Source organism: Culex pipiens, chromosome 3 (genome assembly GCF_016801865.2).
Source record: "Culex pipiens pallens isolate TS chromosome 3, TS_CPP_V2, whole genome shotgun sequence".
In the NCBI taxonomy this organism is placed as follows: Eukaryota; Metazoa; Arthropoda; class Insecta; order Diptera; family Culicidae; genus Culex; species Culex pipiens.
In genome coordinates, this window is record NC_068939.1 from 65,775,519 (window position 1) to 65,847,607 (window position 72,089).

The 72,089-nt window shown below is 38.7% G+C and overlaps 1 protein-coding gene across 2 annotated transcripts; it reads left to right on the forward strand.

Annotated features, from left to right (window-relative positions):
• The first annotated feature begins 1,290 nt into the window (after nt 1-1,290).
• LOC120421674 (uncharacterized) lies at nt 1,291-29,982 on the forward strand. Of its 2 annotated transcripts, XM_039584904.2 has the most exons (4): nt 1,291-1,531; nt 16,164-16,256; nt 28,650-28,826; nt 28,894-29,982. In XM_039584904.2, exons 1-4 carry the CDS (start codon nt 1,520-1,522, stop codon nt 29,743-29,745), a joined length of 1,134 nt encoding a protein of 377 aa, XP_039440838.1. In that variant the 5' UTR covers nt 1,291-1,519; the 3' UTR covers nt 29,746-29,982. The 2 variants fall into 2 exon arrangements, with proteins under 2 accessions (XP_039440838.1, XP_052566549.1); XM_052710589.1 differs by lacking the exons at nt 1,291-1,531; nt 16,164-16,256 and adding an exon at nt 20,989-21,147.
• Nucleotides 29,983-72,089: the final 42,107 nt, after the last annotated feature.

Here is a 72,089-nt window from a genome sequence, read left to right on the forward strand (position 1 = left end):
AATGAGGTATTTATACGATAAAGATAATCCCACGATCGATCACACCGGGGCCCGTTCCGAGTCAACGTCTTTAAAATGTTGCCTGTTTCACGCCGCAAAGGCCAAACCGCCAAACCACCTCCTGCCAACATAATTTACTCGAATCTGTCCCGCAAAACCTGTCACGCAGCAGTGAAATCCTCCTCTCTTATACAACATAATCACTATCGCGAAAGGGAAATCCATCCCGCTGATCGATATAACAACTTTTCTCTGACACGCCGGGGGCACCCTCCAAAGACCCGACCGCTCTATTACCCGGTCTCCGAAGGGGGGTCCGCGAGGGTCGGACGGACGACCGGTTTTCCACTTTCCTTTTCCATAACACCCGCGGCCGGTCAAATCCGCACAAATGCCAAACGGTTGCCATGTGGGAAGGGGCTCCTTGGAAAAGCTCGTTCGTTTCTCTCGGCGTGGCCATCACATACGGCGCGGCGCGGTCTGGCCCCAGAGGTTCATCGCAACACCAAGGCTCTTTCTCTCGCGCGGAGTTTACAGCCAGCCAGCCAGCCAGTCAGCCCAGCCGGCCGGTGAAGATCAAGGTAAGAGAGCTCTCCGATGAGTTCCACGAATGACTTCGAACAATGCAGGGTGGCCAGATCTTCACATTTCAACAACTTTGAAAAGCTTTCTGTTCTCGGATTGGTTTTCTTTGTAAGTAATTTTAAACAAACAAGAGTTCGTTGAATGTCTTTTAGGTTTATTTTGAAGAATGTTAAAAAATCTTAATATGTTTGTAAAGAAACTTTTGGTTGGTTGTAAAATATTGAACAAGAATGTTCCGAAAGGCGTTTGGGGCATATTTATGAGGAAAGAAAACAAATCTAGAGTATTTTTTTAACAGAAAAGGTCATATATGCCATAATAGCCTCCCAACTTCCTAAGTAACGAACATTTAGAAAAATTATTAAAAGAATTCTTGAAATCTTTTTCAAAATATATCAATCTTGGAAAGCCTTTTGGAAGTTCAAGAAAACACTCCAAAATATCCAATCCAACAAGTTCTCTTGGCAACTCTGCCCAACCAACTCCTCCACGGTGAAAGACACTCACTTTGAGGGGGCGCCCGATGCATCGGCTTTGGGGAGGCCCCTTTCGAAGCAGCTCGCTCATCGACGCTGTCTTCGGGGTGGCGCTTTTATTGGTGGAAATTGCAATCTTGATCTTGGGGTCCGGGCTGGGCGGACCTGGTATATAAGCTTCAAGTGAAGATGAACACCGGTTGAAAAGTGTGAAAACCTTCGTAACGCGCGGAACTCGCAGCTGTGTTGTGTGGTGCGATTTTTGGCGGGAAAGTGTGAACAGTGCTGGAAAGCAGAAACCCTTTTTTGGCGCATGGACGAATTGGTGTGACCCTTTGAGGCTGATTGAACGGACTTGTGATTAAGACATTATCCAGTGACATTCTAGTGAAGGACAATTTCCATGATAATTTAGCAGTGGTTCAGATCGTGTGACTGCGCAAAACTGTGAGAGAAAAATGTTGCTCAAGGTGAGTCCAATTAAGAGCTCAATCAAACGTAAAGGATTCAACGAACTCGCCAACCTAGGGCTGAACGGAGCTGTCCCCTGCTGTGATTCGAATGAAACTGTGCGACTTTAAATTACCTTTAGCAATTTTACCATTATCAATTTCAAAAGAAATAAAATATTTGTAATGAAAATTCATGTCCAAAATATTTAAAATATTAAAGAGTACATTAAATCAAAAAATGGCACTAAAGGGTTTAAAACCCACAATATCAAAGCTGCTGGCGACGAATTTTGCACTTAGCCATAAAAAATGTTCTGAACTTGTGTCTTTCTCACAAACTTGATCGACTTGACAGGCTTGGTGGACTTGGATACGCACCAGAAGTTATGGTGCTCTTGCCGCGTGAATGTCGTTCTAATGTGCGGCTTGATTTCGTTGCCACCACTAGATTGCGGACTGATCTTGACGCGCAAGAAGTTGTGAGTTGCGGAATTTCGCAAACGCATTTGAACCGATGTGTGAATTGCGATGTAGAATTCCACAATTTTGGATGGTCATGGTGAAAGTTGTAGATAAATATGAATGTGAATGACAATTTTCATTACCTCAGGATTGCAATGCAGGTTTAAATAGGGGGAGAGGGGGAAATATGCACCCCCGGGGCAAAATGCACCCCCAGCATTTCTCGATATTGGGAAGAATTTTCTGGGGAAAAAATCATAGAAATTGGAAGCTAAACATTGTAAAAATATGCTGGAAATGTTTGAGCATGGTAGGATAAAAACAGCCAAAGTTATTTGAAAAATTTTAAAATGTTTTGTTTTGATCTAATTTTCAATAAACCTTTAATATGATTTTTGGACAATATAAAAATCATTTATTGATATTGTAAGTGTTGATTTATATAGTTTTTGCCACAATCTTCATTATTCTATAGATAGATGAGTCCAAAAACATTTTAAACAAATATGTATAATTGAATTTTATGTGATAAGCGTGGTCGGAGCCAAATGCACCGCTGTAATGCTCCTTTGTAAAAACAGCGGTGTCATCTAGTGTTGGTTAGTGAAAACTGTTTTAACCCGGTGCATTTTGCCCCATTGTTGTGTTGCATTTTGCCTCGTTGTAGTGCATTTTGCCCCAATGTTGTGGTGCATATTGCCCCGTATGATTGTTTGGAATGAATCAGAAATATTTTATGAAATTTGCATTTTTAAACAATTTTGAGGTTTTACAAATGGATGACGAAGTATAATAGTTGTTTTAGAACATCTAACAAAATTCTTCCACAGAATCGATGTTATGGGTTTTCCCTTAACATTCCAACGCCCAAGGCTCCAAAAAAGTTGGAACGGTAACTTCAACTCGCTGGTTCTCGGGCATAACTCACCCAATCAAGACAATTCTTTTTTCTAGTGATTTGTTAGGATGTCTAGATGATCCTAGAACTTTGCAGAACTTAATTTGATCTAATCTGTAATTTTTGCGATCAAAAACATCGTTCCAACTTTTTTTTTCGCGTGTAAAAAAAAATTCGCCAAAAATTCCGCGGAGGCTGTCGTTTCAAAAAAGTTGGAACGATGTTTTTGATCGCAAAAATTACAGATTTGATCAAATTAAGTTCTGCAAAATTTTAGGATCATCTAGACATTCTTACAAATCCCTGGAAACAAGAATCGTCCCGATTGGTTGAGTTATGCCCGAGAACCAGCGAGTTGAAGTTGCCGTTCCAACTTTTTTGGGAGGCTTGGGCGTCCGTGTAAGTTTGACATGCGTTGGGCGTTCCAGTGTTAAGGGGTGCATATTACCCCCTCTCCCCCTAATAGCAAAGCAATTTATCTAAGGTTTAGTTAGCGAGCAGCATTCGGAAACTGGGGTACGTTTTCAGAATCTAGATAAAGAAACATTGTGAATACAAAGAGACGAGTTGTTCCTTTTAATTCCGCTATATATTTTTAATATCTTGACAGATACGTATTTCGTCTACTACTTGCAGACTTCATCAGTGTTCTGTTCTCGAGAACAGTCGAGAACAGAACACTGATGAAGTCTGCAAGTAGTAGACGAAATACGTATCTGTCAAGATATTAAAAATATATAGCGGAATTAAAAGGAACAACTCGTCTCTTTGTATTCACAGTAATGCATTCTGCTAAAACGCTCAACCAAACCACAAAGAAACATTGTTTTGTTCGAAGGGCTGGGTTTCTAACTTTTAAATAAGATTGTGCAAACTTCGTTTCTAGAATAAATGTTGCCTTTTTGACTGCAGTTTTCTTCAAACTTATTTTTTTACATGATTTCATTGATGCATAACTAATATAATTTAAAATTTACGACAGCTTAATAATCTTTTCATATAGCCACATCAATTAAAAAACTAACTTAATCCACCTATGTGGTTGATGCCTTCGTCACTATTCACCAGCAATGCCGCGCCGTCGTGCTAACTTGTCGTACGTGCATTTTGGGCCAAATTGAGTTAAGAACGCCGTTTAGTGCAGCTCACAATGCCTCACCTTTTGACCTTCACAGATCCCCAAAATTCGATTTCAATCCTGAGATATTCAACGAAATCCGAAAAACTCCTTGCATTTTTGTCTCTTTACACGAGAAAATAGTTTCAGTCTTGTCGTGCTATCTTGTCACTCCTCGAAAATTGATGTAAGTGCGACAGCTGACCAAAGGGATTTCAGGTCAGAACGCGATTGACGCACGTACAAGTTAGACTACCGTAAATATTTGTAATTATAACTCGGGACTCCAGCAACCAACTTCAATCAACCTTCTGAACAATGCACATAATGGTCAGCCAAACAAAACGTGTTTGTTATGTGGTTTGGTTGAGCGTTTTAGCAGAATGCATTACTGTGAATACAAAGAGACGAGTTGTTCCTTTTAATTCCGCTATATATTTTAATATCTTGACAGATACGTATTTCGTCTACTACTTGCAGACTTCATCAGTGTTCTGTTCTCGACTGAAGGTTCATCGCTGGTGTATCCATATTTGTAGTTACTGTAGGTACTACCTCCTCGTTCTTCTTTTGTGCCTGTATAGGTAACAGCTTAAACAGCCACGTTGAGCCGTTACCTGAATCCTTGTTGAGTAAACGTTTGTTGCCTGCCTTGAAGATTTCCAAACTTTCAGCGACAGCCAGCTTCGATGGGTTAGTGATGTGTCTTAAGATGACCGCGTCGCTAGCTGTGATGTTATGTTTTTCCTCGATGATGTGTTCGGTTACTGCTGACTTGAAATGGGGGACAAATCCTTTCCGTTTTTCCTCCATGGCAATTTTGACATATGTGTGTATATGCTCATCCAACCTGGTTTGCAGCAATCTCTTAGTTTGTCCAATGTAGCTCATATCACAGTGGCCGCAGGATACCTCGTAGATGCCGGGTTTGCCTAAAGTCGGTATGGGGTCTTTCGTTGAACCTAAGATGGATTCCAACTGGCTGTTTCTACTGCTGAACACTAAATCGATGCCAAATTTAGCCAGTTTTTGTCGTAATGGGCGTGTTATCCTGTAGTCGAATTCTACTGCTGCTCTTCGTAGTGGCTCTGCTGATGGCGTAAGGGTTGTGAGTGAAGTTCTGTGCAGTTTTCTTTCCTTCTTATCGATGATTGCTTGGATAGTTGTTCTGCTGTAACCGTTGATTTCCGCTGTTTCAAATATGTACTCCAATTCTTTCTGTTTTCCTGCTTCGCTGAGGGGTAAAGTTGTCATCCTATGTATAAAATAATGATATGCTGCCATCTTATGTTGGAATGAATGGTTTGACGTGGCTGGGATTGTTCTTCTGGTGTTTGTTGGCTTCCTGTAGATCTCGAAAGAAAACGAAGATGGGCAACCTGGTTCTCTTAGGATCAGGATGTCTAAGAAAGGTAACTTTCCTTCGACTTCCATTTCGTAAGTGAACTTGATGCTCCTGCGTGCACTGTTTATGGTGTCCAGTACCGTTGTTAGTGAGTCCCTTTTGATGATGCAGAAGATGTCATCTACGTATCTCCACCAACGTTCTGGTAGTAGGTTTTTGGTTTGTAGTTCGTGTTCCAAAGCTGCCATATAGTGCGAAGTGCGAATCAGAAAGGAAACGCAAGATACTGGACAACAAATTCCGACAACTGATTTCCCACATTGCCCCTACAATGAAACCAGTAGTTAAACCCTTAGAAGAGTTCGTTGTTAATCGTTCTTCTGAAACTTTTTCAGAAGAACAGTTAACTTTACTCAACAAAGGTCTTAAGTACGCGGTATCATCAAAACCAAACCTGGAAAACATTGTTATCGACATCGAAACTGTTATCAATGCTAACAGCATCGACGAAAAACAGACAAAACCTCCCCCGCTCCTTCCAGCACAAATCAACAGCGTCAGGATGACGGTATCCAAATTAATACGAGAAGCAACAACAAAACACCAGGACAACGCCGAAGTACGAGTAGTGAAGGAACTCAAGGAGAAACCCGTGTACTACCTAAAAGCGGACAAGGGAAACCGAGTAGTAATCATGGACCGGGACGAATACGACAAGGAACTTCTTGAGAAACTCGGAAACAGGGAAAAATATTCACTACAACGAGGATACACGCTAATCGATATGGTCAAAAAAGTAGAGAACACCATCAAAGAATGTGCAGGCCTTTTGAAATCGGTTGGGAAAACTGCAAAATCGTTGAGAGTACCGAACCCAACTCTACCAAGGATTAAAGCACTACCTAAAGTGCATAAACCAGGCAACGAGATGCGAGAAATCATTTCAGCAGTGGATGCCCCAACCAGTCGGATCGCAAAGTGGCTTGTCGAGGAATTCAAGAGTATGCCGAAACCCTTCCCGAGCCGTTCGATCATCAGTTCGCAGGTGTTCACAAAGGAGCTCTTAGAGTCGGGACCGATAGCTGAGGATGAAATAATGGTTTCCTTCGACGTAACAGCACTGTTCCCAAGCATACCAGTAAAAAACGCAATAGGAACTCTACGGGATTGGCTGCAATCACAATACGAGGGAGAACCATGGAGACAAAAAACGATCCAGTATATAACATTCGTCAAATTATGCATGGAACAGAGCTACTTCCAGTTCAGGGATTGCATCTACCAACAGAGGATGGGAGCATCGATGGGTAACCCACTGTCACCGTTCATGAGCGATGTTTATATGGCAGCTTTGGAACACGAACTACAAACCAAAAACCTACTACCAGAACGTTGGTGGAGATACGTAGATGACATCTTCTGCATCATCAAAAGGGACTCACTAACAACGGTACTGGACACCATAAACAGTGCACGCAGGAGCATCAAGTTCACTTACGAAATGGAAGTCGAAGGAAAGTTACCTTTCTTAGACATCCTGATCCTAAGAGAACCAGGTTGCCCATCTTCGTTTTCTTTCGAGATCTACAGGAAGCCAACAAACACCAGAAGAACAATCCCAGCCACGTCAAACCATTCATTCCAACATAAGATGGCAGCATATCATTATTTTATACATAGGATGACAACTTTACCCCTCAGCGAAGCAGGAAAACAGAAAGAATTGGAGTACATATTTGAAACAGCGGAAATCAACGGTTACAGCAGAACAACTATCCAAGCAATCATCGATAAGAAGGAAAGAAAACTGCACAGAACTTCACTCACAACCCTTACGCCATCAGCAGAGCCACTACGAAGAGCAGCAGTAGAATTCGACTACAGGATAACACGCCCATTACGACAAAAACTGGCTAAATTTGGCATCGATTTAGTGTTCAGCAGTAGAAACAGCCAGTTGGAATCCATCTTAGGTTCAACGAAAGACCCCATACCGACTTTAGGCAAACCCGGCATCTACGAGGTATCCTGCGGCCACTGTGATATGAGCTACATTGGACAAACTAAGAGATTGCTGCAAACCAGGTTGGATGAGCATATACACACATATGTCAAAATTGCCATGGAGGAAAAACGGAAAGGATTTGTCCCCCATTTCAAGTCAGCAGTAACCGAACACATCATCGAGGAAAAACATAACATCACAGCTAGCGACGCGGTCATCTTAAGACACATCACTAACCCATCGAAGCTGGCTGTCGCTGAAAGTTTGGAAATCTTCAAGGCAGGCAACAAACGTTTACTCAACAAGGATTCAGGTAACGGCTCAACGTGGCTGTTTAAGCTGTTACCTATACAGGCACAAAAGAAGAACGAGGAGGTAGTACCTACAGTAACTACAAATATGGATACACCAGCGATGAACCTTCAGTCGAGAACAGAACACTGATGAAGTCTGCAAGTAGTAGACGAAATACGTATCTGTCAAGATATTAAAATATATAGCGGAATTAAAAGGAACAACTCGTCTCTTTGTATTCACAGTGTTTGTTATTGTTTACATTGCGTACTTTCGTTTTTGTTTATTCAAGGTCAAACATTAATACGCGTTTCACTCGAAGCGTCGAAATGACGGGTGCGACAAGATAGCACGACGACGTCGAATGGCTGATACACATCTTGTTTTGTTATGGATCTGGAATGAAAAATAACACAAATATTACTTACAGTATGTAAAAAAAGTATTTACACCCCTCGGGCACTATGCACATTTTGTGATGAAACATGTAAACAATTTAATGTTGACATAAACCTAGTACTACGTTTTGTTCAGAAGCTCATGCCGAACATTTTGCTGCAAAAATCTCATGAAAAGATGTTTTCTATAAATAATTGTATAACAAATACTATTACAAAAATAAAAAAGGTGCAAAAAAAGTTTGTACACCTTTCGAAAAATTAACATAAATAAAGTTATTTGTTGACAAATCACCATAAATCCAGTCTCCCAACTCCAAATAGGCATCCTTGACTGATTAAAAAAATATTTTTTATTGAATATAAAGTTTACTAATTACTTAGTTTAAAATTTTATATAACTCTGGAAATTCTATATAAAACTTATCTAAACTTAATTTTGCAAACTTCCAATTTAACTAAATGTCAATATATTACCATACAATTGCTAAATAATCATTCTGGAGTGAGTATAACACCGTTTTGGGGGTCTTTGTATCGCTAGGATAGATTTTTCGTTGGAATTTCGTACCAACCCGGAATTACGTCGTCGGAAAATCCGCCGGCATCCGAACCGGTACACAATTAACAAGTCAACCTATATGGCATCGGAAAGGGCATAATATGTCCGATCTTTTGATAGCCATACATCTAGGTTTTCTATAAAACCCACGTTTTAAAATACCTGTGCAAAAAGTAAGTTTGATCCACGAGAACAAAAATTACGAAATTCCATACATTTTTGGCAGATTGCTCAAACGAAACCATAACAACGTTTTTGCCTAGGTATTTAAAAACGTGGGTTTTATAGAAAACCTAGATGTATGGCTATCAAAAGATCGGACATATTATGCCCTTTCCGATGCCATATAGGTTGACTTGTTAATTGTGTACCGGTTCGGATGCCGGCGGATTTTCCGACGACGTAATTCCGGGTTGGTACGAAATTCCAACGAAAAATCTATCCTAGCGATACAAAGACCCCCAAAACGGTGTTATACTCACTCCAGAATGATTATTTAGCAATTGTATGGTAATATATTGACATTTAGTTAAATTGGAAGTTTGCAAAATTAAGTTTAGATAAGTTTTATATAGAATTTCCAGAGTTATATAAAATTTTATACTAAGTAATTAGTAAACTTTATATTCAATAAAAAATATTGTTTTAATCAGTCAAGGATGCCTATTTGGAGTTGGGAGACTGGATTTATGGTGATTTGTCAACAAATAACTTTATTTATGTTAATTTTTCGAAAGGTGAACACACTTTTTTTGCACCTTTTTTATTTTTGTAATAGTATTTGTTATATGACTTTTAATAGATACATCTTTTCATGAGCTTTTTGCAGCAAAATGTTCGGCATGAGCTTCTGAACAAAACGTAGTACTAGGTTTATGTCAACATCAAATTGTTAACATGTTTCATCACAAAATGTGCATAGTGCCCAAGGGGTGTAAATACTTTTTTTACATACTGTAAGTGATCATAACTTGAGACAGGGTTGCTAGATCTTCAATATTTTGGTCTCGTTGAAGAGGCTTCCAATTACCTAACCATGTTGGATGTCGGATGATGGATCCGGACATAGTTTACAAAAATGTTAGTAACTCGGGACTCCAGCAACCAACTTCAATCAACCTTCTGCACATAATGGCCAGCCGAACAAAACGTGTTTGTTATTGTTTACATTGCGTGCTTTCGTTTTTGTTTATTCAAGGTCAAACATTAATACCCGTTTCTCTCGGAGCGTCGAAATGACGGGTGCAACAAAATAGCACGACAACCTCGAATGGCTGATACACATCTTGTTTTGTTATAGATCCGGAATAAAAAATAACACAAATATTACTTAAGTGATCATAACTTGAGGCAGGATTGCCAGATCTTCAACATTTTAGTCTCGTTGAAGAGTCTTCCAATTACCTAACCATGTTGGATGTCGGATGATGGATCCGGACATAGTTTACAAAAATGTTAGTGAGATCAGGCTTCAAAAAAGTACATAAATTTCACTTAAGTGTTCTTAACTTGAGACAAGGTTGCCAGAACATCAATAATAAAACGTTGATAATGGGCCAGGCAGGATCAGTAGGATGTTTACTAAACGAGTTTTGTTTTTTTTTTTCAAATGCATTTAATTATAGTACTTAAGACTAAAGTTGTAAATAATGCAACAAGAATAGAAATTACCTCCCGCTAGTTTTTCAATCTCCCCGCGCTGATTCATACCACCCCTGCAGGCACTGCCAGCATGGAAAGCTTCACCAAACGATCACACATTGTATAATAATGGAACAGGTTTAGATCGGAAATGGTTAAGTAACACCGCGTGAGTGTGCGAGAGACGATAAGTGTTGCAACTGCAAACTGCCATCACTGACCGTGGGGACCACTCCAGCTGACGATTGTGTGATGCATTAGATTGCAGGCGCGTTACAACAGGCCGTTTGCAAAACGGGTTGATATGGCCAATTGCAGGCCAGGAACTGCACTTTCACTTTCGATGCAAACGTGCACAACTCGTGTGTGGGGGGGCTGGATTAGATAGAGCAGGGTCTGCACTTTTAATTTGCATGCCGATTGAGGCCTATTTTTTGCGCTCAAGCACATTACTTTTGTTTTTTTCCTGTAGAAAGGAAATGACGGCAGCTCCATGTAAAAAGTCTTTGTCAAGCATTCTTGTTAATTTGATAAAGCTTCAGTATTGGACAAAAAGAGTTTTTAATCAATAATTTATTTTATTTCAAAATGGCCGAAGGCCTTACGTCATTATATTCCGCACATTACCATCGTTGAATAATCTCACCGATTTCCCTTTATTTTCATCTTTTATATCAACCAAATCAATCTCCTATGGATATCATGATGCCATACTTATAACATCGTTAAATTAACGAGCTCTGCATTTATTATCACCTTCCAAAACTGTCAAATTTGGCTGTCGTGGGATTGGCTTAACGGCTCTCTTTCCAAGTTTTACCTTTTCTCACCTTATTAGATAACTTTTGTGTTGATCATGATTTACTTACAACTTTTATGATTTAATTTTTTCATATTACAGCTTTGCATCACATATAGGAAACGGTCATAAATCTTTTCATTAGATATTCAGAATATTTTTCAATTAGGCTGCAATTATCGATTTCTCAACTTTTAGCCCCGTGGAAATGAACTGCCCATTTAAGGCGCCGGCACAGGGAGGGCAAATGCGTGTGATTAAGGCGTTCCAAGTAGCATGATCAATTTGCAATCAAAAATTTCCAAGAATTGCCTCCGCTTCCAACGAGACGACAGTTGGTGCGAGCGAAGAAAAAAAAATGATAGGAAAATCAGTTGAAAAATATTAGATAATCGATTGCATTTGCATAAAATTATAGACTACGCACCAGGAATGCAAAATTAAACGAAGTGTGGTGCTTGCCGCAGATTTTTGTTTTTCCATCCTACGCGCGTAGAGAGGTGACTTTGGGAATTTTATAAACGGTCTCTCCAGCGGGTCGTTTTGGTCTGGGGTCGTATGAATGACTGCAGAAGTGCAAGGTATACGGTTGCGGTTGGCCACCAATGTCGAACGAGCAGGGTCGTAATTATTATAATTGAAAGCGTCAACGATGCCGCCACACATGCCATTTTGCGTTAGTGGGCTGTTCAATGACTTCACAGTTTGGCCACTGATTAAACAGTTGAACAAATATTTAGTTTTCAAATGTTCTTTACCTCAATCCCTGCAGACTGACGCCAAATAGTTTTTGTGGAGCTTAACAAAAATTCTTTTGAAATATTTACAAAAAATATTAATGGCCAATACTGCCTCCTCGTCACACTTCGGGAGCATCCATAAACCACGTGGACAGTTTTTTGGAAATCTCCACCCCTCCCCCCCCATCTTTTTTTTATGGAGCGTGGACAATCGCCAGTCCCCCCCCCCCCTAAGGTGTCCACATGGTTTTTGATTGGTTGTACGATTGGTTGTTCGCAAATCGACTTTTCTTTTTTCCGACTTTTGTTTTATTTTTGGATACAGAGAAACTTTGTCCACCATTAGTTTTCCATACAAGTCTCCATACAATTTTGAGGGCTGGTCATACAAAATTGTCATGTGAATTTATGAAATTTTGTATCTAGAGAAGGGATTTTCTGATCGATTTGGTGTCTTCGGCAATGTTGTATGTTAGGTTAGGACTTCGAAAAAAAAGGTACACGGAAACACAAAATTCCGATTTTTTTATTAAACATTTAAACATTACAAATTAAATTCCCAAAATACGCATTTTTTATTTTATTTTTTTTTTACAAAATTCTGTTAAAAGGATTGTGTAGGAGACATCTTAATATGATTTAGCAGAAAAAACTCGCTCCTAGAACAAATCCTCTCGTTTTGGCTTTTAGGTAATATGTTTGAAAATCTCTACTTCATACATTGCAGCATGTCAACACGATTCAATCGAACAAGAAACACTGTTGGGTTTTGATCCTATCTTTGTATTTGTGCATCATTTTAGTTGATTTTAACCCAATGTCAGCCCCTCAAAGGGGTGAGATTGGGTTAATTTACAAATGATTGGCATTTAAGTTCATCAAATTCCTCATTATATTGGGAAAATGTAATTAAGCTCCAAGAACGTTTAAATTGTTTTTATTTATTAAGAAATTACGAGAGCTGTAGGTATTGTTTTTTGGCCCCACTGACGGTACTACACTTTCAGGTATAAAGTCACACTTTGAAAATGACCTGTCACTTTTTGTAGATGGGCAATGTGTGTTAACAAAACGAAATAAACCAATTGGTGCTAACAAGGAGATTCACCAAAAATCTTCAACTGATTGATCTGCTTCGAGAAGTTCGGGAGCGATTTGCAAGCGAAAAAGATTTTTTTTGCGATTATTCCATCCCTGGTTTTAAGCGACTAAAAAATACATTTTCTGAGCCATAATGCATAAAGCATGTATTAGACTACGAGAAACAACAAACAAACTCGCACTTTTTGGCAGTTTGTCAGTTTGCCTGCATTTGTTTGCATAAACGTCAGCCTGCAGATTTTGCTTTGTTTGCGAGTTTGGCAAACTGTCAAACACGAAAATGTGCGAGTTTGTTTGTATGTTTTTTTTTGTCATAGTCTAATACCTCCTTGATGGTGCGAAATCTGGTTTAGGAGATATTAATTGATTGGAAAATATCGAAACCTGGGCAAAGACCATCTAAGAACACGTGGACACTTTTTTGGAATCGCAGACCCCCCCCCCCCCTCCCTCTCCCCCTCGTGGACAATTGCCATACGAAAACAAATCTTTTTTGACGCAAACTTGAATTTACAATCGAAAAATACTTTACAATGTTTTTGATAAATTTTTATGTTTCCTGCGTGACACCTAATAAGCCTATATTTTTCAACTGACGATATTTCGGAAACGATTGGTTTGATTTTCAAATTTCAAAAATTCATTTACAAAGTTTTGCAAAATGGTAAAAAAATGCGAAATTGTAGTGAACTACTCAATTACAAATTAGATTAAGTTAGATTTTATTTAAACAATTGATGTATCGATTTATTCGTTATGACTTTGACTCGTGCTATCTTGTCAAACGTCGCTGTTTGGCGTTATTGCCAAAAAAAACGCGTTTCGATGTTTGACTTTGAATAGGGATCGTTCAAAAATTACGTCCAAGAATTGGGGGAGGAGGGGGAGTCTGGGGTTTGTGACATCCCTAAAATCTTAAGAGGTAATATTTGATTGGGTTATTCAAAAACTAGAGCACGCAATGTAAACAATAACAAACACGTTTTGTTTGGCTGACCATTGTGTGCATTGTCCCGAAGTTTGTTTGAATTTGATTGCCGGAGTCCCGAGTTATAATTAAAAATGTTTACAGTAGTCGGGCATATACGCGTGTCAAACGCACTCTGACTAAAATCCCTTTAACCATTTTTCGCACTTGCAGCAATTTTCAGGGTGTGTCAAGATAGCACGATCAGATCGAATCTTCTTTCATATGAAGAGGGACAACAACGCACGGATTTTTTTCCGGTTTTTATTGAAATCCATTTTTTTGTAATCTGTGAAAGTCAAATGTGAGACATTTAAAGCAGCACAACATCGACGTGCGACAAGGTTGCACAAACACGATGACGAGTCGTACTAGGCAATATACGTGATTTCATTATGACTTTAACTTTTCTGATGTAGCCCATCACAAGTAACCTCATAAGTCACAACTGCACATTAGGGACCGACAAAACACATTTTGATATGTACTAGGCGCAACTAATTAAGTTAGGGTCCCCTGCGACATGATTTATGTTTGGCCACATGCCCGTGAGAACATGTCCCTGAGACGGATAAATGACAAGTTTGAAATGGTGGGCCCCAGATTCGGCGCCGCCGCCGCTGTCGCCGCTAGCCACCAGGGTTCTAACATTACAACTCTTTCGGCTCGGGGACTGGAATTAGCCCTGCAGGAATTTTATTGATGATTTATTGGCGACGGTTGCGAGATCCGCCACGATCCAATTAAAATCCAAACTCACGCATGTCAGCGGCGGCGGTTAACATTTGACAGTGTTGCCATACCGGAGCGGTTATTAATTTACTGCACTTTGTGTGTTCGCGCGACACTTGGAATGCCAAAATGGGGTCCGAGGTAAAACCTTTAATCGACAGCTTAGAATGCACACTGGAAGCCGACCTTCACGTGGTCGGCCACGGGGGGCAATCAAAACTTATTGACAGTTTGATAAACGCAATAAAAGTGCAACGCGCCGCGGCCAACCCAAAAATGGGAGGCCAGAGAGCGGCCAGCGAGAGCCTTAGGACGCCGTCGGTGGGAATGTCCTCTGCATAGCTCTGGTCGGGAGGCGCATTCACACGGTTTAGCAGCTGCTTTTGGACCTCGGAATCGATAAAGACACAACTCGGGGGCAGTGAACGCATTCCCAGTTTGGCACCACCTCAAGAGACTAGACACACTTAAGCGAAAGTAGACTGGATTCTGGCTCCGGCTTGGCCGAAGACTTTGAACAGTCCCTGGCTGCTTCGAGTAAGGACTGCTGAGCGAGCAATAACGATCAAGACTAACGACGGCTAGAGGTCGTAAATGTAATGCGTTAAATTATGGGTAATTTTGAAGAAAAAAGGTTACGTCGTAATAAATTATTAAAATAATGCAAAAGGTGGTTTTAATTTCACCTTTATTTTGTCGAGTTTGGGGCTTGGTTCCACAATTAACTGCAATCGTTCATACAAAATAGCAATGGCAGGTTCAGGCGATTCGTGGACGCCGTGGTTGGAATAGCAACCCAAAGGTCAACATTTTTATGATGGCTCAAATTCATGTATTTATTGAAAAATCTGTCTGTCTGTAGCTATTGAAATGAAGAAATTAAGCAATAAAAAACATTTAAATAATCGAATCGGCTACTTTGGCGTGCACAAACGCACGATTCGAGTCGTCAGTCTAATTGCAGGTTTGGCAAACAGTTAGTACTGACAGAACATAAATGTACCATTGCGACACGTTCTAATGGCATAATCACAGATCACACTGCTGTCTGCCTGGCGGTGTTGTTATTAGCAGGTCGTTTGCCGCAGAATCACATTCATTATCGAATCCGTTGGGCTGGGTAATTAACCATTTCCATTAGGAAAATTGCGACTGATTGTCACCTGCCGCGCGAATTACGACACGCCAGGCTCCATTACACTCAGTTGAAATTTATAATTTGTATCCACCTCATAAAAAATGTAAAATGTAAAAATGTAAATTGAAGTTGTTATAGCGCTTTTCCAAAGTTATACTGAACAATATTTCGATATGTCAATGCTAAGGCAATTTGAAAATTATGCGATTTTAAGCAATTATTAAATAACTGGCTCAATGCAACTGAATGTACTCTCCATAGTGCAAACAACATATCTCAATATTTCGCATCCGGCTCACAAATCGACCATCGTCGTCGTCATCAATCGGCACAAGTGCAATTGCAGCAAAGCCACAGTAGCGTTTATTTGCAATTGACGGCATAAGTAGTGCAAATTAATCAGCGATTTACTTTTATCTCTCCCTTTTTTCTCCTCTATTTCTCTCTGCAGGCACTATTTCTCGTATATCTGGCAATACTGGGTCCGCCACCACCGGCAGTGAACGCCATCAAGGATGCACTGTACGCATATGCCCCGGAATACGTAAGTAGCACCATCATCAGCCCTATAGTACTAGGCATTACGGTAGTGTTTCGTAATGATGGTGAAATTACATGACGTAGATGAAATATGCTGGGGAAAGCTTTCTGTCATCATTACTGTTTTAAATACATGGAAATATACTTAACTAAAGCAAAATTAAAATACAATAATTGGATATACTTTTTTTCTTGTATCACTGGCTAGTGCCATTCCGTTTGCCACATGACTCCGGATTCACTAAGTATGGCACGGGGAAAGGGCGCCTATTGTCCGCATTTAAGCGTGTCAAAGACATAAGGACGAAAGTTCAAAAGATCAAATGCCAAAAGTTCGAACAATAAGGGGAAAATGAGAAAATTCAATATTAATTTATAAGTTCCTCTGTTACACTTTTTGAGTTAAAAACTTAGCAGTCATTTAAAAAAATTGTATAATTTGTATGAGAAAAGAGATGAACTAAAAATAACCTGAAAAAATATACACTTTCAAACAGTTTCTTCTTGTTTCTGTAAGATTTTGCATTCTTTCAAAGTAGTTTTTTCCAGTAATATTTTGATAGACATAAGAAAAAATAGATCAAGAACATAAGCAATTTCTTGATAACATTTGAGAGAAATAGTTCAAATTTGAACATGTTTCTAATACATTTGAGTTTTAGTATATAAAACGAGTTTTTGCATTCATTTAAACATGGCCCTTTTAAAAAAAGTATAAAGAAAGGAATAAGTTCGAATATGCAGGAACGTTTTATATTCCTTCGAAAATGTGTTTCTGTAGACTTTCCATTCTCGCAAAATAATTTATTCTTGCTTTTTGCCTTCTTCACCTCAATGAGGAAAGGCTATAAAATCACTCGAAAAATGAAATGCTTTAATCGACCTCGTAGATCCACCTTCATGTATACATATCGACTCAAAATCAAATTCTGAACAAATGTATGTGCGTGTGTCTGGATGTGGGTCCGTGCACCAAAAAATATGCACACGATTTTCTCCGGACTGGCAGAACAGATTTGAGACTGTTTCAGTTTCATTCGATCCGTCATGAGGTCCCACAAGACCCTAGTTAATATTATGAAGTTTAGAAAAGTACTTCAAAAGTTATGCTTAAAAACAATTTTAGCTTAACTTCGAAAGATTGTAAAAAGGGTGGTTTTTGTGAGAAAACTCGTCTTGCTATACATTTTTAGAAAGGTATTTAAAAGACCTTTCCAACGAGTTCAAAAGATTGAAGATCTGACAACCCTATGAAAAGTTATCAGCACTTAAGTGTTATAAATACACCTTTTTGGGGCCGGATCTCAAATATTTTGATGAAAAAGGTGTCCGGATCTATCATGCGATTCATCGTTGGATAGGTAAACAAAAGACCTTTCCAACAAGCCCAAAAGATTGAAGATCTGACAACCCTATCAAAAGTTATAAGTACTTAAGTGTTTTTAATACACTAATTTTTAGACCGGATCTCAGATATATTGGCACTTTTTTGAGGCTGTGTAGTGTATTCACATTATGAATGCAAGGAAGGCACCAACCACCTAAAGGTGGATTAATTTACGTGTTTCAATATTATTCGTTTCATTCATGACAAGTTCTTTGAAATATGGCAAAAAGTAAAAATTAACTTATGAATTTTACATTCTTTCAAAATGCAGTCGACTCTCTGGCTGTCAATCTTGTCGATATCAATATTGCTCCATCTGTCAATACATTTTTCAGTCCCTTTAAAAAGCATGCTTTGTATGTTTCGATCTATAATTTAATACCTGGCAGCAGGCTTGACCGAATGGTTAAGCTGTCCGCTTAGTAAGCGGAAGATCATGGGTTCGATTCGGATGGGGAAGTAAAACGTCGGTCCAGGCCTTGGATGTTGTTAGGCCGTTAATTCATTCCAGGTGTGGGAGTCGTCTCCTTGCTATAAAGACAAACAACACACCAAACCAAGCCTGTTCCGGTGGAATCGCTGGCAATGGTTGGACTCACAATCCAAAGGCCGTCAGTTCGAACCCTGGAGTAGAAGGTTCCTTGGAGTAAAAATAGGTTCAAGCCTTTGGACCCCTAGGTTCGAGCAGAAACTTGCAATAGAGACTTCAAAAACCTAGGGGTCGATAAAGTGGATGGTTAGTTTTTTTTTTGACGAAGAACTTCGTCTTAGGGTTCTATACAGGGTAGCAATCCAAAATTCCCCTTCCCCTCTCGGCAAATTCCCCCTCTTCTTAGCGCACGCTGGTTGGTTGAACAAACGTTTCCCAATCAGAATTTTGACTAACTTTAGCGTGACGTACCTTATGGATGAAGCCTTTTAAAAGTTTAAGCGAGAAATGATGAGGCAAAAACATGCTTTTTGGTTGAACAAATTTGAAGACTGGTATTGAAATTTGAAATCTTGTTTTTTTTTCTATTGATAGTAATGCATAAAAAACTAGTCTAGAGGATGGTAAAAAAGGTGCATTTCGAGGGAAAACCCTTCAAATATTAAATTTTAAGAATGGGCCATAATGGTTTAGAAAGGTTTAGAACAGGGGTGCTCAAAGTTTTTGGAGGTCGGGCCAAATTTAAAGTTCAACCGCAAGCCAGATTTTCTAAATAATTTTAATTTAAAAGACTAGAAAATACATCTATAAGATGATTTTTTATTTATTTTTTGAACATTTTCGGTAATTACAAATAATAGTTTCGTATTCATATTTCAGAGTGGTGACATGTAAACTGATCAAATTTATGTAACGGGGTAATTTTATCTTTAAATCGAGTGTGACTAATGAAAAATCTTTTTGAGCTAGAATTTCAATGAAAGAAAATGTTTTAAGCAACCGTAAAGTTAAACTGCAATCATTATATTCAAAAAAACAGATTCGACGATTTTTTTTGCGAAAAAACATTGATTTATCGAAAATTTTCTAAGTTTCCATTGATTTTTCGATTTTTTATAAATGTTTTTAAGGCAATTTTTAATAATAGGGGAGGGGAGGGTCGGTCGACAAAAGCTTTGTAAAATATTTGCAATAGCCTCGATCCTCCGATTTCAACATTGTGTCTACGTGAATTAGATGGTAGTCAATCAGATTCGTTATCTAACTGCCATGAGTTCGAATCCCGGTTTCTAAGTGTAAAGTTAGTTTGAGGGTCAGTTCATAAAAGGGTCATTATGACTTTCAAATTGATCTAGAATACTTATATTTTTAGAACAATTACAGGTTTCTACCTAAGTCAAATTTGAATGTTTTATAAATATTTCCAAAAATGTTTGTGGAAAGTTTTCACGATATTTATTAGCTTCACTCACATTGAATCGTGTTAAATTGTTTTAATTTAAAGGATTTTTTGACAAAATATGTGTGTCCTAAAATGGGGATCAAAATACAGATAAGTCATTAGCTTTTCTATTAACAAAAAGTATAAAAGATTAGCATAAAAATGTTTAAAATAAACTTTTATTTTTTAAAAAGCATAAAATCACGTTACAAGTGGTCAACGGGTCATTTTACGTGATCATTCAAAATGGGTCCGCGAGCCACAAAAAATCACCTCGCGGGCCACGTTTGGCCCGCGGGTCATACTTTGGTCACCCCTGGTTTAGAAGATCTTAAAACCATATCAAAAGTTATGATCATAGATATTTTGAAACAATGCCACAGTGGTCCAGAACGCAAAATTAAGTGGAAAATGGATTTTCCAAAAAATTGTGAAGTTTTGGAGCTTTGATGTCTTGAGACGAGTTGTGTTGCAAATAGAAAAGTGCAACTTTTGATTTGGCTGAAAATTAGGGTGGTTAGCGATTAGGGTGATTTTCAAAATCAAACTTTAAGGAATATTTTTGGGAATTTTTTCGTCTTCTAGAAAGTTGTTAGGCATGCCATTTCATGCAACTTTGTCGAAGACACCAAAATTTTATCTCGTAATCTACGCCTTCTACGACCAAATTTAGAGAAAGCATCTGAACAAACCTTCCAAAATCCATTTTTTTGAACGTGGCAATTCAGAGTTAAGTTCTAGAGAAAAATGATGTTCGGGGCACTTTTAGAACTCTAAAAAACGAACATTTTTCTTATTTGACATGTCAATTTGGACTTAAGGGTCAAAAGTTACAGCCATTTTAAGGAAAAAGATGCAAATTTAAAACTTAAATATCTCGAAAAGGCGCAAGCCAAATTTGAAGCACCAGGTTGCATTTGAAAGACTTCACCATTTTTTGGAAATCACTGTGCAATGATGTCCGGATCAATTATGCGACCCAGCGTTGAATGCGTAATCAAAAGACCTTTGCAACGAGTCCAAGATATTGAAGATTGGATATCCATATCAAAATTATGATCATATGAAAATTAAAATTAGATCCAACAACAACCTTAAAGTGCATTAAATAACTTTTATTAAAGTTTATTCACAAATATTGAAACCATTGCTTTACTGAAAATAGTGTCGCCTATAAATAAGTGATGTAAGATAGTCGCCAAAACTTGCAAGCGGAAGCAAAGTTCACGTGTAGGTGAAGTGATAAGTTTCAAAGTGACCAACAGACAAAACAATATTCGCACTTTGCCACCAGGCCTGTCGCTTAATATGATCCAGACGCGCCGTCCTTCACACCATCGATTTTAGAAAGGAGTCAAATCGAAAACCCACTTGCTCTCGCGATTGTTGTTTTTAGGGTGACACCCACACGTGCCTGCTCGATTTGCTCGAATTTGCTCGCAAATCTTTGTCGTTCCCCAGTCGTCTGCAGGCGCGAACCGATTTGTGATTTGTGTGAAAATCAGCCACCAGAACCCCGAAAGTGTCAACGTCTAATTAAATACCTTGTAATGTCATTATTAATTTATTGCGATCACTATCGAATCATGTCGCGAGCGCGTGTGGCTTTGTGCTTCTGTCTGGCTGGCTTAGAAGAGGTGAGTCAGGTTGCCAGACGAAACAAGATCGCGTCGAAAAATCGATATCTGGGTTGTATCTGGTGTGCGTTTAATGGACTTTTACGATTAATGCCTCGCTGGTTTGTTTTTTTTTATCGCTTGATGCACTTCTCTGTTGATCTTGACATTGTGTAGAAACTCTTAGAATGTGTTCGGTGTGACTAGTTGCTAGTGAAAATCTAGAGCTCAAAACTAAATTGCCGTTTAGTCACTAGGTTTATTGGAGACTTTTAAAAGCTCATTATCATAAATCTTGGATTCGGTGCCATTGAGACGCGCATTTGACGGACAGATCGAGTTGCCAGAAGGAGCTGTTTCAAGTGGCGCCAGACGGCGGCCGTTGATCAAATGTGAAATCAAGATCACTTTCTGGAGGTTGTTACGCAATTCCAGTTCGCGAGACACACTTGCTTATCTTGGCCCGCGACGTTTACAACGTAGATTTTGGCATTGGCCGTTCTGATTGATAAATGGTCGTTTGAACCATCGAGTGATACCTTATTTTTTGTCTGATCACCTCCATCCGATCTCCGGGGTGATCTAGATTTAATTTCGATCGATAAAATAAATAATCAAGCTGTGATGCTATTGAACGAATAATTGATGGTCAATAAAAGCGTAAGAGGTCAGAAATCGTTTTACAATCAGCAAACTAAATATATAAAAATCAAATGTTGCAACTATTCCTGCTATCTTAAGCTACATCACTCTACCCTTTCATTACCGTATACCGTCATAATTTTCGGTGCAACTCAATCATACTACAAACGCTGCAAAAAAGTGCTGCAACAAACTCAAACATAATTTATCATACACCTGGTGCCGGCTCCCCTCGAGTCATTGATTGACAATTGACACACATTTATCACCCGCTGGCAGATACCGGCTTCGAGAGCCACAAGTGATCTACCAGTCACTAGTAGCTTGCACTCTACTAGCCTAAACCAGTAGCAGCGCGATACCCTGCACTGCACTTTGGCCCAATTAAATCTGATGAAAAGAAATTTTTCACTCGCACCACAGTTGGCGGTATTGCTGCTACCGTGCAACATTGTTGCAGCAGTGCAACCTGCAGAGCAAAGTTTGCAGGCTTAGCTGAGAGTAGACGCCTTGACGACGACATTCTATCGGTAATTCGATGTGTGTTCCTCAAGTTGCCCGAGCAAAAAGACGTGCATAAAATTGGAAATTCATGACCATTTTCACGCTAGAAATATGCAAAAGCAAAGTTAATAAAAGTTTTCCACCTCATTAGCATGCAAAACATTGACACCGGGTCAATCGTGGAGACCTGTGAGGGGGGTCGTCCATAAATTGTGATGCAAAAAAGTGCGTCCATCCCGGGATTTCAGATACTTTATTTTGTATTTTTCATATATTGTTAAGGGATCATAAACCACGTAAACTTTTTTTACATTTACATAAATATCGCTTAAGTGACCATAACAAATACCAGAAATACCAGATCATCAATGTTTTTGAATGGTCTTTCAATTACCAATGATGTGTCACAAGATATGTAGATCCGGACTTCATATTCATCAAGTTTATTGAGATCCGGCCTCGAAAGTATGCATAAATGCCACTTAAGTGACCATAACCAACGATGCAAACATATTTTATGGGAGATCTGTATTTTCTTAAAAATAAATCTGTATTTTATCTGTGTCCCGTCAAAGTCGAAGCCATACAAGACATTTTAAAAATTTTAACAGCAGATTTAAGCTTTTTGATCATATTATAACATAATTCAATTACTTAATTGTTAAAATTTTTAAATGTAATCAATTTAAAAAAAAATTGTATATACAGATTTTTGTGATTTCAGGGATCGAAAAATCTGTAAAATACGATTGTGTCACGTTCCCCAGAAAACCATTGAAAATAACAGAAAATGTTAATTCGGCTTATGACTCGTTCTATTATTCTAAGAAATTTTCCCTTCCTTGCCGAATAAATTGCTGTTTCTTTTTATTTCTTGTTTTCCGTGAATGCTATTTTTATTTTGCAAAGAAGAAAAATGTTTGTTAAAATTAAAATATGATTATGGGTGTCATTGGTATAATTCCATTTGACATATTGGACCTTTGGCATATTGCTCATTTTGCATGATGATTTAAATTTTCTAAATTTGATTTAAGGTGACAAAATTTAATTTATCATTTTTGGAAGAAGAAAACTCTCTTGACTTACAATAACAGACTAATTTTTTCTTCTTTTAAGGTCTCCTGACACAAGTTTTTTCAAGACTAATTTTTTCTTCTTTTAAGGTCTCCTGACACAAGTTGAGTTTCACCTTCTTTAAAGAAGGGAAAACTGTCTTGACTTGAGATATCTGCTAACAGAAGTTGAATTTTCGCTTTAAAGTTTTTTTTTCTTGTATTCTTTCTTATTTCCATAAGGAAAAACTCTCTTGACTAGTGATAATAAATTTAAAAAGTTGTGTAAGTGGTCAAGTATTTTTTCCCTTACTTAAAGAAGGGAAAATTAAACCCGTGTCAGCAGTTATAATAACAAGGCTATAAATTTTTCCCTTCCTTAAAGAAGGGAAAACTCTCATCCTCCCTTTTAAAGGTAAAAATAAACTTGCATCAGTCAGTAAAGTTTTCCTTTCTTTAAAGAAGGGAAAACTTTCTAGCCTTGTAATAACTGCTGACACAAGTTAACGTGGTGATTATTGCACTCGAGCGTAATATTTCAATCTTTATTTCTCGCATCACGTTCGAGATTTTTCGATTTAAATATTATGATCATAATTTGCCAATGGTAAGTCAAAAAGTCAAATTAAAAACATTTTCAAAATTCTCAAAAAAATCAAAAAGTTTGGAATTCAAAAATCAAAATTAAAGAGAAAAGAAATTTAAAAATTTAAAAAAAATCAAAGATTATGAATTTTTATTAGTTTGAAAATTTGAAATTATGGAAATTTTGATATTTTTTTTTTGAATTTTTGGAAATTTTGGAAACTTTAAAAATTTTGGAAATTTAGGTATGTAATCTTGAAAATTTTGAAAATTTTGAAAATTTTATAAATTTTAAAAAAATTTGTAAATTTTGAAAATTTTAGAAAATTTTAAAATTTTGGAAATTTTGGAAATTTTGGAAAATTTGGAAAATTTGCAAAATTTGGAAATTTCGGAAATTTTGGAAATTTTGGAAATTTTGGAAATTTTGAAAATTTTGGAAATTTTGGAAATTTTGGAAATTTTAAAAAAATTGAAAATTTTGGAAATTTTGGAAATTTTGGAAATTTTAGAAATTTTGGAAATTTTGGAAATTTTGGAAATTTTGGAAATTTTGGAAATTTTGGAAATTTTGGAAATTTTGGAAATTTTGGAAATTTTGGAAATTTTGGAAATTTTGGAAATTTTGGAAATTTTGGAAATTTTGGAAATTTTGGAAATTTTGGAAATTTTAGATATTTTGGAAATTTTGGAAATTTTGAAAATTTTTGAAATTTTGGAAATTTTGGAAATTTTGGAAATTTTGGAAATTTTGGAAATTTTGGAAATTTTGGAAATTTTGGAAATTTTGGAAATTTTGGAAATTTTGGAAATTTTGGAAATTTTGGAAATTTTGGAAATTTTGGAAAATTTTGGAAATTTTGGAAATTTTGGAAATTTTGGAAATTTTGGAAATTTTGGAAATTTTGGAAATTTTGAAAATTTTGGAAATTTTGGAAATTTTGAAAATTTTGGAAATTTTGGAAATTTTGGAAATTTTGGAAATTTTGGAAATTTTGGAAATTTTGGAAATTTTGGAAATTTTGGAAATTTTGGAAATTTTGGAAATTTTAGAAATTTTGGAAATTTTGGAAATTTTGGAAATTTTGGAAATTTTGGAAATTTTGGAAATTTTGGAAATTTTGGAAATTTGGAAAATTTTAAAAACATTCAGAAATTTTGAAAATTTTGGATTTTTTTTTAATTTTGGAAATAATTATAATCACCACGATAAATATTTCTGGGGAACGGTACATTCTGGGGAATAATACATTCTGGGGAATGGTTTTCTGGGGAACGGTTCATTCTGGGGAATTGATTTCTGGGGAATGGTATTCGGGGGAATGGTTTTCTGGGGAACGTGACACAATCGTAAAATACAGATTTATCTGTATAGCTGGCATGACTGGCCATAACAAGAGACAGTATGAACAGATTTTCAAAGTTTATATCTCATTAGAAAGGTTTTCAACTAACGTAAAATGGGGTGACTTTGATAGGATTGAAATTTTTTCGCAAAATGAAGAGTACAAATTAAATACGTACGGAATGCTATGAAATCATACTGACCATGGTAGAGAAGTGTTCAAAGTACTTCAAAAAGAAGTTTCACAAAATTTGGAAAAGTTTGAATAGTTAGTTAACTTCTCAAAGTGTCATGATATTCTCAATGAACATGATTTCGAATCGAAAAACGGAATGCTTTTCAGAATTCTTTGGACAACTTCCCACTAGGAGAAGGTAAAATTAGGTTGTAATAATATATATTATGTGTTTTTGAAAAAAAAAATAAAAAAAATCTTCAAGCTTATAGGCATCTATTCTAAGAACGAATTTTATATATAATGTGAATATTCAAAAAAAGGGTATGGACCTTATGTAGCCTACCCCAATACGTGTTATAATAATAATAATCTTGAAAAAATCATAACAATTGAAGAATATTCCAACAAAATATTGAAATCCTATCAAAGTCACTCTGATTTACGATACATATCCAACAATATATCTCATTATAGACTCAGACAACGTTTCTATTTAGATTTTAAGAATTCAGACTATGAAAAAGTATACAAATATAACCTAATTTCGCAATTTTTTCCCGTGTTTAGGAGATCATTTTGAGGAACTTTTGTTCTACGAAAAACTTTGCTTCTCTTGTTTTATGTTTTTCTTGTTTGATTTTTTTTGTATTTATATTGACATTTATTTTGTTAAGTTTATGGATCAGTAGTGCGGTGCCTGTAGGGACGCGCAGTCCTGTTTTTTTCGTGTTATTTTCGTCTCTTTTGTGTCGCTATTTGTGTACATGGGGTGATTGGTTTTCTTCTTCTTCTTTTTTCTTTTTTTTTAGTTCGCGCGTTCGTTGGCCGATGAGTTTTTGTTCTCTTTATATAGTTTTCGATAGAAACGATCCGATTTTTGTTTTTTGAGACAAGCAAGTCGTATTGCTGGATTAAGTCCTTTCCATATCATCGAGGATCGGAAGGCACGTCGACGAATATGTTTTAAGGCTCATGATATAAAATAATTTTAATGAATGAAGCCTTTCCTACATCACCGTTGATCGGAAGGCACGTCGACGGAGAATTTCTAGAGAATCGCGGTCGAATTAATACTATATTTAAATCCCTAGATAGCTATCTTTCCGCAGCCGGCTGCCTAAGATTTTTAAAATTTCAACCGATAAACAAATTGCTTATTGTCGCATCACCTACCACAGTGAATCCTGACCTCATACCCATCTTACTAACCCCTCAAAACTCATGTGATACTTTGTCGGAGACGCAGCCGATTTAGCGGTCCCATCACTCAAGTATCGGCTAACATTCCCATCCACTTCCCCGTGTCTTACCTCTGGTCGTGGCCGGCGTCAGTATTGATCAGCACGATAGGGACCTTTGAAAATTGCGAAGGGGTGATGATTGGTTCTTACTTTTCATCTGTGGTCCACGGAGCAATGTTTGGGGGTCCTGGCCAATAACGAAGTAGCAGCTACGGGCAGACACCAATGCTATGCTATGCTACGCTATGTTTTTTCATGTTTTAACAGCCACTTTTTCATTGATTTATTTTGCATGTTATATTTCACATTTTTTACTCTAGAATGAAACCATTATCATTTAAATTGCTTAAAAGTGCTAAGAGGCATAGTCTGGAACACTCCAAAAATACTGGACAGTAAAGAAAATATTAGTGAAAAACACATCTAAAGGGACCATCCATAAACCACGTGGACACTTTTTTGGGAATCTCGAACCCCCCCCCCACCTTCGTGGACAATTGTCCATACAAAAAAAATCTTTTTTGTATGGATCGTGGACAATCGCCATACCCCCCCCCCCCCCCCCTAAAGTGTCCACGTGGTTTATGGATGGTCCCTAAAACTGACTACTGGTATCACATTTATCCAGCAATCAAATGTATATATTTTACTAAATACTCATAACGTAAGATAGGGTTATCAGAACTACATGAAGATCCGGATATCCTTTTCATCAACATATCTGAGATCTCAACAGCCATTCCTCAGTGAGGAAAGCAAAAAATAAAAAAAATGAGCAAAAGCGTTCAGCTTTCCCAATTCCCAGTTGAAGACACATTACTTGGTCAAAAAAAGTCACGTGATATCCGAGCGGCCCCTTAGATCCGAGTTCTAAGCCTGACCATTGGCCACCGCCACCGCCCGTCAATATCGGCCGTAAAGTTTTGCGATTTGCCCCACCGAAAAGGGTGCCCAGCACATACGCATAATTTAAACTGACGTTGAGTGAAGCCGGTTGTAATTAAGTGTAAAACGAATCTGGCGCAAATCACCGCTGGAGGCTGGAAAGGATTTGGCGGTGCGCGCGTTGGAGAATTTAGATCGCGTTAAGATCCCCGGCTCGAAAAGTAACGCGTCCGTTGACGGTCGGTGGTGGTGGCGAAGGAGGCACCTGTCCGGTTCATGGTACTTACAGGTGACACGCACCTCCGTGGACTCGGATTACAACCCTTCACGCGCGATTGATGGACAGCTGTGTGATTAGCAGTGCTAACAATCCGAAGGACAGGACTCTTGGGTGGGCTTAATATTTGTGTTTGGCGGCAGCCAATATTGAAAAAAATTGACCATTTCAAATTTAAATATCGCGCTCTAAAGGGTCACACAATTCAAATTTGCCGCCTTTAATGAAATTCGATCAAATTGGTGGGCGGCGCAAGTAATGGTCGTTAAATTGATTTTTCTAACCCGTTCTCAGACCGAACAGCAGACCACCTCGATTTATGGTCCTCTCAACCCATCACCACCGGCCCACGAGCAGCGTTTTTGAAGTGTTTATTTTACTAGATTTCGCCTTAGAATCCGGTCGCAATGGACAGGTCGTCATTGGGGACAAGTTCGGATCAACACCTCACCACGTGCTTTTTAGGGAGCAGTGCTTGTCTGCTTTTGTTGGATATAATGCCTCAATTACATTTATTTATTGATTTAAGTTCTATTTAAATATCTCTATTTCTATCTCTAAAGAATATTCTTTATAACTCTCATTCTGGACTTAGAACAACCCTTATATTAAACATGATTCAACTCGGTTTTATGGGCGTCATGCGGGTCGATACTGGCCATGAAATTAATCCCTATGTCATGAAAGGTTGAAATGATGTCATTTCGGTGTTTCTCTTTCAAGCGTTAACTGACTGTATATAAAAGTGTTACTTCCCTTTAGCATGCATCAATGTGTCGTGAAATTGAAAAATTTGTTTTATCCATTTCAGGCACATCCATCGTACTCCTTCAGCTATGGCGTGAAAGATCTGCACAGTGGCGACGTTAAATCGCAGTGGGAGACCCGTGACGACGGCATCGTCAAGGGCCACTACAGTGTGGTCGAACCGGACGGATCGATCCGCGAGGTGGACTACACGGCCGACTCGAAGACTGGCTTCAACGCGGTAGGGTTTCTTAAGTCTTTTCTGTTTATCAGTTTTGATCATGTTATATTTTTGTTTCATTATCCAGGTAGTCAAAACGCACGGCCCCAACGCCCACCCGGTGGAGGACGAGCACCAGCACTTCCGGTACGACGAACACCACTCGCAGTCCAAGATCAACCACTACAGCAAAAACCAGGACCACATCATCCTGAGTTCGGACGTGCCCCACCACGAGCAGGACATTGCCGAACTAAGCGAGAAGAAGCGCCCGACGCCTTCCCTGCTGGAGCTGAAGCCCCACGTGAACTTTGACAATGACCACAAGGGCTACAGAGCGCCTTCGTACTACAACAACCACAACAAAGAGGAGTTCTTCTCGCACGAGTTCGACTTTTCCAAGGACAGCTTCAAGCCAACGATACGGATCGAAGAAGTGAAGGCACCCGACCTTTCCAAGCTGAAACCAATCTCACCGTCGGTGGACTTTTCCAAACTGGGCGAAAAAGAACTGGGTCCGTACTACAAGAAGGACGTGGTCTACCAACCCTTTGCCCAGTACAACAACCAAGTCTCGCACCCCGTCTCAACTCTACAGAAGGCCAAAGGCGTCCGACCCGCAGCGGTCAGTCCGAAAAAGAACCTGCTGAAGCCGTACAACCCGACGGGGACGAAGCACTTTACCACTCCAAAGGTCTACCCAGTGTTCAAAGCCCGTGGAGGACCCCCGCGGCCGGACTACTCCAGCTACTTCGGACCGCCGACGGTTCAAAGCCAGAAACGTCAAGGGCGAACCGGACCCGTCCTGTTCCCCGGCACCGCAACGGCCGCTCAGGAGCAACAGCAGCAGCAGGCAGCTTCGGCAAAAATGGTCCAGTCTATGATCAGCCAACAGCAGCAGCAGCGAAGAGTTCCGGTGTACGCCAGGAATTACGCTTAATTTTCCGAAACCCCTGTTCTCTCCCCTAAGTAGTGCAATAACATCCCCCAAAAAACAGTCTGTGAACCCTCATTGTCAAGTGGCGAGCCCCACATGACAATGGTTGTTTATGTTGAGCGATTATTTATGAATCATTTACTATTTTTCTAATGTGATTGTATGAAAACGATTTAATTTAGTCTTTAGGAGTTAGCGTGTAGCCGAGTCGCACTTGATTCATTAAACTGTGACTAACGATTGAGCTTGATTTGTTTTGTAGTGATTATCACAATCCTAAATTCTTGTTGATTGTATTCAAGGTCATAATTCCATACCGAAATGTCTTATCAGCCATCATGACCGTAATCTTTGCAATCCCAAAACAATTTACGTAGTTTTAAAAGTTTTTAAGCAAAAGAAAAAGTTTAGGGATTGTTCAACAAAAATTTGTTGTAGGTTAAATTGTTTCACCTAAAGCTGTCAAGGATTGTACTGGCAATGACAAATTCAACAGCATTTCGAGACGCTTGTTCAATATCCCTGATCTAATTAATCACTTTCCCGAAAGACCAAGAGAAGCTGGGAGAATGTCACTTATCCTATCAAAAAAGGGAAGCGTAAACACATTCCGTTTTCTTAATCTAATTCGTATTCCCTCTATCTTCTAACTATAAAAACCGAAATGATTTTATCCACCAAGTCTACAAACCATTGTCGCAATTTACAGCAACATGCATAAACTGCAATCACCGTGACTCTTGGCAGCCTTCTGCAAACAATTATACAAAAAACAAGTTGACATTGAGTCATAGTTTTTTCCTACAGTAATAATAATCAACACATCAACTAAAAGTTGTCAATAGTAAAGCTTAAAAGCAAAAAAACGCAACAAGCAACGACCGACAAAATGTGCGTGCCATGTGACTCACGCATTGACATGGTTCAAATTTCATCACGCGCAGGGATAATTGCAGAAATTGTTCAAATATTTCACACAACTCACGCTCATTGGTTCGATGGCCAATGCCAGTCAATCACCTAAAGGACAGCTCGCTCCTTTCAGTCCACCACAGCAGCAGTGCGTAGTGATAAATTATTAATTAGTGCTGCACCTAAGAGTACTTTTAAATTGTTCTGGCCCGGCTTGGGGTTTCCAACAGTAGGTTACCCTCGCAACCCTTCTTCTATAAACTTAATCTCATTTAGATTTTCTTTTAATTACTTAATTATTTTACTGCTCTACATAAACGGTTTAACGGGGTGCTCTTAACTCGCCATGGCCATCGGTTAAACGATTTCGACACTTCGACAAGCGATCATTAATGGCGCGTGCCACGAGCTAACGATTTGGAATTTATTGCTAATTAACTGCTTAACAGGCATGTTTGCATTACTTAGGATGCAGCATGTAAACGTACTATGAAATCACTAATTTCAATGCACGGAAAATCGCAGTGTTCTGTACCCAAACCAGAGCATGTAATCTACTGATCACATTCAGACATTCGCGCCAGGGTCGCCAAACGTCCGTCAATCTCGCAAATGGACAGTGCCTCCTAAAACCGATCCCACAATGACCAGTAGCTACCGGTGTTCTGGACATGGCTTTGTTTTGCAACGCCTAATAGAATAGTATAACAAACCCGGCCGCGGCTACCGAACTGGCGGGTGGGCGTTGGACAACACACTCACTGTCCCCAGGGTTAGCGACAGCCACTTGACCTATGAAACTCAGCATAGGAGGCAATCTCGGTTGATCTGGGTGCAAGACGGCGATGGCGTTGACTCTCGAGGGGGGGATACTACCGTCGAGTGTGTCTCCGGAGATCAGTTTCAGTCGTTTATCAGTTGGGGCGCAGTGGTGTGTCTTAATTTTTTTGTGCGAAATACTTTGAACACTTTTGCTCCTTCCTGTCTTGACGCATGTTGTGGATTTACAATGCTCAAGAACTGGGCTGGGCGCCAAGATTGTCGCTTTTGTGGTCACAGGCCACATTGACGCATGCGATCTAAAAGTTTCAGGTTTTAATTACAGTATAAGAAACACTAGGGAAAATTCTCGTATCTTTGGCAGGTTATTCACTCGCACCTAATTCCATCCAATTTGCTGATTTTCACTATTTAAACAACTAAATTTGCAAAACTTTTGATATAAACTTGCTTGCTCAGTTCTTATAGAGCTATGTATCACTCGATTTCAGTTGAAAACGCTTTTAATTACCTTTAATTGAATGTCAAAGTTCTTACCTGCCAACATTAGAGGCACGCTGGAATTAGATGCTGTTCCCCTATTTCAAAATATTTTTTTTAAACAAGAGACTGTATATTTGTAAGGAAGTTATTTTTTGGCGTTTTATTAAAATATGTGTGGGGTGGCTACTTATGCGTTTAATTTTTTTATTGTTTCTGTCATACGACTGCTATGACCATAGTTCGACGCTGTCGTGCTATCTTGTCGCACGTAGCTTTTTGACGTTCCGAGAAAAAAGGCAATTTAATGTTTGACCTTGAATAAACAAAAACTACAGCAGGCAATGTAAACAATAATTTTCTTACGAAAATCCCTAGCAAAATCAAAGAACTATAAAACGTCTGCAGCGGAAAGTTGTCTGCATTCCATTACAAATATCTACAAATTTGTCATCTCTGAGTTACCATTCTGCGCATTGTCATAGTCACATTTTGTTGAAGTTGTTTGCCAGATTCCCAAATTACTGGGAAATTCTCTACCAACGCACACGAAATCGGGAAAAGTTGCCCCGACCCATCTTCGATTTGCGTGAAACTTTGTCCTATGGGGTAATTTTTGTCCCTGATCATGAATCCGAGGTCCATTTTTTGATATCTCATGACGGAGGAGTGGTACGACCCCTCCCATTTTTGAACATGCGAAAAAGGAGGTGTTTTTCAATAATTTGCAGCCTGAAATGGTGAAGAGATAGATAATTGGTTGCAATGGGACTTTTATGTAAATTTAGACGCCCGATTTGATGGCGTACACAGAATTCCGAAAAAAACGTGTTTTATTGAAAAACACTAAAAAAGTTTAAAAAACTCTGCCATTTTCCGTTACTCGACTGTAACATGTCATTTTAAGGGAAATTTAATGTACAACAGTCGGGAATTTACTTATTTTTCTGAATCTAAAAAAAATAGCTGAAATTGGTGTCCAAATTACTTAATTAACCATTGTTGGTAAACAGTGAGGAATTCTTAAACCACATAAATATGAATTTTGAGGATCTGTGAAGATCAAATAATCAGGCATTGCTGACGTTCCTAACTCAATATGGCCATTTCGGCGACAAGATGCACGAGCACGATAACATTTTCCAGCCAAGATGAAAAATACAAAAAATAAAATTAACAGAAAATCTAAAGGTATGCGTCAAAATGCATAATGAGACTAGAGAGTACCACAACGACGTAGCCCACGGTCTGCGAAGCATTTGCATATCGAGCCACACTTGTATTTAAGTTTGTTTGTTGTGAACAATTTTTTCCTCGACTTGATCGGCGCTAGGTGGATATTCGAGCGCGGACATTGATGTTTGTACTAGAGAGTCTAGACGTATCAATTTTGGCAAGGTCGATTCGGATCAGCAACAAAGACCGGTCCCGGGAAGGTGGCGCGGCATCGGCGAAGAAACGCGTTTGCTATGGTCACGAGGACACACGTGACGATTTTTTTTTTTTTTTTTTATTCTTTGTCCTCTATCTTAACCTATACCCTAACTGGCTCAATCGGCCTTGCCATCACGGAGCCGTGCGTCTATTTATAGATCTCGAGATCTATTGTTCTTGTTCATGATGGATGATGATGATCTCCAGGGGGGTCTTCTTGGAAGAGTCTTCCTTCCTTCCTTCACGCGTTGTGGTGTGGTTGGTTGGTCATCTTCCCGTCCTGTTTGCACTCAACCACCACTATCTGGTTCTAGCGGGGGGAGCGGCGTGCGTGTGTGTTTTGGTAATTAATTACCGGGGTTCTGGTGCTCCCAGAGGGAGCAAGGGGGTCTAGTTGCCACCGAAAAATCGGTGACGAGGTGACCGGGCGGGATTCGATCCCTGATCGTCTGCTTGAAAGGCAGATCGCTTAACCATCAGGCTAAGTACCCGGACTACACGTGACGATCCGCTCCAAACAGTTCGTGAGTCATCGCGAAGGAATGAACAACTGATTAGCTGTCAACTTTACTGTACAGGTATCAATTCGCTAGGGGTTTGTATTAACAAAACTATCAATTATTGACTGAGATCACCGTCCGACACCGTGCAGAACCCGATGTTTGTGAATTTTCTGCTGCGCCCTGGAGGTCACAGTTGTGCTGGATGTAGTGCTGGGTTGAGTTTGTACTTCTTGGACAGCCGATCGGACATCCATGGCAGGTTCATTCTGGATAGCATCGATCAGCTCATCCCAACTGTTGGCAACGTTCTGCGGAAAAGAGTCGTAGTCGTAATTGGGCTGCTCACTAGCGGCGGAGAACGTATTGAACTGCGCGCGGTATGGAGTTCCATGAACTGTAACGATCCACACAGCCAGTAGTGCAATCAGCTAGAAAGATAACCACAAATTTAGGGCAACGCAAATCTACCGCAAAAAAACGCTACCTTAAACATTGCGACAGTGCGTTCCCAAAACCCAGCCAGCAGCATCAAATGGTTTCCAAATACAAACTGGCCACCGCTGGGCAAATTTCCCATCATTTATACAAGACCCATTAAAAAGCCACGGAACCACCAGAGCCGAAGCTTCTTCAAACAGCTCCGTCAGCATTACTGGTGCTGCTCATCTGCACCGGTCAATTGCTTCTCGGTTAATGCAGCCGTGGCCACCGAGTGCACAGAACCATTGGCTGACCTCGCCGCGATTCATGGCGGCTCAGCGGTTTTTGTTATTTTCGGTTCTAGCCACCGCGGATCAAACCGATGAGCAGTAGAGATCTGCGTGGAAGGTTTGGGCAGGCAAATTAGGGGAAATTTTTTAACGACTCAATTAAAAGTGTAAATTTGGTTCCACGAGACATTCAATAGATCAAACTCTGATTGACAGTCTCTTCGACCAGGGCTATGAAGTCGGAGTCGGTGGAGTGTGAAGTTTTAAAGAGCATGTAGTCGGAAACGGATTACCAAATTCTGAAAAACCAAATAAACAAAATGATTTTTTCAAAAGACTGGCATAGTATCTAAACATCAAACAGCATAGTACCGACCATAGCACCTTGCAACATTGTATAGAAACCAATTTCAGCCAAACCTCATGTACTTGTCCACATCAGTCCACGTGAGATTTATTCCTAATAATCACCCAGCAGTGACAAGATTTGTTCGCCGTCAGTCTGTCTAATAAATCTTAAAAGGAATAATTGCATCACCGGCCAAACAGCAGCAGCCACGATAGAAACACGCACCATTCCGAAAGGTAGGTACCTCGCGAGATTGCCATTAGATTAATTTAATAAATTTGCACGCCGAGATTTGTCCGAGATCACGTGGGATTGGCAATATCTCTTTCGGGTCCGAGTCTAATTTCAGGACCCCTTGTTAACGACCCGTGTGCGTGCGGGCTGCCAGACGAACGCTATCAACGCCTCAAAGCCTTCGCGAAGCCCACGGCCGCCGCGGTACTAATCGATAATCTGCAGGAGTGCGGGGAATGTCTTGAGAGCATAAACTGGAGCGAATCCTAAAACAGAACGCAACACATCGCAACGACGAGGGTCGACTGTATGGTATAGGTAATGGGCAATTCGATTTGACATGTTTGTGTCATGGAAATTACTACCTTTGGGCATTTTTTACTGACTGTTAACTGGCAAGGTGGTATGTTCTGGTGGAAAAAACCCCAATCAATTTCACCATTACGACATGTTACATTGCGACTGTGCGAGAGACACGCAGAATGGCGGTGAAGTTCAAAGCAGCTTGGCGGTGCGTTCTGTATATATTTATCTTAACTGGGGTAGGTTTGTTTAAAGGATTAAATAAACCTAGCTCTGTTCACACTTTGCCAATGAAAAGTTCTCCAAGGAATCGGCCAGCTGGGCCTATTTCAGATTAATAATCACCTTTCTGAGGAAAGGCTATAAAATCACTCGAAAAATGAACTTCTTAATTTGACCACCTAGACCCACCTTCACGTATGCATATCGACTCAGATGTTCTGAGCAAATGTCTGTGTGGATGTGTGTAGGTGGGTAGACAAAAAATTGTCACTCAATTATCTGTGGATTTACTTCAAGGATTGTGACCGTTTTGGTTTCATTGGATACGTCTTGGGGTCCCATAAGTATCATTTTAAAATCAGCAAATTTAGTTATAAGCATAAGCATAAGCATAAGCATAGGTGCCCACCCGCAGTTGCTACTCCGTTATTGACCAGGACCTCCAGAAGTTACATCCACGAGCCGTGGAAAATGAGTGGGAGCTATCTTTTCTCGCTTCGCAACTTCTCAAAGGCCCCTATCATGCTGATCAATACCGGCGCCGGCCACGACCAGTGGTAGTGTCACGGGGAAGTGGATGGGAATGTTAGTCCGATACTTGAGTGATAGAGACCGCCCAATCGACTGCATCTCCGACAAAGTATCACATGCGTTTTGAGGGGGTTAGTAGATGGGTATGAGGTCAGGATTCACGAGTGGCAGTGATGGGACCATGAACATTTTGTTTATCGGTTGAAATTTTAAATCTTAGGCAGCCGGCTGCGGAAAGATAATTGATTATTTAAAAAGTTTTTGCCTTCCTCACTGAGGTAAGGCTATAATCCTGCTCGAAAATTGAACTTTTGAAAAACAGCTCGTAGACCTATATTCATGTATACCTATCGACTCAGAATCGAAAACTGAACAAATGTCTGTGTGTGTGTATGTGTGTGTGTGTGTATGTATGTATGTGTTCAAAATTCTTGCCAAGTTTTCTCAGCACTGGCTGGACCGATTTTGATCAAACCGGTTGCATTCGACTTGGTTTAGGGTCCCATACATCGCTATTGAATTATTTGAAGTTTTGATAAGTAGTTCAAAAGTTATATATAAAAATGTGTTTTCACATTTATCCGGATCTCACTTATATGCATGAAAACTATGTCCGGATCCATCATCCAACCCATCGTTGGTTAGGTAATCAAAAAACCTTTCCAACGAGTCCAAAACATTGAAGATCTGGCAACCTTGTCTCGAGATATAGCTACTTAAGTAATATTTATGTAGTTTTTGGAAGCCGGATCTTACTTTAATGTATGTAAACTATGTCCGGATCCATCATCCGACCCATCGTTGGTTAAGTAATCAAAAAACCTTTCCAACGAGTCCAAAACATTGTTGATCTGGCAACCCTGTCTCGAGATATGGCCACTTAAGTAATATTTATGTAATTTTTTTGAATCCGGAACTCACTTAAATGTATGTAAACTATGTCCGGATCCATTATCCAACCCATCGTTGGTTAGGTTATCAAAAAAACTTTCCAACGAGTCCAAAACATTCAAGATCTGGCAACCCTGTCTCGAGATATGGCCACATAAGTGATATTGATGCACTTTTTTGAAGCCGTATCCCACTTAAATGTATGTAAACTATGTACGGATCCACCATCCGACCCATCGTTGGTTAGGTTATCAAAAAACCTTTGCAACGAGTCCAAAACATTGAAGATCTGGCAACCCTGTCTCGAGATATGGCCACTTAAGTAATATTTATGTACTTTTTGGAAGCCGGATCTCACTTAAATGTATGTAAACTATGTCCGGATCCATTATCCAACCCATCGTTGGTTAGGTTATCAAAAAAACTTTCCAACGAGTCCAAAACATTCAAGATCTGGCAACCCTGTCTCGAGATATGGCCACATAAGCGATATTGATGCACTTTTTTGAAGCCGTATCCCACTTAAATGTATGTAAACTATGTACGGATCCACCATCCGACCCATCGTTGGTTAGGTTATCAAAAAACCTTTGCAACGAGTCCAAAACATTGAAGATCTGGCAACCCTGTCTCGAGATATGGCCACTTAAGTAATATTTATGTAATTTTTTTGAATCCGGAACTCACTTAAATGTATGTAAACTATGTCCGGATCCATTATCCAACCCATCGTTGGTTAGGTTATCAAAAAAACTTTCCAACGAGTCCAAAACATTCAAGATCTGGCAACCCTGTCTCGAGATATGGCCACATAAGTGATATTGATGCACTTTTTTGAAGCCGTATCCCACTTAAATGTATGTAAACTATGTACGGATCCACCATCCGACCCATCGTTGGTTAGGTTATCAAAAAACCTTTGCAACGAGTCCAAAACATTGAAGATCTGGCAACCCTGTCTCGAGATATGGCCACTTAAGTAATATTTATGTACTTTTTGGAAGCCGGATCTCACTTAAATGTATGTAAACTATGTCCGGATCCACCATCCGACCCATCGTTGGTTAGGTTATCAAAAAACCTTTCCATCGAGTCCAAAACATTGAAGATCTGACAACCCTGTCTCGAGATATGGCCACATAAGTGATATTGATGCACTTTTTTGAAGCCGTATCCCACTTAAATGTATGTAAACTATGTACGGATCCACCATCCGACCCATCGTTGGGTAGGTAATCAAAAAACTTTTCCAACGAGTCCAAAACATTGAAGATCTGGCAACCCTGTCTCGAGATATGGCCACTTAAGTAATATTTATGTACTTTTTGGAAGCCGGATCCCACTTAAATGTATGTAAACTATGTCCGGATCCACCATCCGACCCATCGTTGGTTAGGTAATCAAAAAACCTTTCCAACGAGTCCAAAACATTGATGATCTGGCAACCCTGTCTCGAGATATGGCCATTTAAGTAATATTTATGTACTTTTTGGAAGCCGGATCTCACTTAAATGTATGTAAACTATGTCCGAATCCATCATCCGACCCATCGTTAGTTAGGTTATCAAAAAACCTTTCCAATGAGTCCAAAACATTGTATATCTGGCAACCCTGTCTCGTGATATGGCCACTTAAGTAATATTTATGTACTTTTTGAAAGCCGGATCTCACTTAAATGTATGTAAACTATGTCCGGATCCACCATCCGACCCATCGTTGGTTAGGTTATCAAAAACCTTTCCAACGAGTTCAAAACATTGAAGATCTGGCAACCCTGTCTCGATATATGGCCGCATAAGTGATATTGATGCACTTTTTTGAAGCCGTATCCCACTTAAATGTATGTAAACTATGTCCGGATCCACCATCCGACCCATCGTTGGTTAGGTAATCAAAAAACATTTCTAACGAGCTTACAACATTGTTGATCTGGCAACCTTGTCACGAGCTATGATTACTGAAGTTATATGTGTGTACGTATTTTTCTGGATCTAAAAAAAATAGCTGAAATATGTGTCCAAACCACTCATATTACCCATTGTTGGTAAAAAGTGAGGAAGGCATCAACCACGTAGGTGGATTAAGTTAGTTTTTTTTTTATCGAACGCGTGCCAGCCGAGCAGTAGTGCTATGGGCTGGACTTATCAGTATATTTTTACTGTTTTAACAAATTAGATAACGCGAGCAAATTTCAAAGCTAGTAAATAAATGACGTTTTACTCTTCATAAAATCGATAGGAATTTATACTAAAACTACCAGTTAGAATAAATTTTTACGATCATTTACGACGAAAATTATCACGAAAAAACAGGACTGCGCGTCCCCAGAAGCACCGCACTTATGATGGCATTATTCAATTATTATGACCAATCACCCCATGCACACAAACAACACAAAAGAGTCAAACATTATCACGAAAAAACAGGACTGCGCGTCCCCAGAAGTTAAGTACTTCAAAAGTTATGCTAAAAAACGGTCTTGACTACATTTCCGAAGAGCATGAGCATGAGCATGAGAGACCACCCATGGTTGTCCTTCTCCGTTGCTGAACAGGACCATAATATCCCATCAGCACAACCGGTCACACGCTTCAACGATCAAATGATGTTTCCCTTATCAACAGCATGCATGAATGCGCTGAAAAGATAAAACATCACGATCATCAAAACTAGAGCCGGTGCGAATAGGAAACAGTCGTTGGCCACCAACGGCGCCCGCCATGTCAGTTTGTAGATCTCGAGGGAATGGGACAGGAATGTTAGTTAGCACAGGCTGCTACCAAGGGTGGGTTCTATACGATATCCACACCCCCGCGTGTGCCGGAAAACTACTTCTACTTGGGATTTTGTTAGTGGGTAAGGGTAATGGCCAGGATTCAACATAGAGGATGATGATGCGACCCAATAATCAATAAATTTTGTTTAATGGTGTGATGTATTATGCATTCTCAAGACAAACAATCGGATGCTGCGGATGAGACTATTCCCGGTTATTTGCTGTTGAGTTTAGCATAAATGATTCAATCTTAGACAGCCGGCTGTGGAAAGATAAAACCAACTAAAATGCGAAAACGCGAAACCGCCCGGATCGAAATACACACACAATCGGGGGGACAACAAAGACGGAAACGGCAACGAAAATCCTGCGCGAGGACCGCGACGCACACCGTTCAAATTCTCCAACGCAACTGTCAAACATCCCGAAACCGCCCGGATCGAAATACACACACAATCGGGGGGACAACAAAGACGGAAACGGCAACGAAAATCCTGCGCGAGGACCGCGACGCACACCGTTCAAATTCTCCAACGCAACTGTCAAACATCCCGAAACCGCCCTGATCGAAATACACACATAATCGGGGGGACAACAAAGACGGAAACGGCAACGAAAATCCTGCGCGAGGACCGCGACACACACCGTTCAAATTCTCCAACGCAACTCAAACGGTCTTGACTACATTTCCGAAGATTGTAAAAAGGGTGGTTTTGGTAAGAAAAGCCGGCATGCCATACATTTTTAGAAATGCGAAGAAAGGTATTGAAAAGATCTTTCCAACGAGTCCATAACATTGAAGATCTGATAACCATTTCAAAAGTTATTAGCACTTAAGTGTTATTTATACACTTTTTTGAGCCCGGATCTCAGATTAGTGATAGAAATATTGTCCGAATATTCCATGCGAACTTTCCTTAGATAGGTTTTTTATCAGACCTTGCCGATGAGCCAGAAGGATTGAAGGTCTGAAACCCTATCAAAAGAAATAAGTCATAAAGTTGATTTGTCCACGCAGAGAAATGCTGCCTTATCAAATTGATAAATATCATTATCAACTTCAATAACTTTTGATTCTCCGCCAACTCACACAGCAGTTGCCCGACCCCTCTTCGATTTGCGTGGAGCTTTGTCCTATGGGGTAACTTTTGTCCCTGATCACGAATCCGAGGTCCATTTTTTATATCTCGTAACGGAGGGGCAGTACTACCCCTTTCATTTTTGAGCATGCGAAAAAAGAGGTGTTTTTCAATAATTTGCAGCCTGAAACAGTGATGAGAAAGAAATTTGGTGTCAACAAGACTTTTATGTAAAATTGGACGCCCGATTTAATGGCGTACTCAGAATTTAAAAAAAAACGTATTTTTCATCGAAAAATGCACTAAAAATGTTTTGAAAACTCTCCCATTTTTCGTACTCGACTGTAAAAAAAATTGGAACATGTCATTTTATAAGAAATTCAATGTACTTTTTGCGTTTCTCTTTGTTTTGTCGTCCGTGTCTATCGCGGGTGACGATGAACGGCCATGATCGTCGACGACAAAACTTTTTCAAAACTTTTTTTATAAAATCGCGATAACTCGTGATGTTTATAAGCAAACCCCTTATGTATGGAAATCATTTTTTTTTGTAATCGTCTGATCAACTTTTCCCGATTTCATGTGAGTTGGTAGAGAATTGCCCAATAATGAATAAAGAAAAACACAAAACAAGAGAAGTAAAGTTTTTCGTACCTGGATCAAAAATTGCTCAAAACGACCTCTTAAACAAAGGAAAAATATGTTTTTATAATAATGTTTTGGTTGTAGAGAATTGGATACTATTAAAAAAGTTTTCTTCATACCAACAAACGAAGGGAAACGGTTGTTACTTTAATTCGACGGACTGAACAGCCAAATATGAAGAAAACTGAGATTTGACAGGCGTTGCGAAAAGTATTGCTAAAAAAATATATTTTTTATGTTACCGTCATCTGGGGTGAATCGGGACACATGGGGCGAATAGGGACAGCAGCTCTAGCAGTGTTGCAGCCATTTATTCTGATATATTTGAGTTGTTTCTCAAATTATGTGTACATTCATTTCCAAATTTTAAGGTTTCAAATGCTGTAAAACGTGTTGTCCCTATTCAGACTGCAGTCCCGATTCACCCCAGTTGAAGGTATTAGCTTACTTCTTTCAGTTTTAGTGTCGTACGTCGTTTTTTTCGTTTTGAGAAAAGCGCGTTTTAATGTTTGACCTTGACCACTCTATGTAAACAATAACAAATACGTTTTATTTGGCTGACTTTTATGTGCATTGTTTGAATTTGTTTGAAAATGTTTACAGTAGTCGGGCATGTACGTGTGTCAAACACGCTTTGACTAAAATCCCTTTGACCAGTTGTCACACTCACAACCATTGGCAGAGTCTGTCATGATAGCACGATCAGATCGAAACTTCTTCCATATGAAGAGTGACAACAATGCACGGAGTTTTTACGGGTTTTGTTGAATATCTTGGGATTGGAATCGAATTTTGGGGAGCTGCACAGAATGGCGTCCTCAACTCAAGTTCGCCCAAAATCGACGTGCGGCAAGATAGCACGATGACGACGATTTAAGCTTTCCAAGCTTCCCCTAGAATGATTAATTGCGGGTGTCTCCTTCTCGCAACTACAAACGCACCGACCCCGGTTCAGCCCCGTCCTCTAATCAGCCGACGATCGAAATTGATTTGTTGCAAATTACAGAAGCCATTGCCGTCTTGCTACATGTGTAATGTATCAAACTGATAACGATCAGCGCGCTGTTCTAATTTCACCTTGCCATGCCATGACCTAATGGCTGGCCATAGGACACAATCGATGAACACTCCTGAGAACACACACATGCGTCAGGGCCTCAGGGTGGCTCTTTCACAAAATTCATGGCCCCACGGTCATTGGTGGCACCGCCACGGTAAGGGGGCTTAATCCGAGCAAGTATGCTGGAACTTGGACGTTCTCTCTTACTCCGTAAACTGCTTGGTGGATTCTGTGGGGTTAGAACAGTTCGGATTGAAAAAAGTTGAAACATTTTATTATTCCAAGAAAAACTGAAATAATTTAATAGTGTGATATAAATTTTATACAACTAAAACGACAAAATTAATACAGAATGACGTGACATTCCAAATCTTTCAACCATCACAGTAGATCGCGGTCATTCAGCAAAACCAAGCCAAGAAGTGATCTCATTCATGTAAGTATGCCGCTTGTGCGCAAGATCGTTATCGCGTATAATTGCCTATGTAACATTACCACCGCGCGCTCTGCAGCCACCGCACGTGGTCCCTAAGCAGGATCTAGTTTTCTCAATAAATCCTTTAGGCTAATAGACTTGTTAGGCCTTTATAATTTTCGTGCTGAACGCAGTTTAACATTCTTGGGTGACCTTCTCTTCTCAGACGAATAAATGAACACCGAAATAATGAATTCGAACAAAAATAATTTTACATTGAATTACAATTCTGAAATTTATGAAACAAAAAAATATGACTTTTTTTGAACAAATAAAAAAACGTTTTCCTCCTAAGCGTTACAAGCAGTGATCCGATCTGACTCAAGCCAATTAATATTAATGAGGTCAAAACTGCCCTTTTATCACCATCGCAAAGACCCACGGAGTGCACGTAGGTGCCCTTTGCTTAGCACCACGCCTCGGTGGTAATTCGTTGGGTCGCACAAGCGTGACAAATGTCCAAAAGCAGCCCCGCCACTTGCAAAGCGTTTTAGAATTCAGCAGGTTCCATTAGAGAGCGTCGTGTACTTGTGCTCAGTTCTGGTCACCAAAAGTGCAGTTCGGCAAGCCTGAGTTGCTTGATATTTGTCGCACGGGGGGAATGTACAATGTCAACCCAAATGTATGACATTTTCACTTAGACACTTTTCATAATTTATGTGCGTCATGGGTGAAGTTTCCATTTCGTTGTGATCGTGCGATCTTGTCGTATGTCGAATTTGGGCAAAATTAAGTAATGGATGCTATTTTGTGCATCTGTCTTGCCACACCCTGCAAATGTGACAAGTAGCCAAAGAGATTTTTGGCAGAGGACGTTTTGTCACAAGTCAATACCCGACTACTGTATACATTTATGATTGTAACTCGGGAATCCGACTACCAACTTTAACCAAGTTTTGAGACAATGTACTGTGGTTGAGGATGACCTCCTAAATCCAGGAAAATGTAATTATTCAGAACAGTTGGCCAGGATTTGAAGTAAAAAAAAAACCTCTTCAAAATTCTCTTTGATGCTAAGGAATCCCATTTATGGAAATATCAATTTACTCCAACATTTCGTCGTTGTCGTGCTATTTTCGATCCTGAGATATTCAACAACAACCGCATTGTCCATATTCATATGAAAGAGGTTTCAATTTTGTCGTGCTATCTTGACACACCCTAAAAATTACTGTAAGTGCGGCAACTGGCCAAAAAAGTTTCAGGTCAGAACGCGTTTGACACACGTACATGCCCGAATACCGTAAACATTTTTATTATTTTTATACCGTAAACATTTAACTTAGGGACATTGCACAGAATGGTCAGCCTAACACAACGTGTTTGTTATTGTTTGAATTGCGTGCTCTAGTTTTTGTTATTTCAAGGTCAAACATTAAAACGCGTTTTTTCGGAACGTCAAAAAGCAACGTGTGACAAGATAGCACGACAACGTCGATTTGCCTTATATCGGTCCTGTAAGGGTCTGTTGAGTAAAACTATGTTGTAACACCTTGAACTAAATCCGTATCGAATTCCTCCTCAGCAAAAAAAAAAGTTCTTTGAAGGACACTTTGCGCAGCATTTCTGCACGTCCAAGTACGAGCCAGTTCATTAGTGATGAAAGAATACGGAAAAAAAACTTGGAATTAAACTGATTTGCAGTCAGCAGCAGGTCGCGGGTCTGCTCGGCAATCGTCGACCCTGGTGCCCCCTGCAATCCACGCAGACTCCCGGCGGAACGGCGACCTTGGAGTTCGTTGGCCGACGACGGATTGACGTCGTTGATATCAAGGAGAGCTAATTTGTCTGGTACACAAAAACAGAGTGCCTTAATACACTTCTTTTATCAATAGTGGGGCTTTTTGGCGGGCTGACTGGATTGTGTGCAACTTTGAACGCTGTCGAAAAATGTCAATAGCCCCCGTCACTCTGTAATCAATAGCTTCTGACAACCAAACTGTGCAATTAACTCTGATTTATAGGCACGTTCTGTCAATGGCCTGATTAATCGGATTCGTACCAGCTAGCGTTTGGACCAAAACATCGATTAGCATCAGCCGCCTGGTCAGTAAAGCTCAGCAAGCAAGCAACACAAAAAAAAGTGCTCCAATTGCCCGGTGGCGAAAATGGAAATAAAAGCTCGCACTCCGCACTCGAGCATTAAGCTTGAAATTATAGTGGCATATCAATAATATGCGTGCCTAATAATTATTATAATGTTGATCGTTGGCTTAGATAAATCGTAAGAGTTGCCCTCCACTTTCAAGTTTTTGCTGTCGTTATTATTGCTACAATTTAAAAATCTTATAGATCATTTCCACGACCTTCGGGTGGTCGCCGAGGGTCGAAGGCCAACCTGTGAGCGTAAATAAAACTCACTCTGCGTCCTAGAGAGTTTGACTCAAATAGTTGGTTGTCAACGTGAATCACACCAGTCTTAGCAAAGTGCCCCCCTTCCCTTCCCCCTTCTCCGTACACAGGTGATAATTTACGCGGAGGTGCCGATTAAATCTTTAATCTCAATGACTATACGACATATTGGTTCTTGAGCCGAGCAGAGCCGGATGTTGGAGCTGCTGGTTCCGGCTAATAAAGTATAATGGAGCAATTTTACTGCCAATTTGATTTAATCATATGGTGACTATTGAACAGACAAGATCTTATCCAACCACGCAATTTGGGAGCTGATTTGAACGCGTTTAGCTAACCAGTTGTTTGAGTTAAACTGATTACCTTTAATACTAGGTCCAAATTGTATTGAATATTTGTTGAGAACGGATAAAGGTATTCTATAAACTTGGAAATAATTTGAATTTGTTATTAAATAGTGAGATATCTTCAAGTCTCCAAAGATAATTAGTAAATATGTATCATAGGAGTGTTGACAGGTCATCAAACTTCATGACTAGTGTTATAGGTCTTTTTGAAAAATAACAAAATTGCGTTCCGAAAGTATACCGTCAACTGGGGCGAATCGGGGCGATATTTTTGGGATTTCAGAAAAGACCTAATGCCAAAAAAAGTAAGTAAATCTTTCCCAGTTCCTGAGGGGAACACCCTTGAATAGTATCGGGGCCGGCATTTACAAAGCGGATTCAGTGGCATTTTCTTTCTCAACTTAATGTTAACATGTTTAGGTTAATGTTAACATTCCATAGGGCGCCTACCTAAGGTGTCGTGATAAGGTCCAGTTTGTGACGATACACTACCTTCCCTTTACTTAGCAATCGAATCCAGAAGGGAAAAGATCACCAGTTGTGTTGGTCCGAGCCGGGATTTGAACCCCGATCTACCGCTTACGAGGCGGCAGCGTTGCCACTGGGCTACGTGGCTCGGTCACCTAAAGCCAAACCTTACCTAAAAATCTAATGATACGGTCGAATAAACAGAAGGACATTTCCTTCAAATTGAATAAATATAATACCAATTTCGGACCATTCTCGTCTCACAAAGCTTTCAGCTGGTTTATTATTAGGCAAAATAAAATCACAGCGACCTTGACTTGTTATGCGGAATGGTAACTAATTATTCCTCTGTCATCGCCAGAACAAGTCTTTTGGGGCGCCCCCCTTTCGAATGGCTATCCCATTAATAAGGTTATTACAATCATTGACACACAACCCACGGTTTTGGCCCGAACCCGAAACGGATCGTGTCGCCTTGCTGCAGCTCTAGGGGTACAGAAATCAATTAAAATTATCGTGCTGCACAAAATGGCACGGCTTATTGCGAAATATGGCTAGGACCAGATCTTGGCTGGGCCGTACATACACCACATCTGCAGAGTGATTTTGGATTTGTGGACTTTTGGTTTTCTGAAAAGGGGTGCGAAACTAAATTTACTTTCGATCACGCAGCAGAACTCAAAATTTAAACCAGAGCAAACCGATTGCGATCTATGAAAAACACTGTTAAAAATACGTTCTGGAAAATTTCAAGTAACGTTTATTATTTTTTCAAATACATTCTCTGCTACATTGTAAATTTAAGATTCTAAAATCATACAGATTTTTCAATGTGTGTTTCCGTTCGAGGTTCTTCGAAAGGAGAAACCTACATTTTCCAAATCAAGCGAATCGGGCGATTGGAATCAAACGAACTATTACCGTTGATTGGTTCAATATTTTGATTTTGCACTTATCGCGCCCACTTGATCTTTCTCACGTCGTTGGGGGCGATCGGTGCGCGGCTGCGTGGCGATTGATCACCGACAAGGGTCTAGTCCGAAAGTGAAAATGTTGCAACGATTCAGGAGTAGGTATAGGGTATAGAAAATCGCGGGATATTTCAAATTAAGGGTAAAAGAAAACCAGTTGAAAGCAGGATACTAACAACTTCGTACCTCATTGTACGAGAAACTAGCAATTAGTTTGTAATGATACCTTAAAGTGATCATGTTTGGGTAGGGTCGTACTGGTACGGCATATTTTCCATAATTTCCTCGTTCACAAACAAGTTCGAAGCGCTGAGCAGCATTCTTGGTTAATTTAAGTTTTTGCATGGAAACAAACGTAAACTTTGCAAGATTATATGGAAACAAACGAAAAAAGTTAGGCGATAATATAACACAAAAAAAGTGATGTAAGCTCAAGATGATACATTGAATTGCAACACTATTTCAACTAAATTAAGATAAGATCGCATCATTCATGCAGTTCGGCTAGTTACATGTAAGTTCACATGTTTCAATACCAGAGGGACACATATTATAGATCGTATTTTATGATTTTAATAAGAAACTATTGCAAATTTGGTGGGATCGAAGCTGTGTTGTAAATGAGTGATAGAAAAAACTATGTTTTGATGATTCTTGCACAAAGATATCAACAATTGTAGCGACCGTCACTATAGCTTGTGAGTTCTCTTTTTATATCTCGCACGCCAGCAAGAGCGTTCTCTTTTACTCGTTCTTGCACTCTCGCCGAAGATTGTTTTGTTTTATCAGAAAACCGCAATAACAGGTGTTGAGAATCTCGCGATGGAAAGAAGGACAGTGAAAGTTGGGAGATGAAATTTCTGAAATGATTATTGTAGTCGCTGTGAACTGAAAGTTTGATATTTTTATAACACTGGACCGTAGTCACATCGGAGGAAAGAGCGTCGTCCTCTGACATCAACTTGTAGAGCCTCTGACAACTGTTCCAGCTGCTCAAGTTTGAGTTCCAAGCATATAATATCACAAAATACAATAATCAGCTGGTGGAGCAAGGTATTGTAATTGCTTGCTCGAAGATATACGTCTCTTTGTCTATGATACGTCGACGAGGTTTTTAATGAATACCTTTTATATTAGCAAGTTGCCCGCAAACTCAACATGGTGAAATCACTTCAGAACAAATTGCCGAATTGCAACACACAGAACCTATTAAAACTACCTCAACCATCAATCGATAATCGAACCGGTAAAACATCGAAATTAAACGACACTCATGTCATTCGGCCCAGCTAGCGATTAAAGTGGCTTCTCGAGCCCATTTCACATCCCTGCTCCTGCCAGAGCTACGGCGGCGGCGGCCAATTGCCGCACGAATCGGTTGTGAAAGACGGCGATCTCAACCGGACTTGTTTGACCAAACTGTTTGCACAGTTCGGTGGTGGTGTGCGATTTGTAGTTGCACTAATAAATTGCCAATTAACAGGACTTCAATTGCTGAAAATTTCTCATTTTATGCGAAGTGACCCAATCCTTGCCGAACCAAACCGGTAGCAGAGCCCGGCAGCTGCTGGCTGCTCTCGATTCGCCGAACGGTCGCGTCTAATGGCTTTTGCCCAGAAGGAGACCACCGCGTGTAACTAAGTGCAAAATGTTGATTCGACCATACGCACATGTGCGGGCTTGAGACAATTTAACAGAACTTTTAAAATGCACTTTAATGGGGTGTTACTCACCGCCGTCGAAGTTTGTGGAAGCTTTGATCTGAAATTCGACGTTGCTGTGCACTTATCTTACTTTTACTACAAAACTTCAAAACTGCATATTTTTTTGTAAAAAAAAGTAAATAAATCTTTCCGAAAATCCACGTTTTTTTAGAACCAAGCCAAAATAAAAATTTATGCTATCAAGTTCACGTTGATCGATGCTGGTAATTGCATCGCACGGCAAGTCACGTTCTGTAAATCCCAGCTTGAACTGCTACGGCTGCTGCTGGTTCGGTTTTTCATGTTTTGCGTGGCCAAGATTGGCCTTCTTTTCTGTGTCAACCATGTTCGCGCTCTTTCTCCACCCTAAGCCTAGCTCACAAATCATGTTGAAAGCCAACGGAGCCGCCTGACCTGCAGCACTGCTGCTGCTGCACCCATTTGCGAAAATCCTGCCCCGTGATCGCAAAACTCATAGTACAACGGTTGGCACTCAGTACTCGGCAGAACACGGGCAATCAACCAACTGGCCCGAGATCAGATCAGCAAATCTACGCATACGCATTGCGTACTGGTGCTGCTGCTGCTGCATGCATGCAGAAATTTTAATTTGCACTTTTAAGCGTTTATTAAATTACATAATTTATTGAAAATTATGCAGATCACCTAGCAGTCTGCAGTAGCAAGGAAAACCACGCCACACCTGGGTTTTGGCAGTCGATTGATTGAGTGCGAGAAATAGGTGCAAAAGGTACAACAATCTGGAAATATCGTGAACTTACACAGAAAAAAAAATCATGGTAATATTACATCTGGGAAGAGGTACATCTTTTATGTCAGAAAAAAGGTTAAATTTTACCTCTGGAAATGCGTAATTTTACCAATTTTCTGGTGTAATGTCACTTTTTCAGTCTAAATTGAGTTAAAATTACATCATAAAAGAGGTAATATTCAACCTTCCAAAATTAAAGCTTCCAAATTTACATTATTTTTTTCTGTGTAGCTACCAGGGATTAGCCGGCAATGGTGCATTTTTTTTTTAATTTTACAGATTGCTTGAAAACATACTTTTCTGTACTGAGACTTGTGAAGGATTTTTTTTATCAATTTGCGAGTACCGAATTTGTATATTTTTTTACCCTCTTCATTGTGGAAAAACTGAAACTCACTGGAAAAATTTGCTTTTCAAGTAATGCTCTTAGTCTCATCTTGACGTATTATAAACATATCGACTCAAGGTGAAAACTGAACATACGTTTTATCGTGTACCAATATGCATTGGACTGGTTGGCTCCACCCATTATGGCCTTTGGGTCATCGAATCTCGTTTGAAATTCTGTTAGCCTATTGAAAATTAACAACTTCAACATTTAAGCTAAAAATCGGAAGGTGCGGTCGGCTCTGTTTGTCCCGCTGACAGCTGAGCCAGTCCAATATGCGATGCCTTCCCGTAGGGTCGCAAGATTTTTTGCGTTCGTCGTCGATGACAGCTGAGCCATTCTGATTTGAGAGGTCGTAAGATTTTTCGCGTTCGTCGTCGGTGTGCAACAACAACAAAGCCATATCATACTATTTTATGCTCGATAAACATCGTCACTCGTCGTTTGCAATGCTGTTAATCGTTGAAATCAACGGCGTTTATATCATCGATGTCGATGATCGTTGATTTAAACGTAATCGTAATCACAGCCATCGTTGATTTAATCGTCAACGTCAACGGACTCGTTGATTTAAACGGCGTTGATCAACGCGTTGATTATCGATAATCAACGAGTTGATCAACGGCGTTCTTTTATAGTTTTGTAGAGTTTTATGAGGAAAGAACATTTTTTTCATAAATGTTTTGATTGGGAAACATTCTCAAATTGATGTGGCATGGTTGTTCGGGTATCCGGGTGTACCAAGAGGACCGAAGTGACCGGATTTTAAACGTAATTTAAGCCCTAGCTACACAGAAAAAAATAATGTAAATTTGGAAGCTGTAATTTTGGAAGGTTGAATATTACCTCTTTTATGATGTAATTTTACCTCAATTTAGACTGAAAAAGTGACATTACACCAGAAAAGTGGTAAAATTACACATTTCCAGAGGTAAAATTAAACCTTTTTGCTGACATAAAAGATGTACCCCTTCCCAGATGTAATATTACCATGATTTTTTTTTCTGTGTAATTGCTGGTCACTTCCATCTCCATTTTGGTTCCCAAGTCCAACCAGGATTTTCTTGTGTAAATGCCAGCGAGAACGGACAATTGGGAACAGAGATATGGTCGGATTTTCACCGGAATTATTGTTCCGGCGGGTTCAGTAAGAGTCTCGCGTGGCTAAATATCGACACAATTTGTTTTTCTATGATACAATACTGAATTGACCACATGACCCATGTTCCAGAACCCAGATTAAGATTGGCCAAGATGTCAAACTTCGTGACATACCGGAGTAGCCTACTGTGTGTGATCAATGAGTTTCGATCGAATCCCAAGAGATAAATCTTTCGCGTGGTGTCGAAAACCAATCGCAGTAGGTCATAAATATTTTGTTTACTTATTGATCAATAACAGTAGGCTACTCCGGTCTGTCACGAAGTTTGACATCTTGGCCAATCTTAATCTGGGTTCTGGAACATGGGTCATGTGGTCAATATAGTATTGTATCATAGAAAAACAAATTCTGTCGATATTTAGCCACGCGAGACTCTAACTGAACCCACCGGGACAATAATTCCGGTGAAAATCCGACCATATCTCGGTTCCCAACTGTCCGTCCTCGGTGTCATTTACATAAGAAAAATCCTGGTTGGACTTGGGAACCAAAGTGAAGATGTAAGTGGCCAGCAATTAGCTAGGGCTTAAATTACGTTTAAAATCCGGCCACTTCAGTCCTCTTGGTACACCCGTATCCCCGAACAACCATGTCACATCTATTTGAGAATGTTTCCCAATCAATACATTAATGAAAAAATCTTTCTTTAATCATAAAACTCTAGAAAACTGAAAAAGAACGCCGTTGATCAACGCGTTGATTATCGATAATCAACGCATTGATCAACGCCGTTTAAATCAACGACTCCGTTGACGTTGACGATTAAATCAACGATGGCTGCGATTACGATTACGTTTAAATCAACGATCATCGACATCGATGACGTTGATTCAACGATTAACAGCATTGGTCGTTTGCACCGTTAATCAGTACCTCACTAAACATCAATCATTTAAAATTCGTAAACTCCTCTTTAGATAAAAGTTACACTGTTTAATCCTTCAATATATTTTTTGCTTTGTTTTATTTTGTTTTTGGGCCGGGGGTGAGATTGAGTCTTACAAAAATGCTGAAATTTGTATGACCCAATCTCACCCCCCAGACTTGATGACGGTATGAATAAATTTGAACCACATGATTGGAAGCTTTTTTCAGCAAAAATGTTGTAATTTTGTTTTTGTTTTTCTTTATCTTAAATTTTAATTACAAGAAAAAACTTCAAACAAATAAAATTTTGAAAAAAAATCGACAAATTGAAATAAAATAATTAACTATCCTTTCAAATACTTTTTTTTACATTTGGCCCGCAAGCTCATGTGAGCTTTAAATTTGGCCCGGCACTCAAAAACTTTGAGCACCCCTGGTTTCAAAAATCTAATTTCTAATGACATTGTTAGTACTTGCTACTCATCACCCAAAAGTCGAACGAAAACTCCACGTTCGGCGGCGCGAATCTCGTTGCAACAGGGAGGAGCAAATTAATGGTTGTCATCAATTACGGTTGACAGTTATTATTTAATATACATCATGATGTGAGCACGTTTACACGCCAATCCCCGACGCGTTGGCCGCAAAACTTACAAAAGAAGCCGAACAAGCCAAACAAAACGCTACACCCTGTCGAACAACACGAAAGAGTCTTACGGCTTGGCAGAAGTCGTTGGCGGGCTGTCACAATTAATCTTTATGCTGCCTTCAAAAAAAATCCACCACGCCCGCCCAAACTGACAACGTTGAAATGAGAGGAAAAAAAAGCGGACGTCCTATACGCTCCTCTGGAGGGACCTCCGAAGGCGAGCTCCAAAACTGACAGCAGAATGGAGGGTACCTGAAATGGCCCCTAACCACGCGCCCCACACGTTCACTTACTTACTTAACTCACTTTTGCCGTGCTACCGAATGGCGCTGGCGCTGGCTCGAGAATGGGCGTAAACCCGCGGTCAGATTAAGTGAATAAGATTATTGAACATGCGAGAACATAATTTTATTTAATTAAAAAAATAAAGCTCTATATTGATTCTACTCAGCATGGCTCGAGTCACCCTGAACCGCCAACGATTGAGGATTTTTTTTTCTTCGGAGAAGGAAGGTATGCAATGAATTTAGAACTTTTCCTAAATATTTGAAATTGATTTTTTTTTCAAATTTGGATTGCCATTTACATAAAATTGATGGAAATATTTTTCTTAATTACATCTCAAATTAAATAAATAAGTAAATGGTCTAGAAATAGATAATTTTCCTAAATTAAATTGTGCAATATTGAAAGATCACAAAATTTAGCAAAAGTTTCATTTTTTAGCAATGAAATCGGACCTAGGGGCAGGACAACTTGGTCGATAGACTAATAATAGTTCGTTGATATATTTATATTTCGTCAATACTTTAACGCAACCTTACCTGGTTTTGTGATTCCTTGAACTACTGTCAAATAGTAATGTCAAACCGAACATAAACACAAAACATTTTGACGGTGAGAAGGCTCATGGAAATTCCAGTGGGACATTTATAAGTGACAGGAAGAGCGGACAGTCCGGACAATGCTCCGTCGACCAAGAATGGTCAGGTCTTGTTACTTCTCAAAACGCTTAAGAAGAAAATACAGTGGAGCGGATTCCTGATTCCGCTCCGTCCCCCCACGTTGAAGGACTGTCCCGAAACGTCTGGTTCAACTAAATAAGCCTCCACCTCCTCCACCGGTGGCAAAAGTAACCAAGTTCCGGTGGCTATATCCTGTCCCGTTTCTTCCTCCAGCATTTAAGAATCAAAAATGAACCCTCGATAAAAACGATACTTAATCCACCTTTAGGTGGTTGGTGCCTTCCTCACATTCATAAAGTCAATACATTCAGTAAAAATAGTACAACAATGTTAACATGTTTAACAAATCAATTTTATTACTGATCTCTATTGATAGGGTTCACAGACCTTCAATTGGCTCATCGGCAAGGTCTGATAAAAAAAAACCTATCCAACGAAAGTTCACATGGAAGATTCAGACAATATTTTTATCACAATATCTCAGATCCGGCCTCCAAAAAGTGTATAAATAACACTTAAGTGCTAATAACTTTTTATAGGGTTGTCAGATCCTTGATGTTTTAGGCTCATTTGAAAGGTCTTTTGATTATCTAACTAACGATGGGTCGCATGATGGACCCGGACATCATTTTTACTGAAATATCTGAGATCCGGCCTCCAAAAAGTGTATAAATAACACTTAAGTGCTAATAACTTTTGATAGGGTTGTCAGATCTTCAATGTTTTGAACTCATTGGAAAGGTCTTTTTAATACCTTTATAACATGATAGGGTTTCTTGCAAAAACCACCCTTTTTACAATCTTCCGAACATACGCCAAAAAAAAAACTTGCTGATTTTAAATAGAGACCTATGGGACCCCAAGACGGATCGAATTAGACTAATACGGTCAAAATCCGTTCATCCAGTCCGGAGATAATCGAGTGACAATTTTTTTGTCCACCCACCTACACACATCCACACAGACATTTGCTCAGAACATGATTCTGAGTCGATATGTATACGTGAAGGTGGGTCTACGAGGTCAAATTAAGAAGTTCATTTTTCGAGTGATTTTATAGCCTTTCCTCAGTAAGGTGAGGAAGGCAAAAAATAGAATACGGGATTAGTGCGCTGACCACGGGGACGCGCAGTTTTATTTGCATGCTCATTTTCATTTCTTTTGTGTTGCTGTTTGTGTGCTTGGGTGAGTGGTTATTATAATTAAATAATGGCATCATTAGTGCGCTGGCCTCGGGGACGCGCTGTCTTGTTTTTGCATGCTCATTTTCATTTCTATTGTTTCGCTGTTTGTGTGCTTGGGTGCTTGGTTATTTTATACAGGTGAAGGGATTTTATTAAAAGACCATTTTATTGCATTATTATATTAAATTGATTATATAACCACACTATATTTTACACTTAACACATTATACAAAACACATATGAAAATGTAAACAGGAGCGTTTGGTACGGTATGTCCACGCATCCTTCCTCCCCTGTAGATTCTGTGAAATGTGTTCCGTTCTCAGAATCCTCTCTGCGGTAAACACAACGTAGTAGGGCTGGCCGCTTTAATTTTTGCAATACATTTTCGGGTGCTCTCGGATGTACTGCAATTATTAATAATGACAAGAAAAGTGCTTGTGGCGTAATCTAATCACAACTCTTTCCAGCATGCTTTCATCGGACTGGCTGCGTTTGTGTTAGATTAGATTAGATTAGATTAGAAGGCAAAAAATAGAATACGGACAAAGTTTCTCCTTTTCTAAGGACCCTGGCTGAATTCTGGCTGAGGACGGATAACATAACCTGACACTCAAAGCGCTAAGCAAAAACTCTTTGGCACCGGTGACTTTCCGGAATAATGTAACTTTAAGTGGCGGAAGTGGAACATCTTTCCCTTTAACACCGCAGTATAGTATGTCTCATCTCCATCCTAAACCTACACAGCAAAAAATCCGATGGTAAAATCGCATGCAAAAGCATGCACATCACCTTCGTCAAAATAAACACTTAATATTACACACTGCATGTAAATTTTTTGCAAACACAAAAAAAAGTTGCAACCGATGGGATTCAAACCCAGCACCAACAGTAAGGACTGGCTCCTTAGCCCAGTCGGCCATCAGACCAATGAAAATCTGTAAGGATAAACGCATATATGAGCTTGACATTTCGGTAGAGCGTCCAATTTCCCGTCCCGGGAAAAAAATTCCCGGGAATTCCCGGGATTTCCCGGAAAAAAATATTTCCCGTTTCCCGGGAAATTTGTAAATTTCCCGGGAATTCCCGAAATACAAGCAGAAGTATACATTTTCCTACCTTTTTGGCACCAATGTTTTGAAATTATACAAAAAATAATAATTGGAGATCCTGATTTGATTTTATTTATTTCCATCCACTGTTCATATTGAACTAATCAGCTTGTCTGCAAATTTCATGTCAAGGTTTAATTCAGATAATATTTATTTCTGAAGCATTCACCACTAGTAATATTGTTTGCTTATATGTTGGACCACAAAACATACGCTGTAATGGAATGAATACAAACTATTTTATTTTTGACAACCTTTTTAAATGTTTTTTTGTAATATCATTTGAAAATAAGATATTTACATCTTCCGGCCACGATCAACATTGAGATTTGTTTGACTTTTTTTACATCGAACAAGTTGGATGGAAATTAAACTGATATAATTAAACTTTTATAAAAGGTTTGTGTGAGAAGAATTTGTTTCTTAGTATTCAAGAAATTACATAAGATGGTTATATATGAAAAATATCGTTGAATTTCAACCACTTTTAAACGCTCAAAATTATTTTAATCTAATTAATTTATTGGGCTGAATACCATATAACTAAAATCATATTATAAAACCATGAAAAACCATTAAAAACAACTTCGTATCATATAAAATTTACCCAAACAATGCAACTATATTTCAAAAACTCGCTCCAAATATTTGAAAACATTGAGTTGTGATTTCATGAAATAGTGTTTCAAGTTAAAAAGCCTTAGAAATTAGATTTTTAAGGTAAATTCAATGATTGTTTATTTATTCACAAGTTGATTTTTTGAGTTTTATTTCATTTTGACTTTATGGTCACTGAGACAAATTTAAAAGCAATTTTATGGTTGTGGAGCATACATTTTCACTATCCAAACACTTTGATTTCAAAAAATCCTTCTGAACAGAAATACTAATAATATTTTCGTTCATTTGGGACGATTTGTAAGATTTAAAAATTAGAAAGTTTATATATTTTCTCAAAGTTGCATGATTTTTTACAAGCAGTCAAGCCATTAACTGATCCTCACACTCATTTTGACCATTAAAGTTGTTGTTCTATACAATTTCGTTGCAGAAGATTAATCAGAAACAGGATTAGAATAATTTTCATGAAATTTCAAATTTCCCGGGAATTCCCGGGATTTCCCGGGAAATTTGTTGAAAATTTCCCGTTTCCCGGGAATTTTGTAACCCCGGGAAATTGGACGCTCTACATTTCGGTCAAGTAGGTTTCCCATACTGATGCGCTACATATTTCAGGGTGTAAAATCACATAAAATTGCATACAATAATGCAATATTTATTTTACACCCGTGCCTTTTACACGCAGCTGGATTACTACTTTATTTGCTGTGTACGTGGACCGTGGTTCATGTTTCAAATCCGATCACAAAATGTGGCTAACTGAAACCAGGCATTGCCTCCTCCTCCTCGAACCAAATCTTCTGCTTTCGCCTACTTTCAGGGCACCTCCTACTGTTTGATTTCCGTCAAACCCGGTCGGAACGCCAAATGCTCCATTTCAGTGGAAGCCCTCACTTTCTGTGACCGAATTTGGCCAATCTGGGACTGAACATGGTCTTTTTCTGTTAAAAATGCCGAACTGTATAGTTTATTTCTGTTTATTTTAAGGGACCATCCATAAACCACGTGGACACTTTTTTGGGATTCTCAACCCCCCCCCCCCTTCGTGGACAATTGTCCATACAAAAAAAATCTTTTTTGTATGGAGCGTGGACAATCGCCATACACCCCCCCCCCCCTTTAGTGTCCACGTGGTTTATGGATGGTCCCTATTCGCCAAAATTATTTTTGTTTCCTTCTGTCAAATGTCAAACCAAGGTGTACAAATGTAGGTCATAACGATTTTCGTTAATCTATTGACCAGTATATCAATAACAACGTCAATATATTGACGAACGTTAATTATTTTAACTCTGTACCCCCCCCTAGAATCGGACCAATAGTTTCCGAGATATCGTCATTGAATGCATTGAGGTTGTTGTTTTTTTTGTTGTTCGTTTTTTTCTATTTTTTTCTTTTTTTATGTTTTTTAATATATTTTCAATCCAGGTTTTTTATATTTTCCAAAAACACATTTTTTTCAAAAAATTATATCTCCAAATTTTCAAAAATTCGAAAATAAAAAAATCGTATTTTGGGAAAAAAAACTTAAATTAAATGGGATTTTTTCCGTGTACCAAACCCTGCCGAAGATCAGAAAATCCCTTCTCAAGATACAGAATTTCATACATTTACATACCCATTTTGTATGACCAGCGCCCAAAATTATATGGAATCTTGTATGAAAAAAAACTAAAGATGCAAAATTTCATCTAAATAAAAAAAAAAAAATTTAAACCCCGCGAAAAAAATAGCGAAATCGTAGAGAACTACTCAGTATTGACAAATGAAAGAGATTTCTGGAGCAAATAAAACCCAAGGGACAATCGTGGAAGTGTTTCTTCGAGCTTGAAAGGACATGGAGAAAAGAAGAGCACCGAAGTATGCAGTTTGAAAACACTGTAGAAATCATCAATGAATGTAGAAATTTTGAGATATCGAAAATCGACAACGATTTGAAAATCTGATGCTTCTTGATCCATCATTAACAAAAATTATACGATTTTCTTCGTATTTTTAAAAATACTTATAAAACCTGAATACTTCCCTTAAAATCTCTATCAAACATCTAAGCACAAACTTAAAGTCACGAGACCAATTCAACTGCTATTGAGACGTATAGACGGCTATCGACCGTTCTTTGAACAGGTGTGTAAGCTTTACAGTTCACCTTCCTCCCGTCTACTGGAGCAACATAGGTTAGAATGGCTTTCGACTTAGATCTTAGAACGACCGACTAAACGTCGTCGTCGTCGTCGTTGGGGCAGAAAACAAACAAACCCAACAGCAACAAAAACGCGCGCACCAAACAATGATTTATGACTTACGCGCTCCAAGTGGCTTTAGCCAAACATTAGCATTTAAGTCAGTTAGTGGCACATTATAACCGACGTCGACATGTTTGCGCGGCAAACAGTAGAACTTACACGATAGTTAGTTGCAACCACCCCAATAATACGGTTTTTGATGGCTGCAAATTGATCGTCAGCCGCGGCCGATCATTTGCACACAATTGGTTCACCACCACTCTGGCTGGCCGAGGGATCGGTCGGTGTCGAGTTCAACAAGACTGTCTCATTATCGCATTATCGACGGGCACTCGACGGTTGAGGTACTCACTAGAGCTGACTATGTCGTTTAACCTTGTACTGCCAATTTATTCTAACATTTAATTTTGAAAAAATAAAAAGAAATTCAATAATAATTTAACAGTTTTGATTTTTTTAAACCTAAGAATTTTCAAAAGTTACTGATTATTTAAAATATTTGACTCGTTGAAGGTTAAACTAAGAGGTGCTACTATAGTTAGTCCTTTTTGCCACTCTACAAACCCCGTCGAAGCGGCCGCGTCAAACCAATTTTTGACGATCACCGTGCAATGATCTTCAGCGGCAATGAGCACCGACGACGAACCCGCGTGAAGTGGTAATTTGGTCCAATTACACCCACGCGTCGAGATCGCGTCCATGATTCTTGCCGTTGATCACAAACGATGGACGCCGAAAGTGGGCTGCTTGTTTATGACAGCGCGAGTGCGGTCGTGAAACCTATTGGTTAAATTGTTTATGGAGCAAATGGTGATTTGGGTCGAGTTTAGCGAGTGCACCAAGTAAGGTGTGGTCCTGCCAGGTGGATTGTCCTTCGTCGTGCTGCATGGTCAGGTCAAGCGAATTGTTTTAAATATTTTTTTTTTTGCGGGAATGGATGCAACCTAGACTTTTTTAATGTTACGAGGGAGTTCGCTAATCCAAATGGGACTTTATTTTGTGAGAGAATCTGAATGTCCAAATCAAAAGCTAATCGAGAGAGATATGAAATGATTGTGATTAGTAAACATAATGAACAAAGAAAGTTAACAGCGAGTCCATGAATAACGCATGTACAAAATGAAAGTAAAAAAAATAAGAAGCTGTTTTTTCGGGTGACGTTTTACTACAACTTGGAAACGAACCTGATTTTCAATAAATGTGCATCAATATCACTTAAGTGTACATATCTCGAGACAGGGTTGCCAGATTTTCAATGTTTTGGACTCGTTGGAAAGATCTTTTGATAACCTAACCAAAGATGGGTCAGATGGTTAATCCGGACCTATTTTACATACATTTAAGTGAGATCCGGCTTCAAAAAAGTGCATCAATATCACTTAAGTGGGCATATCTCGAGACAGGGTTGCCAGATCTTCAATGTTTTGGACTCGTTGGAAAGGTCTTTTGATAACCTAACCAACGAAGGGTCGGATGGTGTATCCGGACATAGTTTACATACATTTAAGTGAGATCCGGCTTCCAAAAAGTACATCAATATCACTTAAGTGGGCATATCTCAAGACAGGGTTGCCAGATCTTCAATGTTTTAGGCTCATTGGAAAGGTCTTTTGATGACCTAACCAACGATGGGTCGGATGATGGACCTGAACATAGTTTACGTACATTTAAGTGAGATCCGGATATATGTGAAAACACATTTTTATACATAACTTTTGAACTACTTATCGAAACTTCAATCTGTATAAAACTCGATCTATGGGACCCTAAACCAAGTCGAATGCAACAGGTTCGGGTCAAATCGGTTAAGCCAGTGCCGAGAAACATGAGCTAGTTTGTTGGTCACATACATACATACACACACACATACACACAGACATTTGTTCAGTTTTCGATTCTGAGTCGATATGTATGCATGAAGGTGGGTCTACGACGTTTTTATACAAAGTTCATTTTTAGAGCAGGATTATAGCCTTACCTCAGTGAGGAAGGCAAAATGATGTATGCAAATTCAAAAATCTGTATCTTTTGAAGGAATTTTTTGATCGATTTGGTGTCTTCGGAAAAGTTGTAGGTATGAATATGGACTACACTGAAAAAAAAATTATACACGGAAAAAAATTTTGGTTATTTTTTAATTAACTTTTTGTCACGAAAACTTGATTTGCAAAAAAATACTAGTTTTATTTTTTTTATTTTTTGATATGTTTTAGAGGACATCAAATGCCAACTTTTCAGAAATTTCCAGGTTGTGCAATAAATTTTTGAGCGAGTTATGAATTTTTGAATCCCAGATATTGAAAGAGCTATAATCAACAGAGACATTGCTTATAATGCTTACAAAAGATCAAAATCACCAGAACATCGCACCAATTACAACCGTCTTAGAAATGTTGTGAATTATTTAACTAAAACTGCCAAACGTGATCACGATCGACAACGTATCAACTTAAATGTTCCAGTTAGACAAATGTGGAAAAACATAAAAAAATTAGGAGTCTCTAAAAGTAAAAACAATAACATTGATAGCACCCATTCAGCGGAAGAAGTTAACAATTATTTTGCGTCTAATTATAGTGAAAGAAGTTCGTCTAGTATTCACTATTCTCATTCAACAGATAGTTTCCATTTTAGGCAAATCCACAGTTATGAAATAGTGGATGCAGTTTACTCAATCAAGTCTAATGCTGCTGGTCTTGACAATCTTCCGATTTCATTTCTAAAAGTTGTTCTTCCCTTTCTACTGCCATTTTTTGAACATCTCTTTAATACTATCGTAAAAACATCCAATTTTCCAGCACTTTGGAAACGTGTTAAAGTGATTCCAATATACAAAAAGAGTGGATCTTCAGAAATTACCAATTTAAGACCAATAAGTTTGCTATGCACCCTCTCAAAAGTTTTCGAAAAAGTAATAAAAGACCAAATTTCACATTACATTACTGAAATGAATTTCTTACATGCCTTGCAATCTGGGTTTCGAAAAAATCATAGCACAGAAACAGCACTAATGAAAGTTCACGATGATATTGCGTTATCTGTTGATAAAAAATGTGTCGCTGTTCTTCTGCTGATTGATTTTGCCAAAGCATTCGATCGCGTTTCTCATGTTAAGCTTTTGAATAAACTTATTTCTTTGTACAATTTCTCAAATGCTGCTACGAAATTGTTAAAAAGTTACTTAACAGAACGTTACCAGGCAGTTTTTTTTGAACGGTATTTTATCATCATTTATCCTTTGTGAGTCTGGAGTTCCACAGGGCTCTATTCTTGGACCATTACTATTTTCTCTGTTTATAAATGATTTGCCAAACGTTTTAAAATATTGCTCAGTACATCTTTTTGCGGATGATGTGCAAATTTATTTCTGTTCTGATCAAAACTTTAACATTCCTGATATTTGTTCGAAGATAAATTTCGACTTGAATCAAATTCATACTTGGTCTGAGTCTAATTTATTATCAATAAATCCTGCTAAAACTAAAGCGTTACTAATTACTAAACTTAAAACGAAACCTGATTTTCCTAACTTGATCATGAATGGCGCACAAATCTGTTTCGTCAACGAAGCAAACAATCTTGGCCTGATTTTCAGAGATAATTTAGAATGGGATCTTCAAATCAAATCTCAATGCCGAAAAATATACATATCTTTGAAGCAACTTACTCTAACAACGAAACATCTTGATGTTAATACTAAACTTAAGTTATTTAGATCGCTGATTTTTCCACACTTTATCTATACCGATTTTATTTACTCTAATGCCAACGGTATGCATATTGATAGGCTACGTATTGCTTTGAATGCTTGTGTAAGATATGTTTTCAACTTAAATAGAATGTCTAGGGTTTCGCATTTACAAAAACACCTTATTGGATGTAGTTTTTCAAACTTCTATAAATTTAGATCATGTGTTGTCTTACACAGAATTATTAACACCAAAAAACCCACATACCTTTATGAAAAATTAGTAACACCAGAACTTACAGCTTTCTAATACCCAACCATAGCTCATTTTATTACAGTCAATCGTTTTTTGCTAGGGGCATTGTAAATTGGAACAGCCTTCCGACAACATTGAAACAAAATACTTCCAAATATAATTTCAAGCAGAGTTTACTCGCCAACCTCAACATTAACCACTAGTTAAATAAGAGAACCAAATAAATTAAAGTTAGTTAATTTAAATTGAAGCAGAACTCAGCAGAACACACACTGTAACATAAAAAAGACTATGTCTTAAGTTACTATATGGAATAAAACAAATAAATAAAAAAAAAAAAAAATGCAGATTTTTTTCAAAAAATCGAAAAATTGTTCGCAAAAATTTCAGTTAAGTACAATTGACTATAGTTTTGATTAATTATATTTTTTTCAAGGCTTCAGCATTTTTGGTACTTTTAACATGAAACAGCTATATTGAATATTATGTATACTCATAATTGAAAAAAAAGTATGCGTTTAGGTTGATAACAACAAGCATTTATTGTATGTTTAAGAGAAACTTTTGCTTGAATACACAGTTTTCTTATTTTTTGAAGGTTAAATTAACAGGGGTCCACTTTTGGAAAAGCTTGGATTTTCGTTGTCCTTTATTGGACCCCCCTATTTTTTGCTCGAAAATGAGCAGTTCTTCGCATTATTTTAGTAAAGTTCCTTAAAATTACATTATTTCGACTTGCTGAAGTTAAACAATCAGTCAAAAATGATTGAATAGTTAATTCAATCATAAAATATAAATGCAGTTTTGTTGTGAATGACACGAATGCCAAATTATGGTAAAGTGTCAATAATAAACTATAATAATAATAATAGTTTTGTTGTGAAAATGCTAGTGGCCATGGCTGATTTCTGATGTCGAACTAAAAACACTTATTTTGTTAAAAAGGACAATTCAATATCAGTCAACATTGATTTAAATGATGCTGAACATGCCAAATAAAAGATTTGTAGGCAACAACACGCATGAAATTGTGATTTTATTGATTTTTTCATCAAAAACCCTTCAGAGGGTCCACTAATGGATAACGTACCCTAGTCGCATTTTTTCATTTTTTAAAATTAGTGCACAAGTTAGAAAAAAACATTTTTGAAAAGCTGAGAAAATTTTCTATATTTTGCATTCTTGAACTTTGTTGATACGACCCTTTAGTTGCTGAGATATTGCCATGCAAAGTTTTAAAAACAGGAAAATTGATGTTTTCTAAGTCCCACCCAAAGGGATTTCAGGTCAGCCAATGATAACTGATTTTATTCAGCAATAATATAAAAGTTAGCTAATAAAAAGAAATCAGTTATGCAAAGAACATGATTCTGAGTCGATATGTATAAGCGAAGGTGACTCTAAGATTAAGAAGTTTATTTTTCGAGTGATTTTATAGCCTTTCCTTTGTTGTAGGAGGAAGACAATAACCATTTGGCTCTGCCTAGATGTTAAAAAAGTTAGTTTTTAAAATTTAAATTTAGAAATGTTTTAAAATTCCATTACTAATTACATTTGTCAAAAATTTGCAACTTTTTTAGATCAAATAAATTTAAATAATTTTTCAAAATTTTAAGAACAAATCAAGCATTTGAAATGGGTAATTATCTACATTTCTATGAAAACAATATGATTTCGTCAGCATGATAGAATCTTTGTTTCGCGTCGTCAGAACTTCTGACTCAGAAGTGAACCTAAGTAAACTTTAAAAAAAATTTGTCAATGTCCAATTGAGCAAAAATCGATTAACCAAACTCGGCAGCCCTTCCGAAGCCCTGACCATGCAGCAATTAAGAGCCACACAACACAACCTGTCCCGGGCTTACGTCTACACAAAGGCAAAACGTGACTTGAGATATGTTCGCTCCCCTTCTGTGTCCCCAAAAGTGTCCATTCTTGACGCCGTTTGATTGGTCCACCTGCACATACACACTAAAAAAAGGAGCGACCCCGTGACAATGACCTAGAAATTCCGCCGCGTCCTGATTAGTGTCGAATTTTATCGACGCGTGTGTCGCTCAATAAAGCATATACCACCCGCGAAATCACGACCACGGCGGCGCTGCCATCAATCAAACAACAACAAAAATAAAAGGTGTATGTCTCCCGTTCACCTTTCGAACCGCCCTGATTGGGTCACCTGAGCAACAAAATTCTTAAAAGTCGCGCGAGCGACTACTGACAGCATCATGTGGGGCTGACTGTTCTGCGCCAAGAACGCAAACGCGCCTAATGTTTTCAATGATGTTCATTAATCGACAAGCTGCGCTGGGTAAATAAATCATAAGCTTTGAACTCCTTTTTTTTTGGTCTGTTGGTCGGATCCGGGCCGCCCTTGAATGTTGCTTGGTTGTAGCGTGGCGGTGGGCGCTGGCTGTTGTTTGCCACATGTAGTTCAGAGATTTTCGCCAGACGTGTCATAGATCACGGTCAAAACCTGTCGCGGTATTTGGACGTTGGGGTTGGTAATCGAAACCCGAATTATTACTAGATTTTTAGAGGAGCTGCATGAATTACCTTTTTGCCTTTCTTACACAAGAAAGAAAGAGATAGGTTTTACTTTATGGCTGGACATCATTTTTATGTTCGTAAATATGACGATTCAGCATGAATTTTAATCGGAAAAATCGCTAAAAAATCACACTGCATCGATTTTCGACGCTCTATCGATTCATTCGTGGAGTTAGAGCCGTTTGATTAACCTACCATAAAAAAAAATCCCTAAAAAAAGGTAAAAGCCCACCTGGTGACCTTCGCCAACATTTATCGTTTCTAATTTTATCCGAAATTTCTTTTTACATTCATAGTGCAGACCATGAGTGAGCAGCTGAAACAAGTTAGACATCTATCGGCAATCCCGATAATTTTATAGAACGATTTACTTTTTGCCTTTCGTACTAAAGAAAGGTACAGCTTTTACTGTATGGCTGGACAGGACATCATTTTCATCTTTGCAAATATGATGATTCAGCATGAATTTTAATCGGAATAATTACTAAAAAATCACACAGCATCGATTTTCGACGCTTTGTCGCCAAGTCGACAAGTTGTCAAGTTGAGCTTTGAATACTGGCGCGAGAATGCTGACGCATATATTTTGTGGCTCGAGATTTACTCGTTTGTAGTAGCTTATCTACCGATGTTTCCTACAACATGTAAGATATCGTAGCTTTTCGGTTTTTTTTTTGCCCTGTCCGTTTTTGCATAACTGTCCAATGTTTATGCAAAAACTTTTGTGACATAGGATATTCATCCAGCAACAAACAATTTGTTTCCCGTGTGCTCCTAAAATCGCCTTTAAGTAGGCTTCATTTTGTCGCGATTTCGTAAGTTTATTTAATAGAGTTCATTGGATTCCAATAGGAGCTTTCTAAGCTTTTCATCGTTTATATCGTTTTCAAAGTTTTCAATGCTCGCGATGCCAATGGCTATCTACCTAAGGAATCGCGATTGAGTGTGTAGTGGTAGGGTCTCTCACTTTTGTAGATGCTGAATGGCAAGCTTTCTTGTACTGTGCGGCACACGTGGTTCACTTGTACCTCGGTTTGGCTTTGCGCCTGCTTTGTTCGGTTTATGGGCTCGTACACCCAAAGTTACAGAACTGCCCACCATTGAAAAAACGGCTAATATCCACTTTTGGCAAAAACGAGATATTAGCACCAGGTGGTAGAGGACGTTCCAACGCATCTTCTGGAACTTGAATTTTACTGAAATAGTGTCTAGACTTGGCTGCCGATGCGAAAAACCAAACGGCTAATATGCCACTCTTATGGGAAATTACCTTGACGGAGATTTTGTGTCAAACACTAAAACGCGTTTTTCTCGGAATACTTGATTTGGCATAATAGCCGAATTTTCAATTATGGGCAGAGAACGAGGGGATAGTCCTCACAAAAAGAAACGTAAGGAAAGTGCTATTTTGCGAGAGTATAGTTCTCTCGCGTGTTCATTCGTTCATTGGAACAGTTCATCCTATTGAGTGGCTTATATGGACAAATGACCGCCATTTAGTCACCGAACCATGGTGGCCCATACAGCAAAGGCACGGTTCAATATGCCAAAGGTTTTGGGTTCGAGTCTCGGTACCGGTATTTTTTTTTTGATAGATGAACTTTTTTTTGGAGATGAACCCATGAGTAAAGTGCTCTCGATAATTTCGGGATTTATCCTCTCAGTCCGCACACAGTACCATTTTACTCGTGCTCTTTGTATGCCGATGTCCAGTTCTGGGTGTACCAAAACTAGAAAACCAAAATCGCGGTGTGCGTCGTCACTGGCGCATGGGAAGCTTACTGTGCTCGCGTTTGACATAAACGCTTGTTTGATTAAGAATTTGTACGATTAAACATATTCTTTTGGTGAAATTGTTTTTTTCAAAAACGTACCATGGGAATTGAACACTTGGTTCGTGGTTTTTATTTTCATGAACGTATGTTCACGATTTTAGGAACTCTTTTTTCCCCGTGTAGGGTCTCAAAAACACTTCTTTTTGAAATAGAATTCACACAATCTTTTACAAAAAAAAATCAAACTCCAAATTAAATATTTCTTGAACAATGAAAGGTCGTCAATTTGAGATATTTTTCAAATATTTACATATCTCTTCGGTATGGCAAAAATCCTTTCTGACTAAATCTTTCCATTTTCAAGCAGATTCTCATTTTTTTAATTGCATTTTTGTTGCTTTTTTTGTTTCAATTAAATTCAACTACACTTTTATTCAGATCAAACCAAAAATCGTAGCACAAATCAAACCGCTGCGCGACCACCTGACAGGCATGATCGCGTGACTGCTGCTGGCACTGCCGACCTTCGAAACACTTTAAGGTATTCTAAGAATTGAACTAAATAAGCTCGTTAGGAAGAAAAATGCCATCGCTGGCAACCGCAGCCCGTCGACCGGCAACCACAGCAACCAGTTGCCGACAGCATTCATTGGCCGTACGCAGAACGCAGTATACGCACCCAACGCAGAGATCCGCGGCCAAATCAATTGATTTAAATAAATTAATTGGAACTTGCATCACTCTCCGGCATCGGGCCAAAGGAGGTGAAAACGTCATAAAAGGTAAATTATGTAAATTAAGCTCGGGTAAGGTGAGAACCATGGCGTCAACGTTATGATCACTTGTCGTAGTTGCTTGTTTTCACATTTAAAAAAAAACAAATTAGAACAAGAACTTTTGTGGTTAAAGACTATAATGTTACTATTCTACAAATCTCTACCCAAACAAAGAATTGGACAAGATAGCATACCCGCAGCGATGTGTCGTTCCTCGAATCGTCTGCGTACCGCGCAGAGTCGGCGCTCTGGAACTAAACGAGACACGGCTGACGCCATGTTTTACGGCTTTTTAAACACTTTGCTCTACAACTTCATTAAAAGTTGGTGAAAAGCAGCTCTCTGCCGTACTTCCATCAGCCTCCTGTTGGTACGCAACTAATTAGGTTTATGAGAAAAATATTGGAAAAAAATATTGCAGAAAATATTAAAGTTATTATAAACATGCTTCTTTTAAAATGTGTTTTTTTAATCAATTGCTTGAATGTTTTGTCAATAAGAACGACTCATACAAGTATCCCCAATATCGTTATCGACCTCAACGACCTTCCACATGAGATCCAGAGATAGTTTTACAATGCAGAGAAAAACAACAACAACAAAAACCTTGCCGAAGGCAGTACAAAAGAAACAACCTTCAATTCGATACCAATAAAAAGCACGTTAAGGAAATTTATTCACATCCGTGAACATACAAGAGCAAAACAATAACAATAAAATTGGCGCAGGTTAGCAATTTACGGCAACATGATATGCGTCCTTTTTATAGCCCCACCAGCAGTAAGGAGATATAGACATCATGTTTAATTTTACGCCAATTTCCACGAGTATTGGTATTTGTTTTGGTATCTGTGAAAATTAGTTATTAAAAGCTATGAGTCATCTTTAATATAACTTTATCAATAGTAACAAAATAAGTGGGTGAATGAGTGAATTATTCCTTGAGTGAACAATAAGCGAATGAGTGAGTAAATGAGTGAGTAAATGAGTGAGTGAATAAGTAAGTGAATAAGTAAGTGAATGAGTGAGTAAACGAGTGAGTGAGTGAGCGAGTGAGTAAATGGGTGGGTTAGTCAGTGAGTAAGCCAGTGAGTTATTCAGCGATTAAACCAGTGAGTCAATGAGTGAATAAGTTATCGAGCAAGTGAGTTTATGAGAAGGAAAAACAACAAGTAATCACGAAAAGTTATAGAATAATTACCTAGGGCCAAAACCAAACCTTTTACCTTGATATATTTTTCATTCGCCCATAACTCACCAACATTTATAGTACGATACGGTGGTGCGTACGTTCAAACGATCGGAACCAGACAGGTACAACTCCACACACGAATGTTGTCCGATTTCAAGGAAACGATCCAGCCAGGGTGTATAATCTAGAACACCAGACCAGCCTGCAGCGCTGCAATGAGATCATTTATGGCCATGCTCAGGATCAATCAACTTTTACAACGCCAAGGCTCTCAAGGTGGTTTACCGAAAAGGTTCAACTCTCCCTGCAGTCTTATACTTAGCTATATACTGCAACGATGAGTCATCGAATCCTGGTGGAGTTTGCACTGCAAAAAAAATAAGTTTCTTTCGCATGTGTCAAAATATGTCAATCGTAATAGACTTTCAATCATCAAGTTTGGCCTAAAGTTCATGTTCGGTCTACTAATTCGCACCAAATTCTCACTCACGGAGAACCGGTACGTGAGCCGATCGGCTATCGCGGAAATCCGTAAAACCGGCATTCAAAGGCTAAGCCATGGCAGTTCCAAGGTTCACGGCCGGATATTCCCGATATGGATTCCTATATAGCTTCTTGCGCTCTAGTTAGGCTCAAGTTTCACTTCAAACCCAAGCAGTAGGTCATCGTCTCGAGGGTTAGTTCGACTACACAGCACTCTCAAGGAGTCGTCGAAGTCGTCGTCGTGACTTTGTTGTTTTAAAGTCATTTATCTCCGATTGTTCCAACGCCGCTGCCGCAGCCAAATTGTCAAGTCGCGCTAAGCTCAAGTTTAGTCCTTCGACATTTTTGTCTTTCGGTATACAAATCTGTTTGACATTGAGTCGCCTTCACGTGCAACCTGCAAGGCGGTCAGAACGGGTTCACACTGCACGTGCCTATAAATATTCCCAGTCAAGTTTTATTTTTCTTTCTAATTGAATAAACACGTTCTAACATGTCGTAGAATGCAAGTTATGACAATTTAAGTCGGCAATTATGTTGAGCAGGTGTGAAAATGATGCATGCCGGCAAAGTCAGCGTTATCGTTTAAGAACGGAAACGTAAATTATCGGCTTCAAAGATAATTATTTCCGATTGGAAATAATTGAAAAATCGCAAACCAACCGCACCATATATTCATAGTTTAAGATAAACTTTTCGCTTAATTTGCTTAAACTAGTTGCAGCCCACACATAAAATGTTACGTGACCAAACCAATATCCAGTTTTATTTTACAAAAAAAAATGCAATTTAAGATAAACTGCAAAGCTACTTCTGCAGCCGCCGTATCGGGCAATTCATTCGCGAGTTTTAACGCCCTGAGCTTGGAACTAGGCGTCAACTAGAGCGGTTGGTCACCGTCATGCACCAATGCGTAACTGATTTTAATTAAACCCGAGCAGACGGAAATAACTTGGGAAGGTCAGTTTTTGATATTGTGAGAAGATCAAAATCCGTTATTGGGATGATCGGATTAGTTGTTAAAATAACAAATTTCCATAACAAAGATTTGTTCGAAAAATAACTCAAATTGTTATTGCTCCGTTATTTCAATAACATACTAATAACATAGAATCCAGAACAATAGAATAACAAGGTTAGTTATTCTGAGCGATGGATGGGGAGCACTCAAATAACAAAAACTGTTATTAATATGGATTGATTGCATAACAAAAAGTGTTATTATTTTATCACATGGAAAGCTCCGAACAAAAGTTTGTAACAGAAAAATAACATAATTAATTAAGCATTACTTTGTAACTCAGGCTGTTACAAATATGGGTCATATAAGAGTTGTAATAAAAGAAAAGATTTAATATTTTAAATAATTAAATAAATTTAAAAACTTTTTTACGCCAAAACCCTCAAATAACAACCAGGATTTGCATTTCCACCCCAGGACGCAAATTAAACTAGAATGACTTACCGGAAATTTTATAACAAATCATCAGGTTAAAGTCTCCTTAGTCATAGGCTTTTCATGTTTCGTTATGCTGACTTCTCTCTGACTACGCTTTTTTAGCATTGTCGACATCAACATTGCATCGTTTTCTCTCGCTCAGATTGCTCCAGTTCTCCGATGCAAACACCTTACTTTTTAGAGGTTTTTTTTGTAGTTGTTGATTATAGTTGAGGTTCAACCTTAAAAATAGAAAGTTACCACAAAGTGTCTCATTCTTTCGGGTAAAGTTAATAAAACACTTATCTGAAGCTGGTCGTTTCCAGTGATATTAATCGCCACAGAGACAATTTCTTATTGTAAGCGATGTGTACTGTTGGTAGTACTTCGATGAGCACTCGTCTGAAAAAGAAAAAAAATCATTATCTAAAAAAAACAATCGACAGATCTCTAATCTATAACGCACGTAATAAAAAAAATTGGTTCTATACTCAGTTGAGTGTTATTTCATTGATACGTCGAAATCTGTAGACAAATAAGCAAAGCTTAAATTCATTATCTAAAAACAACAATGTTTTAAGTGACTTCACAAAGTTGGTCGCCTTTCTGTACTTTTTTGTAATAAGGTCCAATAAACAAATGTTGATATTACCCAGCCACGAAATATTCTAGCAGAGCTGGTTCTGCCAGAATCCTGCTAGAACGGTGGAACATTTCTGCTAGAATCCTGCTAGTACGTCGTGTTTGGGTAAGTGTTTCCCTTAACTTTGAATGACAGTGACATAAGGTATCATATACTCAATGTTTACATTTCTAGAGTTTTAAGACTTGAATTTTAACTTAAGTTCCAACAAAATATACTCTAATAGACTTTTTTGCATTGCATAATCACCTTTTTAAAAAAAAAATACACTAGAACTTATCTGATCTGGTTTCCAAAATTTGCTAATACTTAAACGCCCTTTTTCTTGTTGGTCCAGAAATTTTGCTGCAGAGAC

What these genes read in the sequence shown, in the direction of transcription:
- LOC120421674 (XM_039584904.2), top strand. An exon ending in ACGCATATGCCCCGGAATAC is followed by an intron (nt 16,257 to 28,649) that starts GTAAGTAGCACC and finishes TATCCATTTCAG; the next exon opens with GCACATCCATCGTACTCCTT. An exon ending in CGAAGACTGGCTTCAACGCG is followed by an intron (nt 28,827 to 28,893) that starts GTAGGGTTTCTT and finishes TTCATTATCCAG; the next exon opens with GTAGTCAAAACGCACGGCCC.